General features: G+C 35.0%; 4 protein-coding genes across 11 annotated transcripts; 3 read left to right on the plus strand and 1 right to left on the minus strand.

Annotated features, from left to right (window-relative positions):
- The first annotated feature begins 1386 nt into the window (after window positions 1-1386).
- Window positions 1387-6649, plus strand: LOC148868698 (protein IWS1 homolog 1-like). The gene is made up of 11 exons (XM_088968990.1): window positions 1387-1944; window positions 2045-2504; window positions 2667-2786; window positions 2986-3206; window positions 3349-3478; window positions 3586-3648; window positions 3743-3820; window positions 4182-4273; window positions 4388-4453; window positions 4571-4724; window positions 6160-6649. Exons 1-11 carry the CDS (start codon window positions 1925-1927, stop codon window positions 6256-6258), a joined length of 1503 nt encoding a protein of 500 aa, XP_088825116.1. The 5' UTR covers window positions 1387-1924; the 3' UTR covers window positions 6259-6649.
- Window positions 6650-8552: 1903 nt separating this feature from the next.
- LOC148868699 (xyloglucan galactosyltransferase MUR3-like) lies at window positions 8553-10663 on the minus strand. The gene has a single exon (XM_088968630.1). It carries the CDS (start codon window positions 10414-10416, stop codon window positions 8686-8688), a length of 1731 nt encoding a protein of 576 aa, XP_088824756.1. The 5' UTR covers window positions 10417-10663; the 3' UTR covers window positions 8553-8685.
- Window positions 10664-17238: 6575 nt separating this feature from the next.
- Window positions 17239-31515, plus strand: LOC148868700 (oxysterol-binding protein-related protein 3C-like). Its single transcript, XM_088969873.1, has 9 exons — window positions 17239-17811; window positions 20897-20990; window positions 21973-22089; window positions 22183-22255; window positions 22341-22459; window positions 22734-22855; window positions 24193-24424; window positions 30448-30626; window positions 31083-31515. The coding sequence occupies exons 1-9, from the start codon at window positions 17714-17716 to the stop codon at window positions 31327-31329; spliced, it is 1281 nt and encodes a 426-aa protein (XP_088825999.1). The 5' UTR covers window positions 17239-17713; the 3' UTR covers window positions 31330-31515.
- Window positions 31516-64530: 33015 nt separating this feature from the next.
- On the plus strand, window positions 64531-70599 carry LOC148868701 (telomere repeat-binding protein 5-like). 8 transcript variants are annotated; one of them, XR_016107566.1, is made up of 11 exons: window positions 64533-64706; window positions 65380-65465; window positions 65831-67126; window positions 67260-67469; window positions 67577-67636; window positions 67739-67818; window positions 68345-68586; window positions 68666-68980; window positions 69092-69155; window positions 69524-69642; window positions 70063-70599. XR_016107566.1 is itself a non-coding variant. In XM_088971412.1 (10 exons), exons 3-10 carry the CDS (start codon window positions 66301-66303, stop codon window positions 70234-70236), a joined length of 1971 nt encoding a protein of 656 aa, XP_088827538.1. In that variant the 5' UTR covers window positions 64531-64706; window positions 65380-65465; window positions 66281-66300; the 3' UTR covers window positions 70237-70599. The 8 variants fall into 8 exon arrangements, 5 of the variants coding, with proteins under 5 accessions (XP_088827538.1, XP_088827539.1, XP_088827541.1 ...); XR_016107565.1 differs by having other exon boundaries at window positions 64688-64833; window positions 66281-67126; XR_016107567.1 differs by having other exon boundaries at window positions 64688-64833; window positions 66281-67126; window positions 67260-67451.
- The last annotated feature ends 1490 nt before the right edge of the window (window positions 70600-72089 follow it).

Below are 72089 nucleotides of genomic sequence, written 5' to 3' on the forward strand. Positions count from 1 at the left end.
ACGAACGCTTGAAGCCTTCAACATCATTGTTAGCCACGAGCTCAAGTAAACTCTAGAAAGAATTTTCAGTTTCTATAGTCAGGTGATTCATGCTTTTCATGGGAGTTTTTCTTTCTTCAAAGGATGAAGGAGAAGACGGCAAGAACGAAGTGGACTTTAACCACTCCGATCCACCACACATACTTTGATTGCCTGGAAATCCAACGATTTCCAGATTCTAAAGACATAGACAAGCTATGCCACGATTAAGCACTCCATTAGCTTCACAGATCTCTCTTTTGTTCCAATAAAAATAGTGCTTATGTTGTCACTACCATTTGAATGTGATCGACTCACTACAGGAATAGAACTCCCACTACTATGGATAATACCATCGATGGGAAGAGTGAGAGGAGACCGTTGAAAATGGATATAAAATCTATGACTTTTGAATCTTCAAATCTGAACAAAAAAACTCCAAAAATGAGAGCCTTTATGGGGTTTGATTGGAAGTTAATGAAAATCCCCCTCTACAAAACCCTTGTTTGCATTTGGAAAAAATTGGATGATTCCGACTGGATTCTTCTTCAAATTTTACTAATCGCGACATTTTCCTCTTTGATACTGCAGATGCTCATCAAACCAAGAGTGCCATTGTTAGCCCTAGAAGGAGAGGAGTTGGGTTTTGGACGAAGTGGTTGTCGTGGAAGATGACTGGGTTTGGCAGCTTAACACGGCTTACTTTCTGTGTCTGAACACTAAAAGTGTTATGAGCTTATGAATACCACCGCCCTGCAACAGGGTTCCTGACGGCGAGAGAGGAAAGAAGCTGCCGGTGGCAGTCTAACCAGAGCGGCAAATAGTAGAGAAAGAGGGAGGGAGAGGGCTGAATCCATTAGGAAAACGAAGGGGAGAGAGAAAGATGGGGAGGGAGGTGGAGGGTAAAATTGGGTTAAAATATATATATATATATATATATATATATATATATATATATATATATATATATATATATATATTACGTGCAAATGAGTTTTGACGAATATTAACGTATCTTAGATGAGATGAGGGTAGAATTAGTTAATTGTCAGAAACGAGGTAACGTTAGCCAATTTCCAAGCTGTATGGATACACTTAATCAATTAGCTAAATTATAAGGATAGTTTAAGAAATTTATCCTTTGATTTGAAGGAATCTTCCCTACCTTTTCCTTCAAACCAAACATAACCTTATATATATTACATTTTTAAGATCAGAACACGCTTGTAATTACAAGTAAAGAATAAAAGCATATTGGCATATGTTAATTTGAAGGAACCAAAATGCAAGGAAAACACCACTCTCATCTCATGTCTTGGATATTGGTTTTCTGCCCAACAAATATCCAACTCTCAACAAAATCAGACCGGTTTATGGAAACCCGGCCATTACAACGCGCATAGCCACAGCCCACAGGGTGGAATTATCGTTGACACTTGGAGGGTGATTCAGTAATAAAACAACTCTATTCCTTGATTGCAATAACTCCGTAGCCTTACGCTCCATTAATGCGCGTTTTGCTGGCTAAGACTTTCGGATGCCAATCAGAGTTGTTTAACATGGTCGTCCATTGGACGTGCCGCGCTTACGCGTTGGGGAGAACCCGTAATTCTCCCCCTCCCCCCATGCCCCAATCCCAGTTCATGCTGCATCCTTTCTTCCAGTTTCCATCTTCAAGCACATTCTGCAGTAATCTCCAATTGATCATATCCATCCACCGTTTTGACTCCTCATAATTCATCCAAGTTGTTCCGTCGATCCCTCTTTATCATCCTGCACCATTTTCTTCTCTTTTGGATTTCCCGGATTTCAACAATCCATCGTCATAGCATAGGCTGCATAGCGCAGCAGACATCTCTCTCGTCTAGGGTTTTGTTTCTGTCAAGAGCTCCTCCCTTCAAGCAACATGGGTTACGAAAACGATCCGTAAGTGCTTTCAGATTTCCAAAATTTCCTTTTTTTCCCCTTAATTCTACGGTGAAGGAATAAATAATTTAGGGTTCTCGAACCTCGGTTATCGTTGTAGGTACCGTGACGAAGATGGTGAGCCTTTGATGGACCCAGACATGCCATCCGATCGGGAGCCGTCGCTTGAACCAGAAGATCTCGACGAAGACTGGCGGCGAGAGCGATCGCCGACCCCGGTTCATGAATCCGATTCTGCATTGAAAGCTAAGCCAAGGAAGAGGCTCATTAAGAAAAGTACTGCGAAGGAAAGTACCCCGGATTTTGGTGTCGAGGATGATGTACAAGATTTTGTGAGAGAGGATTCTGACAATGAGCCATCGTCCTCGCCGCGTAAGAGGAAAGTCTCCAAGGATGCTGGAAACGGAAAGAAGGATAAGAAGCCGAAGTCCGACCGGAAGCTTGGGAAGGTCTTCAAATCTGGCTCAAAGAGTGGGAGTTCTGGAAGGTCCAGGGATCATCAGAGTGGAGACCCGGAGATGAAAGAGATGTGGGATACGATTGCTGGGGCGGATTCGGAGGTAAGGGATGGTAACAAAAGCCCAAACAAATTGTATTTGCAGCCTCATGGTCATGGTTCTCTCATTATATGTATTCTTTATTTCCTTTCCTCGATTTAATTTGATGGGTAGGTTTGAGCTTTTCAGGTTGCATCATCGTTTTTGTTTTTGTAATTGCAATAGGATGACCACGAGGGTGTCAGAACTGTGGATGATGATAACTTCATAGATGATAGCGGTGTGGATCCTGCCGACCGATATGGCAGTGACAATGAACCAGGCTTCCTCGGCGATGCTCCTCAGGTTAGAAATTCATTAACTCATTTCGTACGCATATTGTAACGGGAGATAAAATGCATTTGCGCTACTGCATTTCCAGACCTCCTGGAAGCTGTTAAACTTTTGTTTTGATTTAGAGTATGATTGTTTATGGCATAACCTGTTCGCATATTTCTTCTATTCTCATTCATTCTTTAATCGTTTCTCCCCCAAATTCTGGCAGGCGGAAGAGGGTGAAGAGGATGATGAAATCAAAGAACTCTTCAAGATGGGTAAGAAGAAGAAGAAGAATGAGAAAAGTGCTGCCGAAATAGCTTTGCTAGTTGAACATCTCATGGCCGAACTTGAGGTCACTGCCGAAGAAGATGCAGAACTGAATAGACAGTCTAAACCTGCCATTAATAAACTCAAGAAGTTGCCTCTTCTGACTGAGGTCCTCTCAAAGTAAGATCATTATCTGCTATGTACATGCTTGAGCCCCGTCTCCACATAGCTCGCAATTAGAAAAAAGATATATTCTAGTTAAAACAGAAATATATTCTGTGTGCTCATTTCTTCATTCTCATTTTGCCTGTTTGTCTCCCAGGAGGCAGCTTCAACAAGAGTTCTTGGATCATGGAGTACTAACTCTTCTAAAGAACTGGCTCGAGCCCCTGCCAGATGGAAGCTTGCCCAACATAAATATCCGAACTGCAATATTGAAGATACTGACTGATGTATGTGTGTTCGTCCTCCCTCTTAGTTATTGGCTTGTGGTAATGATTATGTTGTCTCTGAATAAACTTGGTCTTTCATAACATGGGATGCTTATTCTTTTCTACAGTTTCCAATTGATTTAGAACAATATGACAGGAGGGAGCAGCTTAAGAAGAGTGGCCTTGGAAAGGTTTGGGCTTGCCTTAGTGAAGCAATTATGTGTTTGTCCTTTATGGATTCTTGATACCTAGCAGCATGGATAGTTATTTTTTTCCCTAGTGCAGGTCATCATGTTTTTGTCAAGATCTGATGAGGAGACCACTTCCAACAGGAAACTTGCGAAGGATTTAGTTGACAAATGGGTATGCTGCAAATACCAAATCATGTATTGTATGGAAATCCATGATTAGTTTTCAAGAAATTCTTGTGTTTTCTATCAATGAGGCATCTATAGTAGCATGACTTAAGGGTGGTATAATGGGAGGAAACCATGAGAGACCAATATTCAGTGAGTCTTCCAGCTAGGGGAGCTGTGCCCCAACTCCCAATAAGAAATGGAGTTGCTTGTGTTTATCCAAATTTGAAGTATATCTAGGCTTATAGGGATGTTGACAGACATCAAAATACTATTTCCTGATGTAAACTCTTAAAACAAGTTTTTGATTTGCACTCACTGATGATTTGAAATGTTACACACAATTTACTTAAACAAAATGAATGCAGAGTCGACCTATATTTAATAAGAGCACACGTTTTGAGGACATGAAAAGCTATGATGATGAGAGAGTTCCCTTTCGGAGGCCGGCAGCTAAAAAGTATTAATCCAATATTTTCTTGTCTTTTGTTTTTGAATTGTATTAGCTGTTTATCAATTTGAATTGATACTGTTATTATTGTTTTTTACATTGCTGGATAATTGTTCTTTATAGGCCAGTAACCAAAGCTGCAGGACTAGAATCAAGAGATGACGATCTTGATTTGGCTGAATTTTCACAGTAAGTTATCATTGGAATATAGTATATCGATTTGTAATGCACATGTCATTTGCTGTGTGTAGTTGTGCAAGATGTTTCTAATGTATGTCTTAATGCTTATTACTCTTTGCAATGTAGAGAACCAAAGTCTGGCCAATCATCCAATAGGCAACATGCTTCCAGACCTGAAGCCCTACCAATGGATTTTGTGATACGTCCACAATCCAAGATAGATCCGGATGAAGTCAGAGCCAGGGCTAAACAAGTCGTACATGATCAACGCCGTGTGAAGGTTAGTTTGTTGTATGGCCATGGAAGAATAAAATGTGTCAGAACTTATTAAGCTTGAATCCTATGCTCAGTTTACCCATTTGAGATGGATTTAACTAATTGCTTGGAATCATTATTTGATGCTGCAAACCTATAAATATGCTGAAAAGTATTTTATTTTGAGTATTTTGAGTCGTTCAAGTATCTGCAGGAAAAAAAAAATAAAAAAATAGTTCAAATTTCAAATGGACTGAAGTTTATATTTCTATGTTCAACTGATATTAATAATCATTCTGTCACTTTATGAAGCCAGAGCAAAATCAGCATTGAATTTGTTTAACTAGATAGATCACAGGATCCTATTAGCAACTACTAGGTGAAATATGATTGAACTTGTACTATGTGCCAGATAGAAAGCTTTTGTTAACCTGTTCTTATCATTGTCTGTCCTTATTTGGTCAATTTTTATCATCTGACTTCACCGTATTCTACTTTGAACTCATCATTGTTCTTATTTTTGTTTTATGTTTTTAGTCTTTTTGTTAGGAAAAAAGAAACAATTAATACCTAAACCTCCACCACTATGATTCACTTCAGTCTTTCTCTACCCTATATGAAACAGTGGAAGAAATCTGAACCAAATTCTTTCTTCTGCTGTCTGCTTTTTCCATCTTATTTTGATCCTGTCTGCGAGGTTGATGCAATAGGTGGAAAATAATTCTTGAATACCCACAAAGATTTTCTTCTTTTCTATATTTTTCTTGATGCCTAGGGCAATCAAGTACTCAAACTAATACAAGAATAAAAAGGGAAAAGGAAAAAAGTAATTCTTAAAAGACTATGTAAAATATCGTAAAATACTTTGGAATGATTTAATGTGAAATTATTGATAACAATCAGCTGGTATTCTAGGTTTCAAGTGGTGCAACTTGTATGTGGAATGGAAATGGTTAACTGAGTCTAACTGTTTCTCATTATTCAATGATAATCACCTCCTTTAGGAGTTCAATAAATGGGTATCATGTTTGTGCTTTTAAGTGCTACTGTGCTAGTAATAATAATTCTATCACTTAAAACAAGTCAACATGCTTCAATCCCTGGTTTAGAAGACAGGAATTTTGTGGAGCTATCAACATCAATAGATAAGAAGCATTAGTCAATGGTAAATTGGTAATGGTATTTTCTGGAGCGCAGCTGATTTGAAAACAGCAGAAGAAAAAATGCTAGTGAAGGGAGATATCTTGGAAAAATTCTGGTGGAGCATCTATTTTCATGTCTAATTTTCAACTGATACCCTAGGGTATTAAACAATAAATGAATTTTCTTGGATGATGTAAATGGTGTTATCTAGAGCTGAGAGCTCAAACCTAATATTTTATTTTTAAATCTCATAAAACCAATAGTTGTAAAATCCTACTACAAGGAAGTTGGTGTAAAGGTTGTTTTGTTGATTGCAGATGAATAAGAAGTTGCAACAGTTGAAAGCACCAAAGAAGAAACAGCTTCAAGCAACAAAGCTCAGCGTTGAGGGTCGTGGCATGGTCAAGTTCTTTTAGCTGTCACCACTCACCTTCCTACACTAAACATGAAGGAGTGCATTACATAAATGTGACGCCAAGCTACCATCGTGGTGATGAGCGGAAAATCTGTTGATGGTTTTGATGATTTATTTTTCATCTACTGATACCTTCTTTTATGGACAATTGTGAATGGCAACGATATTCTGTATGGGTCTGTAGCCGAATAGAAGGACGGATGATTTGGGATAAGCAAGACCCCCTTCCGCTCATCTCCTCACTCCTGAGTCCTGAGGAGTAAATTAAGCTGATCCTGGACAAGGCTGTCTCTTTTGCTTACTAAGATTGATCGTTCATTTTCAAATTCATGTAATAAATCTATGTTTTGGAACCAAAAGATATCATTAATACATGCAAGGCATTTCTTATATTTGATTAGCCCCAAAATTGGCGGGGATAATGGAATGGGTTATATTGTCATTGTGAAATAGTAGGATTCATGATAAGAATCGGTTATGATGGTGGTGCAGCATTAGCTAATTTTTAATTAGATCCTTCTCCAAATTGGAACTCCCTTCTACGACCCCAACCGAACACGGTGAACTGCTTTTTGATTTTCTTGCCGGCGTGACTGTAATTGTGGAATCGCACGGGAGCGGTTCTGCCTATTAGACGTTTCTTTTGCGACAGGTATGTCGCCCAGACAGAATACTTTGGTCTGGTCTTAAGACGCATAGTGCGTGTTGGTGGAGTAGGGAAGTTGGGAAGGGGCAGGGGGGTGATTTGCCTTCTTTTCTTTTCCATTTTTAGCAAGTGGGTTTAAGTTTGCCTAGCAGCCTACGTAGACAAACCTTGCTTATCTTTAATTAGCTTCAGCTTTCATATGTACCTTGCTTCTATTTTAAATTTGTAATAATTTCAGATTACTTCAGATTGTGGACAGTTTATCCATGCATAGCAGCACAAATATTTTTATTTTGAATTTGAAAAAAAAAACAAAATCATACATAATCAATTGCCTCAAAAGAAAATTTCTTGTTGCCTTACGAACACCTGCGTTTTGTACTCTTACGGGCACTTGTGACTAGCATTGTTAATCTCTTCAAGAGAGTAGGGGTGAGAAAAAAAAAACCTAAAAACTGATCGAAATCAAACAGAAAAATTGGTTAATCATACTGATCGGTTCGGTGTTTTTAAAATACTGAAAGAATCGGTTTGATTTTGGTTAATCAATATAAAAAACCAGCAGTTAATCAAATCGACCGGTATACATGTTTTTCTATATATTTTATATATTATAAATTAATAAATATGCATTATATATATATTTATAATATATTATATATTATTTATTATTAAAAATATAATATTATATATATTTTATAATAAATATTATAAAAACTAAAAAACCAAAAAACCGATGAACTGAACCAACGGTTAACCGACCGGTCAACCGGTTAATCGACTGATTTTGGTTTGGTTCCAGTTACCGGTTTTCCAAAAACCAGTACTACCGGTTCAGTTCATAAAAAAAAGCCCCACGGTTTGGTTACCCGAACCGTGAGCACCCTTTATTCATCTGTTCGCAAAAGACAGTTTTTCGAGTTTGACATGTGCATTCTTCACAGAGAATGCTAGATTTTTCTAAAATAGAAACCAAAGACATGTTCAATTTCTGGTTTCAAAAACATGTTTCTATCTGTCATGTTTCATAAACCATATAATTTCAACATTCCTAAATTTATTTTTTATTTTGAAAACCATCATATAATTTCTATACTACAAAATTTATTTTTAAAACTAAACTTGTTTTTACCTTTCAAAACAAATATAGAGTTGAGCATGTTTTTTTCTTTGATGTGACAATTTGAAAAACAAATGAAAACAACATTCAAATTGTAGGACAATCCCATATGGAGTAAAAGCTTATTGGATTCAAATAGATCGAGGGAAAGGGAATAAAATTAAGGTCATGTTGATGTTACAGGAACTTACTTTTCTGGGTAAGTGCACTTATGGACTCCGGATCTCCTGCCTACGAGAACTCTGCTCATGCCTACCCACAATATATTATCCCTGTGAATTGGGGATATCTCACCCTGCATAATACTATGCAGAGGATGAGATGTTCTCCATGTGTGACTGTGATAAACGTGGACAGAATTCTCGTGGGTAGGAGATCCGGGGAAAATGATACCTGAGAAAATCAATACTTAATACTTAAATTTCTATTAGTTCGTTTGGCAAATCTCTTAGTTGTTCTGAGAAAACTCTGTTTTCTTACCAACAAACACTCGATACTTAAATTTCTACCAGAGAGAGAGAACTAATAACTTTTAAACAATATTGAACACAACATTTTTAAGTCAAGTTTATGAAACTACAATATATTTGCACAAAATGACCCGAAAATGGGTCTCTATCCTCTTTTTACACCTATGTTTTTTTTTTTCCTCTAATTCCCAACTAGGAGTCTGAATCCTTCCAATTAGTAAAGAAAGGACTCCATTCATTTCTTTCCACATTTCCAAACAACCTATACTTCCAGCTCTCGTCTTCCCTGTAATCCATCTCAGAATCCGGCCCATCTCTAATCCCCCTCCTGATTTTATTAACTCTGCCAATCACTCCTTGAACAGCTAAATCGAAAGCATCTTCAATGGTCTGTAATCCGGACCTTGGGTCTGCATATATCAGTCTAGGAATCATCTGTATAACTTTCTCCCTCATAGATTTCACCTTGTCTCTGGGAATCCTAAGCAGCCTCTCCTCTATATTGACTTTCCCTGCCTTCACATCATTCTCGGAAAGAAACACAGAGTATCTTGAATAATTCTTGGGTAGGTGCCACAGATATTGAACATATGCTGACCCTGGATGGAAGAACACTGGTATGCATCCAGCCAACATCGAATCAAAAGCCGATTTACGAGTGTATGAATCGCCGGAAGGCTGTAAACAGAAAACAGAGCTTTGAAATAACTTCATCAAATGACTTGGCTTTTGGCATTTGTTTCCCCCGGAATCACAACTTAGCAACCTGCACCTCCTTCTAGAGGCTATGCATTGATCTATAATGTGATCCCTGATCGACCCTTTGAGGTTGGGACGCGGAGCACCTGCGAAACAGAACAAGAAACGCCTCTTGAGTCTCATCATCCTGTTCTGCCATTGGGAGATCTCATTGTCTCTTGAAGGATGGAAGTAGGTTGGATAAGGAATTGCAAAATCGTTTCTGTGCCAAGGGCTTGATTCAATCACCAAAACAGACATGTTCTTAGCTTCAGGCAAGATCATCAGCTTGCTACCCCAATCTTGGTCCTCTTCTGTCAACCTCCTGAAGTCCCATGTTATCCTTCCTGCAACTAGGAAGTGATCCCTCCCCCACATAAGCTTCCATTCATCTCTCTTAGTGAGCCATTTCATAAGAGCAAGCGCAGCACTGTCTCGCATTGATGTATTAAACCCCCAGAGGTAACGGCTTACATCCAGACCTGCATAGAAGGGTACATAAAAGGCTGAAGCCAGAGATGAATCGTTTGTTAAGCACTTGTAGTGTTTCATCCTTTCATGGAAGATGACTTCCAAAGTGAATTGGTCGGTCACATACCAGCTCTTGTGAGAGAAGACTTTTTCGGTGTTAACCAGTTGAGGACCGAGCCCCCCGTTCTCCAAGGCCCTACACATATCATACCATAAATTGATGGACCGACAGTCTTTGATAATTTCATCATTGAATCTACTAGGGAGATCATAGAGGTAAACATAACGACCGGAGCAGATATCGGAATCAGGCCTCGTCGTGTTCTCTGTAATGGGTAGTCGTTCATCAGCTGGCTCGAATCTCTTGCTCTTGTCAATACTAGATGTTTCTTTCACAGGTTTATCCTCAACCGGTTCATCACCCTTCTCCTCCATGGGTAATGCTTCATTAGTCACAGTCACTCTGTCAATAGAGTCGGACTGATTACGCATGACATGACCCGTTGCAGGTGATCGAGTAATGGGTTTGGCATCGTTTTCTGAAATAGCCATCAAATTCGAGTAGGGGGATAGAACAGGGTAGTCATACCTGCTCTTTCCATCGGACAAAGTGACAAAACTGAAGTAAAGAAAGAGGAAGGATAGAGCAAAACAGAGAGAGATGAAGAACCAGAAGAACCGAATATGACACTTGCCCACGTTAAGTTTCTCCATCTGCTCCGCTTCCGTCGTGGTGCAGAACAGTCTCCAGCAATTTCAACTATTTCTTCCCGTCAAAAGAATTCTTCAAAGAAAGTAAAACAACGAAGTGCAGATTCATACCGGAGAGGATTAAAGCGTTCAAACGAAGAAAACGAATTAAAATTGAATTGTGGAAGATAGCGCAGGAATAAATGATTGCTTCGACAGCGGAAAGAGAGTGGGGGGCGTGGCCCGTTTTGGAACCATTGAAACTTTCAAAGTTTCCATGCTTAGGGGCCTATTCTTCTAGCGTTTATTGCATATATTATATATTAATAGCAAATCTACAATCTTTAGGCAAGTAAGTAATCTAATTCCCAGACGAACACTGGCCTCCCCGCTCTTCTCGTTTCCTTACATGTAGCTCGGGTTCGGGTCAACTCCGTGATGCTGGTGCACCCAGCTTATCAATGATATCCTGGTTCACAAGTCAACTGATCCGACGGTATCAAGCTGTAACTGTAATCTATACATAAATGAGTCGCCTTAGGCGGGACCAAGCAATGGATGGTCGGATTTCTGCTTATATCATGTGCATGCAATATAATGTAATCCTTGAGGATGAGGCGAAAGTCAAAAAATGCGAAGGAACTTCGCTACGCTACCTCAGCCTCTTCCTTCCGACCTGAGCCAAGACCCAAGAGCAAGAGGATCTCATTCTTTTCTCCTCCTTGGGGGGAAGATAGATTCACATGTGAATGTGATGCATAAACACACATGCATTGCACGTGCAAGAAGAGTTGTGATTTCATTTTCTTTTTTTATAAAAACTATACTGTACTCAAGCCTGATGTGGTTCACATTCTTCAAATTGGGCAACCCAATTTGCATCCATCTCTAGCCTGAACTGAACTGACATTTCATATTTCCATTTAGATTTTGGATTGGGCCCTGATAGTGATAGGGCCAGGCTAGGGTCTGTTACTAAAATTGAAACCCAGCCCAAACATATTGGAATTCTCTATTTGCACGTTGCTTTGATGGGCTTTATACGAATGGGTTGGCTGCATCTGTGGTCTCCCTGTGTTGATTTGAAGGAAAAGCCAGGGAAAAAAAGAGAAAGGTGGAGAAATTAATACAAGATTTGTAAAAATTTCTCTATCTTTTCCTTTATCCTTACTTTTTCCTTCAAACCAAAACAGCCTCAGCGTTACCATTTATTACATGGAGTCAAAGTCAACTGCCAAGACCATCTTGCTGAAACCTTCCAATATGGCAGGCCATTGGGACCTTTGTCTTCCCATTGGTTCTAAGTACTGTATCTAGAAACCTACCCCCACCCCCTACCAAGAGAAAGGCGAACTTTTGGGTGTAGGGCCTAAACAGGACCAAAGATCAGTTGGACAAAAACCGAACTGTCTGAGTTCACAGTCTTCTGATATTACTGCATTTGATGGGATGGTTGAGAAACGAAAAATAAGTTCTACCTACCTCTCCTCTAAATCAGATGGTTCAAATTTGTTTCAGCTCTACTAAACTTTGTCAGTGGCAGGGCAGAGGCACCCACTTCTTTTTCCTTTTCTGTGTGGAGACTGGAGAGAGGTGGCCGGGTGGGGGTGATTCTGGATATGTGGGAATGGGGTGGTGGCAAGTTTAATAGGAGCTACACCCATCTGGGCTCCTATGTCCCCTAAGGGCCCCAGGCCCAAGGAAACGCCTAATGATATTGCCAAGTGGTCCTGGATTTACCCTCCAATGTTGGATCACTCACTGTTCAAGACCAATGGTTTAGATTTACGAGGGTCCAAGCTCATTTTCCATTGTTTCTTCTTCATGATTTTTCTTATTTCAGCCTTTCACGAGATTGTGCTGCTAGTGCACCTCCGGCCTCTATTCAAATGTTAATGTCCGTTTGAGAGAGCTTGAGGAGTGGCTTCTGGTTTTCCAAAGATCTGTTCCTCATACAAACCTCACAACACCTCCTAGACATAGGGCTGTTAATAAGAAGGCCCAATCCGATCAAACCGACCAATCCAGACCGACTCAATCCAAGTTGGCTGGGTTTTCATCAGTACGGGTTGGTTTTGGGTTGTGCAAATTCTTAAACCGATGATTTGGGTCGGTTTTGGTTTTCACACAATAAAATCGAAACCGATCCGAACTGAATCGACTTAGTTCATAGTTCAAACATGAAGTTCCAAAGCCCATTAGGCCACCTAGTTTTTGAATGGTTGCAAGAAACTTTGGATTAGTGAATAGTGATTAATGAACAACTTTTGTGATTAGCTTTTCATTTAAATTTTATCATAGGAGATGGCTGAAATGATATTCAATATATGACTGTTTTTAAAATTAGCAAGATTGTATCACAGGGATGAACTTAGAACCGAAACCGACCCAATTCAACTCAAATCGACCGGGTTGGTTTTACTTAACACTGGGTCGGTTTCGGTTTCTATGTCAGGTAACCTGACCAAATCGGATTGGTTGGAAAAATCACAATAAACCAACCTAACCCGACCCATGAATAACCCTACCTAGACATATATCAAAAATATCTCACATAAATTATATTATTATTCATAGGAAGATGTTCCCAATACATAATGGGATAGGGTTGTGAGGTGCAACAAATCCCAATTCAGTCCTTACATGAACAACTATAAATTATATTTGGTGAAAGATCTTTAAGAGCTCAAATTAGATATCAGTCAGTCATTTAAAGGGCTATTCGTTTCAGCCTCATACTCCTTCGAATAATTTATCCCAAGAATTTAAGCTTCAAACCTGCTGAATCAATTTAACTATTCCTCAATTCAGCCATCGCACAGGAATTGGTCCTTTAAAGCTCAGTTTAAAAGGAATATAAATATAAATATGTATAGTATAAATATATAGATAATGATATAAAATACAAACTCCTTCCAAACTGAACTTAATTAATTAATTTCAATGTGCTCCAGTGTCTCCACCGTCACCATAACTGAATTGGACTTTTCTGCATTTGAGGTTTAGCCGTTGAAGAGTTTTGACACGTGGTTTGGTCCACCACCAAAAGCACTCCCCGAGCCGAACGAAGGATTCCTAACCGTCGGTTGTCTTTATTTACAAGACCACTAGTCTAATTAATACATCCGTCCCCGTAATTGAATTCCTTTCAAGTTTCAACGAAACTTCCAGCCTTTCAAGTTGGAACTAGAGATGAATCTTCATGCTAGTCGTATATGATGGCCACAACTGTCTCTCTAACGAAGACCAGATTTTTTGAACCACTGACGATAATGATATCCGGTCCAACCGCGTGAAGGGGCCCACCTATTTGTACGCGCCAACACCAACAATAGGGAGCATCAATTTATCAACTAATACCCTTTACATTATAATGCTTGATTTGGCATCACGTCCAGATTACCATTACTTTGCTTCATTTACCTTTCTCTCCATTATTATGATTGGTTAGCATTATAATTTAGAACAACGAAGAAGTAGGCATCATAAAGTATGTTCATTAGACATCTACTATACCCACGACAATAAATAGAGTATGAATCTACTACAGAGAAAACGCTATCCACACCCTACCCACAACCAAATGAACCAATGTCAACTGCTATTCTGAGCTACTGTTAAAAATAGCTTTGAAGTTCTGCCTCCAATACATGAACAGTTCTTGCAAAAAATTCCCCTGAACTATGAAAAGATTCTATTATTAGACGCGCAGCATATAATATCATGTAGTTTTTCTTTTAGGCTGTGTTTGGTTTGAAGGCAAATGTAGGGGAAACTTAAGAAAGGTTATGGAAATTTATATATACAACCTTTCTATAGGTTTTCTACCTTTTCCTTCCAACCAAACTTAACCTTAGTGAAATCTATTATATATACTAAAACGGGAAGGACGGGGTCTGGGCGACGTGATCATTTTTACGTGCATATGCACACATAAATTTGATTCAACCGTGCCAATGTTGCTCAAATAAAGGTCCATTTCATCTCTCACTTCTCTCTTAAATAATCTAATTACGTGTTGCCTACTCTTTTATCTTTTAGTACATGTTGCCCATTCAAAGTTCTACCACTTTATCAAATCAATGTCGATTAGGTTAAGGAGTATTAGTACGTGTTGCCCTCCTTCACCCGCAAATTTACCACCCAGGCGATGCCCTTCTGTGATAGGTTAGCGTACACTAGACCTAGCATTGTAAATCCACTTCAACCACCACCATATCACCTCCACTGCCTTCGGCCATAGTTATGAGAGCGTTGCTTCTGAGCTCTGTGCTAACAAATGACAATACTACAACTCATTGTTGAATCAGAATTTATGGATTGATGTGAAGAATTTAGTGACTCTAATGCCTCCACCTGCGTGTGGGCTCATTGCTGGCCGAGCTGTTTGTACCGACGCCAATCGCTGGTTCAGACGAGCAAAATCAAGGGACCCCGTTGGTCTTCAACTTGGATTTGGAAGTTTCAGCAAATAAGCTTAAAGAAATTTCCGAAGCTTTTTGGTAGGAATTATCAATGAATAACCAAATACCTACCCTTAGTGAAATCTTTACTTAAAAAGGAAAAAAAAAACAGTTTAGGCAAAGAGAATGATAACGGGTTGACTCCGTTTTTACATTTTTACATTATGTTTGGCTCAATTTTAGAAGAAAGAAAATACAAATATATACGGTTGGTTATGCAATGTGGATTGGTTCCCATATTTTGTCATGTGGATCCTAAACATTACATCAGCAAAAGTTCATTAAAATAGAGTAATAAATGGAATTCGTAGATAGTAAAATTAATAGGATTTTCAAAGGGTAAATTATAAATAGGTGTACCTATACTTTGAGGGTAGTGACAGATATTGAACTTTCAATTGCAACACTTGTTGAGTATTTTGAACTTTTAAAAATAGTCACTTTGGTCCATCCATTAATATTCCATCAATTAAACATTACATAATGTAAAAAATTCCCTTCTCATATTTTTTATAAATCATTATACGGGGTAAAATCATCACCAGAGAACTTTGTTGCCAAAAAAATTGAATATATTATTTGTTGTCCATGTGAGAACTTCATCCTGAGGATGATCTCAGAAATACATGAAAAGAGTATTTTTAAAATTATGTAATGTTTAATTGACAGAATACTAATGGATGGACCTAAGTGTCTATTTATAAGAGTTCAGGGTTTTTGTTTCATTTGTTTTTGCATATTGTCATATCAGCGGAACAAAATAAAATAAAAAACATGTTATTGAACTATATTTTATGTTTTCAAAGGGAAAAATAGGTTGGTTTGTTTAAAAAACTTACATATTTTTTGGAACCAACAAACTATTGGTTTTTAAAACAAAAACAAAATTTTTAATATAAAAATTATATAATTTATGGACATGAGATTGAATAATAAGATGAAAACATGTTTTACTAAACCAAATCCAAGAACATGTTTTGGATCTCAGTTTTGAAAACAGAAAAAAACAAAGAACCAAATACCTGTTTTTTGTGTTTTGTTTTAAGTAACAATCTATTTTAAAACAGGATGATTTTGATTTATTTTTGAAACTGCCAAAAAAAAAAATCATCTTGTAAAACACCCCTTAAATATGAAATCTTAAATCAATTATAATAACCAAGGAGGTATTTCATATTTGACAGATCATGGCTGAAGTTGAAGACTTGAGGTTGAATTTGATTACTAATTACTACATCTTCAAATATTCCATATGTTTAATTAATCTTATAAACAAAGCAACAAACTACATTCAGTTCAACCACCATTTTGAAGTTTGAACAATCCAAAATCAATTGATTGTGGAATTTGAAGATGAGAGCATCTGCGTAAGCATCAGTAGTTGCTGTTTAAGGTGGACAAAGAGCTCTGGCCACATGGCATACCCGTTACCATATATCCCCAATTTTCAGGAGCCACCTTCCTATTAATTGACCACCCCATCTTTTTATACACAAATCATTTCTATCTAAAAAATAAAAATAGAAAACTTGCTTTTGGATGATATTCCAACCTTCTATATATTGGGCCTACACACTCTGCTTAGAGAATTCAACTTTTAATATCAACACAGCCATGAATTTAGCTGTCTTGAGTCGTGGGTTGCATTTGGATAGTAGGAAATGTTTTATCCAGCAAAATATTTCTGATGAAAAATAAATATTTATAAAATATATTATTAATTACAATCTGAAAAAATGGATTTTAGGTTAAATAAAACTAAGGCTGCCTTTCATTGCAATGCAAACATAAATATGTATATTGCATATTTTTCTTCTTTTCGGTTCATGAATATAAATATGGTTCAGATTTTAAATCATTTTTACACTCATATTTTTTTGTTTAAAATCAGTGCAAAGTATGAACCCCATCATTAAGGCTGTATTTGGTTGAAGAAAAAAGTAGGAAAAAGAATGAAAAAGATAGGGAAAGCTTTACCAATCTTATATATGTTTCCCTATATTTTCCTTCATCTCCTTACCTTTTCCTTCAAACCAAATATAACCTAAATGATCCACCTACCTTATGTTCCAATGCCTTAAATTTAGTTAAAAAATTGATTACAAAAAAAAATATAAATCTATATCCAAAATATAGGTATAGTAATACTCATTTTTTTAAATACAAAAATGTCAAAAAATAGGTATTATAATTCCTGTGATAATCATTACTTTTTTACTATCAAACAAATAAATACCCTTGTATTACAAACAAACGGAATCTAATAAACCCACTATTTCATTCTCTCACGGTCTCACTTTCTCACTTTAATTTTGGATAATATTTTATTTTTGAAATAATTATTTTGGATATATTTTGGGAAAGTTGTAGGAGGGGTAATTTCGTATTTACAGCGAATCCTGCAGTCGAAGTGTATCACTCGAAAAGCCTTTGGGAGGGGCGCACTCCTTTTTGTTTTCAGCTCTGTCTCGTCTCTCATGGTCATGACTCATGGTGTATTAAATTAATTAATTTTTGTAGAGAATATATCCGATCTTTTTCATTTTGGCTTCAAACAGCCGAACCGCCAACGAGTTCCAACCCCATCTTCGCTGTTCTTTGTAATCCCTCCCCCCGCACTCCTCCTTTACCAATTTCATACTACTAATAATATCAGTGTTAGCTTCTTCTCACTTAATTTGTTCCGTGGTTACACTTCGAACGCTTTAATTCGAGGTTCGATCAATCGGGGCTTGGCTTCCTCTACAGCGATTTCATCGAGGAGGATTGAATTTCTCGGAAGTTCTGCATAGTTGACAGATCATTTTATCCTTCATAGATTTTCTGATTTAGGCAGAATTCGAATTAGGTTTTACGAGATGGCTTCCAAGGATCAGAAGCAAGGTGGTGGCTTTTTCTCGTCGATCGCTTCTAGCTTGTCTAATTTTGGCAGCGCGATGCACAAATCTGTTAACGGGTATGGCGGTATGCAGAGCGTCAGTTTCGATCCTTGTGTCTTTGCCTTTTGCGGTTTTACTCTAGGTTTAACGCGTTCATTTTCATCGTATAGAACCCTGATTTTATTTATTATTTTTTTTAGAAAAAATTGATCTTCAGTTGGTGAAGTGGAACTATGTCTTTATTTTGTTAGAGGAATCCTGGATTAGGAATTTTGTTGATATATGTGTGCTTTTCTCCTTTATCTTGTAGAATATGATCACTTGCTTTTCTGTAATTGGAATTTTAGGTTGTCTCTCCCTGAAATAGTTCAAGTCAGATCTTCTTTGGATAGTGGAATTTGGGTAAACAAAGCTTGCTAGAAATTTCTGATGGTTAACTCGAAGCTGGTTCAAATTGTCAAATTTACTATGAAGATAGTCAAGGTTGACTGTGCTTCTTAGCTACACTAGGATATCGGGTACAATTCTTTTAAGTTTCTCAGTCAGTCTACTGAATCCAGTAGATTATTGCAAATGCAAACCCGTAATTCTACAACTTGGAACTGGGCGTAAAATCATAGTTGTCAAGGCATCGCCTGGGTGACTGGGCATCCTTGGTTGGGTGCCTCGTTAACGCCTTCACTTATAGCAACAAGACGCCTGTCTAGGTGGCTAGGTTCCTGCATAGGCAATAAGGCACCTGCCGCCTCATCATCATCGCCATCACCATCACCATCACCCTCACCCAAGCCTTATCCCAACTACATGGGGTTGGAAAAATGAATCCTGTTTTGCCATTCCGCTGTTAATGCCATATCCATTGTTAAATTATGAGCACTTAAATGATTTCTAAGTTCTAACTACTTTGACCCAAGTCCTTTTTGGTCCATCCCTAGCCCTTCTAGCCCCTTCAACTTGCAACAGATCAATTCTTCTTACGGGCACTGTTGGTGGTCTTCTACGCATGTGACCAAACCATCTTAGTTCAATCTCTCACTTTATCACCTATTGGAGCTACTCCTATGTTCTTTCAATGACTTCATTTCTTACCCTATTGCTTATTCTTATTAATATTTCTGTTAAAACATTCTATTATATATTAAATATATCATTTATACTTTGTTTTGAAATTTTACTATTGAAATTTAAGAGACCAAAGGGTTTTGAGAAATGAAAAATGAAGAAAGAATAGAAACATAAAGAGGTTTCTTTTCTTTGTTTTTTCTATTCTCTTTCTCTCCCTGATATTAAATAAAACAACAGCTTCATCCTTTTTTTTCTTTTCTCTTTTACTTTCTCTTTTAAATTTTTATCATATAAAATTATAGTCTTCTTTAGTTTCTAATTGATATGAAATTGCTCTATTAAATACTATCATTAGTAATTATTTTTGAAAAATATTAAAATTAATATATTTAAAATGTGCTTATCTTTTAGATATGATGATTTGCCATATTTTGAGTGGAAATTTAATGTTCTTAATAAAGATGATTGCTATTTTTTCAATTAATATGTATGCTGAAATGGTATTTAAAGCTAAAGAACTAGCCAAAAAGTTTTGTATTTATTTTATAAAATTCTCATAAACTAGGTGCGCCACTATCGCTCAGAATCACCTTGAGCATAGTATGGTAGTAGGGCTAGAAGTGGGGTCATAACTTAAAACTTGAGGAAGTGAATAGTATTGTGTGATTTCTTTGTTTTTTCAAAGATAATGTGGAATTTGGATGTTGATATGGATGGATGGCAAGACCAAAATTAAATTAGAAAATGAATGTGGGCTGGGAACTTTGAAGTAGCCCTACTAGAAGAACTATAGGAGGTCCAAAGGAAATAGGTGGATCCATGGGGGTAGTGAGTGAAGATCTGAGGACTTGACAGATAAAAATAAATTCTTAGGACTTGGTGTCTCACGTCTTGACAGAGAATATGGCTTGTGATGGATAGAAGTAATGAAACAGGATTCATGTAGGTGGTTCTGCTTTTGAGTTGAGTTGACTAAACTGAGCTATATGGAAAGCTGCCATCTGAGAGAGAGGAATGCATCATTTAAAGATAATAGATAGAGCATTTGGAGCAAGATATGGTAATATGCCATAGACAATAAAGCTTCTGAGGTGTACTATTACATGCTTCTGAACAGTTTCACAGGAAAGTATGGATATGGAATACTATTTTCTCCCTTTAGATTTGGGATTATAGGCAAAACCAATTTCTCTTTCTGGATGCTGAACCATATATTTAGAGTGGGAGTTGTACTCCAATTCCAAGGTTTTGTGCACTAAGCTATGGACTTATGAGGAGCAAAGATAACAGAGCATGGATTTTAGGTAAAAACCATCTTCCTTTATTTTGGGAGAACTGGTCAAAGATGATTTTTACTCTATGCTGAACCATTTTTACTCTATTGTGAGAGTGGCACTCTATATCCATAGCTCTGATCACTGAGCTATTGAATTAAAAATAATGGGTTCCTCATTTCATTATGATGTTAATAGCACCCTTACTTATTTTACAATGAAAATAACTGCTTTTTATGTTCCATCTTGATTATCTAAATGTCACCTTAATGTTATGTGAGTGCTGATAATGCCTTTACATGGTTTACTATTTTGTCATATTGATTAATTGATTTGTTCTAGCCATCATAAATTCATAATTAGGCATTGTGCTTTATGCCCCACTTTGTCATATACTTTCTCTCCATATATTGGAGTGATCAATCATTTTAGGTTAGGACTTATATTCTGTGCCTATGTTAATAGTACCTTTACTTGTCTTACAATGAAAATAACCATTTTTTTAATGTTATATCTTGATTATCTAAATGACACCTTAACATTATGTGAGTGCTGAAAATGCCTTTACATGGTTTGTTATATTGCTTATTTGATTGGTTATTTGTTTCTATGTATCGTAATTAGGCACTGTGCTTTAGGTCCCACTTTGTCATATATTTTCTTCCCATATGTTAAAGAGATCAACCATTTTAGGCTAGGACTTCTACTCTATGCCTATGTATGGTAAAGTTGTATTATTTAATAGCCTATCAATCATTTAAAATGCTCCTTACTCAGACTAAATTTGGCCTGCTTCCTTCTCTCTCTCTCTCTCTCTCTCTAGGTTGCTAGGTTATGATGGACTGGAAGTTATAAATCCAGAGGGAGGCAAAGAAGATGCAGAGGAGGAAGCTCAGCGAGGAAGATGGAAGAAGGAGGTGCTTTATTCTTTTATTACTTTTAGTTTTCTGCAGCTGTTCTATTTTTGCATGTTCCTCTTTCTATTTCAGGTTTTATCTTTTGTAATTGATTATATTCTTGGTTTGTGGTAAAGCTTTTTTCTACTTTTTAAAGAAAATAATAATATTTAATGTACTAGTTCTCTTAATATTATCTTATACTATGAAGTCCTATACTAGTCCCCATAACCATGACAAAGGAATTCGTAAGAAAAAACTATGACAAAGGAGTGAAACTTCTAGTTTTAAAGCATGTATCCGTGGTTATGGAGTGAAAATTTTCTCAAAAGTCTGGGATGGGGATTTCTAATGTATTATGCATTTGGGCATAAAAATTGGGCTTTTGGTTTACCTTTTAGTTTTTATTCTCTTTGAATGAGCTCTCATTAAACACCTCATCTTCTCCCTTTAGGCATGTTAAATGAATTGTATTACCTAAAAATAGAGAAAGAAAAAGGGGGATTAAGGGATTGTATTACCTACACTTGCTTTTCTCTTTTCTCTAAAAAAATGGTATTTTTATCTGTTAAAGGACCTTGTTTCACTCAACTTTCCTTAATAAACATGACTTTGACCAAACATACCCAGATCACTCTCTTTCCGTCCACTCACTCCCTCCTTGTCTCTCAATGTCTCCACACACATGCTTGTGCATGTGTATATGTGTACACCACTAGGCACTCCAAAAGTTGGTTTTTGAATTTGATTCTTTGACACTCTTATTCCTGTATCTGCAAGCTTTCCTGCCCCATGCACTGGTGACTTGGGTTTCAAAGGATGGTATCACATCTGCCCGGGAAAATGGGTCATAGCTATGTACCTAACTACGTATTATAGATAAGCCTTATTAACCATATGCTAACTTGTTCATTTGTGAAAAAGTAAAAATGAACTTTTGCTTGTGCACCTTTTATTATGTCCTATGTAATTTTATTCTGATCTTCCCCCTCTTTTCTTGCAGGAAAGAGACAGTTACTGGAAGATGATGCACAAGTATATTGGTTCAGATGTTACATCAATGGTGTCACTTCCAGTCCTCATTTTTGAGCCAATGACTATGCTTCAGAAAATGGCTGAGGTTTGTGGAGCTTGTTTTGGAAACAAATTCCTATTCACTAACGTATATGCTTCTGTTTTCTATATGAAACATTACAAGTTTAAATGGTTGCAGTTAATGGAGTACTCCTACTTGTTAGATCAGGCAGATGGATGTGAAGACCCTTACTTGCGGCTGGTATATGCTTGTAAGTGATTTTTTTTTGGCTCCAAATGTTTATGAGACATGCAAAGTTTTTTCTGGTATGATGTAGTTATGTTTATCTTTTGCAGCATCATGGGCAATATCTGTCTACTATGCTTACCAACGAACTTGGAAGCCTTTTAATCCCATACTTGGTGAGACATATGAAATGGCCAATCATGGTGGGATTACATTCATTGCAGAGCAGGTTAGTTGTTCAGGATTATGATATTTCTAGTTTTTTTTTTCTTGTTTCTTTTATTCCCCTTTAATTTTTGGATCCTTTTCATCTGTTGGTGTTCTTTTCATGCATTATTGGTTGTTAAAAAGGCACCTTTTCTCCTCTTTTGCATGCACTTTTGGACCAGCCAAATCATTTGCTATAGTTGATGTTTTATCATCAACATCTTAACAATGTTTTCTGGTTTTTGTTTTACATGCAATAGCCCACTTTAGTTTATTAATATTCTTTTCAATTTCAGGTGAGTCACCACCCCCCAATGAGTGCTGGACATGCTGAAAATGAACATTTTATCTATGATGTTACTTCAAAGTTGAAGACCAAATTTTTAGGAAATTCAGTTGATGTCTATCCTGTTGGAAGGTATTCTGTGATATTTATTTCTACTTTCTCTATTCTTGGCAACCACATCTGTGTTGAATACTATTTGCTAAATTTTGTTGGAATCTACTTTCTTCATTTGTGTTTGGCAGCTGAGATAGTTCTCAGTAGCTCCTTCTTATACTTCTTTGTATTTTTTTTTGTTTTTTATAAATAAATTTTATCGTATATTTCCTCAAAAAAAGTTTGTTGGAATCTAATACTAGAGCATTTTGTAATTTTCTTGATTTGAATATAAAATCCTTATTATGAATATCTTAATACATTGAAATTTGTGCTTGTCAATATGAAAGACACCCATGCCTGCAAAAACGTACCATGCACCCCCAAGAAAAAACAAAACAAAAAGAATAATGTACATGTGCATATAGAGACATGCATAAGGGTTGAATTCCATGTCAAAGTGGTTGTTCACTATAAAGTTAAAAGAGTGTAGAACTGTAGCTGCTATGCGAATTCAAAAGAATACATTATGACCTGATGAGGATAAGACATGAGTTTTGGCGTTTGTGGCTTCCTGCATCTTTATTGAGTGAGGCCACTAAGAGGTGCCTAACATCCTGGATATAGTCGCCTAGTGATGCATTTATATAATTACAAAGGCTACTTTTGGTAATAGTGGAAATGCAAATATGTACGGATCATGAAAATGCAAAGTTGGTTTGGTTTTGCATTGATAAATTTTGTATTTTTTGGTTAAAAAGTTGAGCAGATTTTGTATTTTTGCCAAACATATTTGGTTGTGATGGGTACAGACAAATTCCAAGACTAGAATTTTCCTTTTGTACATTGACCAACTTTGAGTGCAAAGTTTGCGTCTCTCATTTTGAATGCATACGTTTCAGAAAAAACAAATTTTGCTGTCATATTCAGTACAAAAACGTGTTCTTATTAAATGCCCGCAAAGCTGAACTGGATTACAAATTCGCTTTGGTTCAGTGTTTGTGTTCTTACCAAACACAGCCAAAAGAACAAAATCAATTTCCATATTCTATCAATTTTGGACTAAAGCTCTGCTGTCTTGGACTGATCAAAAAAAGATTTGCTTCTTTGAGCGTTATTTTACTTGCATGGATCTGAATCTCCTATCCTGGATGCACTAATATGTTAACAAGTAAAAGTTTAACTCTGAAGTTAAGATTTTTGATCATTTTGGCTTTCCTGGATCTGGAATTCCTATGTGTTTTCTTCAAATCTGTGATATAGGGTCAACCTCTCCATAGTTATTATTGCAACGGATATTTGTTGTTATTTGTTCAGTCCTGTCTTTACATTATCATAGAAATCAAAGGGTTCTCTATGTTTGTTTGCTATTGCAGGACAAGAGTGACTCTTAAAAGAGATGGTGTTGTCCTAGATCTGGTTCCCCCTCCCACCAAAGTTAATAACCTTATATTTGGAAGGACCTGGGTTGATTCACCTGGGGAGATGATCTTGACGAACTTGACAACTGGTGACAAAATTGTACTATACTTTCAGCCATGCGGCTGGTTTGGGTATGTCTGTATAGATTTCCACATGTTGATGGGCTTTCTGAGTTACAACTTTATTGCAATATTTTAATATATTTTAGCTGCATGTAGCCATTGATCATTTACATTATGATATCACCATATTTGCCCAGATATTGCTGGTTGGCGTACAGAATTGAAAATTTTGCTAAATGTGTGGCTTTGATTTTTCAAACTTCTGCACTAAAGAGGTATTCCTCAATTCTTTAACTGTTTTCTACTCACCTTTCTGGGGCATTTACATAGTATAACTGTTTTGGCTCAAGTTACCGCTTTAATCTCTGGTCAATAAAATCTATTCATTTATAAAAAAAGCTCTTTTGGCTCAAGTTACCCAGATACAGTGAGGACATGGATGGACAAGGTCTTGGGTATGCAACTTACACTAAAAGATGAAGTAGCCAATATATGGCAACCATGCACAAGTATTTGGGTATCATAGATTCTGGCATCACATTTTTATTTTTACATAGTATAACTGTTTTGGCTCAAGTTACTGCTTTAATCTCTGGTCAATAAAATCAATTCATTTATAAAAAAGAAACTGTTTTGGCTCAAGTTACCCAGATACAGTGAAGACATTGATGCACAAGGTCTTGGGTATGAAACTTACACTAAAAGTTGAAGTAGCCAATATGATGTGACAACCATGCACAAGTATCTGGGTATCATAGATTATGGCATCACATTTTTATTTTTTTTCTTATCTATGTCATAGTAATGATATGCTACCAACGTTTTATCTTATTTAGGTTTCATTAATTATATATTTTCATGTAGCCAACCCCTTATAGTTAGGGCAAGGATTAGTTGAGTTGAGTTATCATAAACTATTAATATATTAAGTCAAGTATTCCTAATTCAACTTTCCTGGTTTAGCAGTATGATATTTCATGCCAGTCCTTGTGTTTTGTTGTTTCTAAAACACAAGAAATGTTTATGCCTTTTATTTGTTTGTAAAGTGCAACCTGTTATGGTAATATGATTCAAGAGAAGTATTTATGTTTATCATGAATTCTTGATAGACATTGGTTTCAAATGACTAGTGTTTCCTATTTGACAATGAAGTTCTAAAATATTTCCATTCTCAAATGACTGGCATTTCCACCATCTAGTGGAATGTTACCTTAACTACCATGAACAGTGTCATAAAAGTGTCTCAGGCACACCTAGATACATAGGCAAGGCACATTTTAAGGCATGCACCTTGCCCAAACCTAAGTGCAGCCATATGCCTTCTTTTAGATCCTAATGTGCTTTACACCTTTGCAAATGGTTTATCAACTTCTAAATTATCATATGTTGCTGATTTCATACTACTAATGGTCTCTTAACTTTTAAGATAAACAAAAACAAAGACCTTTTAAATACTTGAAACCTCATTCCTTGGAATTAGGCTCTTAAATAGCAAAACTTTCAATCAAAGAAGCAACAACTATACAATCAGTATTTGATCTTGAATCTTAAAATAAAATGAGCTGTGACTAAAATAACAAAACCAACCCCATCATATATACCAGTCAAGAGTTTATGTCAGGGATGCTACCCCAAAGGCCTAAACCCCAACACATTGACTTATTTGGGCTTGGCTCAAGGAGCCTCTATGGAGGCGGAAAGCAAATCTCCTAGGATCAGGAATGCAAGCTGTTTAACATCACACTAGCTATTTTAAGTAATGCAACTAAGAAATAAATAAATACATTGGAAGTTTTAAATGCTTGAATTGTTGAGTGCTTGGAGCACTTTGATGTGATCTACTTTTATTTGCTTATCTTCCATGTTTTCACTTTGAACGCATTTTACATGTTTTGCTTATGTATTACTTTGAACCAATGGGCTTTATAGAACATCTAATTTGTTTTAAAGTTCTAGTTTGCATTTTTTATGTATTACCATTTATATATATGTATATATATCTAAAAAGTCTGCACCGCTTGAAAAAGGGACACACACACACTTTGTCTTGCTAATCTTGGAGGCTAGAGCCGCTAGACACCCATCTAGCATGGAAATGTTTGGGCTTGCCGTTTGCTTCAAGGGGTCGGTACAAAACAGCTTGTAAAATTAGAGTAATGCAGTTAAAAAGAAATAAAGAGATTAAAAGTTTCACATGTTTGAATTGTTCAGTGCTTGAATGTGTTTTATATAAAGGGCAGCCGAATGCATGAGGCTCCTGCCAATGCGGGGTCTGCGGAGGGACAGATGTACGTAGCCTTACCCCTGTACATATAGCGATGTTTTCAAATTGCCATTGACCCAGACGGTCAGACTGGGAGCCGTTCTGGCGATCGGTTCCGTTTTACCCCAAACCCGGTCCCTGGCCAAAAACCGTTGAATTGGTCAACAAACCATTGACCCGGACAGTTTGACCACTGAACTGTTCGACCCAGACAATGGTTGCGATTTATTACTTATGACAGAACAAGAATGAAAAGAGAAGTTCAGAACTCCAGATCTCTCAGGCGTACGCCTCAAAGGTATCAGCGACTTTGGCATACGCCTCAGGGCGTTTTGGGAGTGCCTCGCCTAGAGGCCCGCCTCCAGGTGTACGCCTCCCACGCCTTTTAAAACACCGGACCAATCTTGACGAGAGAGAGAGAGAGATCAGATCTACTTACATTGTGTTGTTGCCGCTGTAGTTCGTTCTCGCCGTTGCGGCCTGCAAGTGAGCTCCTCCTCCTCCTCTCAGTCTTCTTTCTTTTCTAAACTCTCTCAGTTGATGGCTTCTCAAACCTCACTCTCATTCTCAAACATTTTTTCTTATAATATTTGTATGAATGTTACCCTAAAATTCCAACCTAATGGGTAAGATGACGTATCATTTGTTAAAGACTTAAGTGTTTAAACCGTTTGAACCATTTGACCCGGGCAGTTGAATTGCTGATCCAGAAACCGGTGGCCAGAGCGGTTCCTTTTCGGGTCGGTTTTTAAAACCTTGACATATAGAGAGGTTTGAATGTGTTTTATATGTTATGTTTAATTTTATTTTTACATTTTCACTTTGAATATGTTTTGTATGTTATGTTTGCGTATTTTAATTTGAGCTAATACTATTTTTAATATATTTTTTGCATTTTTCAAATTTTTTTGACAAATTTAAAAAATTTGCATCTCACTTCGAAAAGGTGTGCGCCTTGCCTTGGGCACTAAAATGCCTTGCGCCTTTAAAACACCGGTTTTAAGAAAAATGTCTCAACTCTTTGTGCCTCACCGTTTTTTTTTTCTACAATCGCTCTTTCTCCATCTCTCTTACATTCAATAGAAAAAGGACTCAACTCCTTGTTCTTATTCTCTCTCTCTCTCTCTCTCTTGTTCGCTTGCAAAATTTTTATTAGTATAAAATTTTAGTCTTCCTTAGTTGATAATAATTGTTTTAACATACAATTGCTCAATCAAATACTTGCATGTAATAGCGCGATGTTTTGAGAATACAATTAAGGGTCATTTACTTAAGCACCCCCATAGTTTAACATATTTACTAAAACCTATTCTATAGTTTACGCTTATGTAAAACTCCTCCTATAGTTTGCAACCTATTTACTTAATTGACCTTCTGTCAAGAATCTTTTATATTACTGTCTGAAAATGGTAACTTGACAACCTGTACTGAGTTGAAAATGTTTAAGGGCATGGGCCTATGGTTATTTTATTCTGAAAGTACTGCTAGCACTTCATATTGAGGTTTTAAAATCAACCAATGTTTGATTTTCAGATCTACCATACAATGTTTGGTTTCTCCAAAATGAAGAAGAGAGAACAGTGCATCCCAGGTTATTAGTTTGCAATAGCATGCCTTCTTCAAATAAAGAATAAAATTGATGAAAAGAGTTGTTGCCGATGTTTCACTAGGGGCAAAAATGACATTTCCATTTATATTTTCTGTAGACTAAATTGGTCTTAACAGACACTAAGGTCAAAACTGTCATTTTCCACTTCAGTTTAGTGGAAGGTCTCAATTAAGAATTGGTTGCGAACTATAGGGGGTGTTTTAGTAAAACACAAACCATAGGGTAGGTTTTAGTAATTTTATTAAACTACAGGGCGTGTTTTAGTAAGTGACCCTATGTTAGGGAAAATTCCCAGTTAGTACCCTGTACTTTGGGCCTAGTGCCACTTTGGTCCCTGAACTTTAAAATGCGACAATTCAGTACCCAAACTTTTAAAACACCCCTGTACTTTCAGGGGCCGAAGTGGCACAGGCCCAAGGTACAGGGTACTAATAGGGAACTTTCCCTTAATGTTATTGCTAAAGAGTATTGCTGTTTTTGTCTATTTGCATGCATGCTGATTGTTATGTAAAATTAGAGAACCAGCCACCTACCCACCTAAGGCTCCACTATTTCCTAGAATTGCCTAGGCACCTTGGCATAGGGATTCAAACAGACTAGATTATGATCCGATCCTATTTTCTTGGATTTGGATACTCCCTGCCTGATTTTTCGGATCGGATTGAATCACAAAATAGGATCTGTGTGTATTGAATTGGATCCTTATTGGATATTGGATATTCGATAAAATGATCCAATGGATTTGAATTTGAATTTGCATTTGAATCATATGCATTTTCTATCGGATTCGGATATACCCCAATTTGAGTATGATCTGATCCATTTGCATCCCTACCAACAACTATGTGCACAGGCATATTTGAATGACGATTGGGAGCAGATGGATGTTGTTGAGTGGGCTGGTTTGTTTTGTTGAGTGGCCCAGTTTTTCTTTAGTTTGTTTTTATTTAATTAGGAAGTTGTTGGGCCTTCGGCCCATTAGTTTTTTATTTTTTAAAGTTGTGACTATTCAGTTTTAGTAGCCGCCCTACTAAGGGCATCCTTGTAATATCTCATCTTTAAGTTAAATATAAATATAATGAGGGGCTGGCAGCTAGGGTTAATTTTCTCATAACTCTAGTTGACCTCCTACTCTTTTCTTCTTCTCCTTCCTTCTCTACTGCTGAAATCTTCACCTTCCCTCCCTTTCTCTCACAAGAAGCTTGACTCAATCAGCAAATAGTGATTTCTACTGATGCAAAGGCATATTTGGGAATCACTTCACGTGAGGATGGAAAAAAATGACATGACAAAGTCCTTCATACCTCTTGTTGTGGCTGCCTGAAAAGAAAATAAAGACTTGTCATCTAATGAGTTTGGTGGTATTGACCAGGATAGATTATGTAATTTAGTTCCTATGGACAAACCGGATGGCTAGAAGGGCTTGGGGTGGACTGAAAAGGACCTGGGTGGAAGTAACAAGAAATGAGATAATATAACCATGGATATGCCACTGAATAGAACAAAATAACAAAACAGGATTCGTGTAGCCAACCTCATATAGTTGGGACAAGGCTTGGATGATGATGAGTTCCTATGGACAAATAAACATACAGTGATTGGAAAATACCATGCATATGATCCTGGGCAATGAAAAATGCCATGTGGTTGCAAGAAGAAACTGTACCTTGGTTTTAGATGATTTACAAAAACTTCCCTGATTCAATGATCATCCTTTCTGATGAAATTCCCTGCAGGGTCCTGTTGGCAAACCTGATTGAATTGAATTCAAGAATCCCAGAATGGTTCCAAAATTTGTTCTGTACTTGATTTTATTTCTGGACGCAATTTCTGGTGAATAAGACACAATCTATCAGTCATAGAATAGATTTCCTACCATTACCCCTTAAATTCATATATCCTTATTTCCATAGGGTGTTTCTTAGAGGATGGTGCCATGGTGGAACTCTATTTAGTAATTAGCCAGCCCATTCATGCCCATATTAATTGAAATATGAACCAGATTTACATGTTATGGGCAATTACCTCTCATCTCTCTGCTACCTACGTTCAGGTTATGCAAAGAAGGTATTATCTTTAGCATCAGAAGGCAATGGTGATGTTCTAGGTGTTCCTTGTATGGTCCCGTGGATGGGCTATTCTGATAATATTGTGCACTTTAATTTTTCTCCTGTTAGCTAACTTAGCTTTATTGTGCCCATATTAATTGAAGTATCAAAGCGTTCATTTATATACTGCACTAATTTCCACCTATTGTATTGATGCTGTTTAACAGGTCTGGAGAGTTGCTGATGTTCCAAAGGATGATAAGTTCCAGTATACGTATTTTGCACATAAAATAAACAGCTTTGACACAGCACCTAAGAAATTGTTGGCATCAGATTCTCGTTTACGTCCTGATAGATATGCACTTGAAAAGGGTGATCTATCCAAAGCTGGTTCTGAAAAGGGCAGGTCGGTCTGTCTGTCTGTCTCTCTCTCTCTCACACACACACACATGCACATGCACACACTATTTCACAAGTCATTGAGAAGTATCTAGTCCACGGAGTATGTGAAAGGCCTCCTGTTCTGTTGCTCATCTGTATCTGTGTGGAAAAGGGTTTTCTTAATTTGTCCAGGTAGGCAGTTTCCTACACAAACTTTCCCATTTCTGCCATGTGGAGGAACCCTGCAGCCAGTCTAGACTATTCCTCCTGTTCATCAGTAATAAGTCCCACCTTGTATTGGTGTTTTTAACCACCGAGATTAGCCATTCCATTTAGAGTTTGAATATTTTAATTTTAGAAGTTACTTAATGACTAGAGTTTGATTGAACTAAGGCTAGGATGTTCCAAATGTGTATTTTTGTCTTAACAATTAAGTCATACAGATTATGGCTGTCTTCTCACATACCTATATTTATTTCAGTCTGGAGGAGAGACAGAGAGCCGAAAAGAGAAACAGAGAAGCAACTGGTCATCAGTTTACTCCACGATGGTTTGACATGACAGGTGAAGTGACCCCTACACCATGGGGTGACTTAGAAGTGTACCAATACAATGGAAAATACACACAACATCGGACTGCTTCAGATAGCTCAAACGGTATTGAGGAAGTTGATGTCAGATCAATTGAGTTCAACCCCTGGCAGTATGGCAACTTGACTACAAAGTGAGGTTTTCTTATGCATGTTTGTTTTCTTTTCTTTCTGTTTTTTTTTTGTCCTCTGGTAGCTGAAACAGTAAGAAACAGTTTAGATGTGATTTGTAGAAATTATTGTATTTGAGTGTGTACATGGCATATCTTTTCGTATTCGTATTATTATATTAATTGGTTCAAGTGCATTTAGTCATTGTTACTACATTTCTTGTCATTGAGCAATTTGTATGGTTGGTTATTTGGTTCTTTTGGTACGAGATGGGACTGTTTAGGGTCAGGATTACAGAGACCCTAAAAGATGACTCCCGCTGCCAAAAGCTTTTAATTGTCAGCCTATGGATTGTTATTCAATATCCATTGAGATGTTTTTTGACAGTTTTTATCCTTGATAATGTCATCTCTCAACTTATGCCCTGGGGCGGATCCGCCCACATCATGCTTTTCACTTTTCAAAAACAGACCGGACCAGACGGTCAGACTAGAAAAACCGATGACCGGTTTCATTTTATCCCAGAATCGTTATTTCGTCAAAACCGTTGATTTGGTCATCAAACTGCTGACCGGGTATTTGAATCGTTGGTTCAGTTTGTTTGTTTGTTTATTTTTTTATTTTTTTAGTTTTTATAATATTTATTTAAAAATGTATATAAATATATAATACAAAATTATAAATACATATAAAATATTATATTTTAAATAATATATAATATATTATAAAAATATATTTACATTTATATATATATATATATAAATATATATATAATATATATATATAAAATATATATACATATATATATATATATATATATATATATAGATAGATAGATAGATAGATAGATAGAAAAACATGTATACCGGTCAGTTTGGTTAATTGCCGGTTTTTATATTGGTTAACCGAAACCGAACCAATACCTTTAGTTTTTTAAAAAACTGAACCGATCAGTTCATTTAACCAATTTTTTGATTCATTTTTGGTCGGTTCAGTTTTTCGGTTTTTTGTGCTCACCCTTAACACCTTTGAAAATTTGACATTTTTTAAATCACTTTTAATTTAATAGACCCATGCCTATACAACAACCCTCTCTTTCTTCAAATCCCTATTCTTTTTTACCAAAAAAAAAAAACAAAAAAAAACTATTCTTCAATATGATTCTCAAATCTACTTTTCAATGTTTAAAAATACAAAAAGAAAAAAAGAAAAAAAAAACATTGATATCATCCTCGGGGAGCTCTATAAAGAGACATTACCCAATGCTGATCTTAGCTATTTGGGTCTTGAACCATGGACTAAAACTAAACCTAAAAATAACCCTAAGAAGAACAAGAACAACAACATACATCTCTACAAATTATCAGACCAAAAAAAGTAAAACAAAATATGAGTATTGAAGTAATGAAGTGATTACACCCTCTATACTCAAAAATGTTGATACTTTTAATAGGGGAGCAACTTGGGCAGGTTCCAATGTTTTAAAAACCGACTCGGTGGCCAAACTGTTTTTGCCTCTGGATCACGGGTCACTAGTTTGACCGTATGGGTCGAACAGGTCAGATCGCCTCACATGTATTTAAGTTGCATATATATATATATATATATATATATATATATATATAATGTGTGTATAAATGTATATTTTATCAATAAATAATATATAATTATGTTTTACATATGTTATATGTATTTTTATATTTAATTTATGTTTTCCTAATTCAGTTTTTAAAATTTTATTTATAAAATATTAAAATTTGTAATTTGAGGCAAAAAAATGGATTTTTCGTGAAAATAACAGGTCTACCCTAACTTGACCCTCAATCCAATGAGCCCAAACTAATATTAGAATATATAACCCAAGAGTGCAGCTTTGATTAGAAAATTGTCATTTTTTTTGAAACCTTTTAGCCTAAATTCATTGTACCAAATCTTCTTCCATTATAGGAATAAGAAAGTTAGGAGGTAAGGGCCAAGTAGTGATTCTACACACATGACAAGAAAATTTTGCAATTATATGGGCAACCCACTTGTACGAGGGATAAAGAAGATTAAAACATAATGAAATTATTGCAAAAGATTCCTGCAATCAGCAATAACTATGTGAAGCCACCAAGGGATGTCTCGGCAGGCGTCCAACAGGATATCTATCATCTTTTGTGCATCTCCTTCAATGTGAATATGAGAGAGGTGGAGTTCCTTCACCATTTGGAGTCCAGCTCTGAAAGCTTGCACCTCAGTAATGTCAGGATCCGTCATTTCCATGCAAATGTCTATTAAATACAAAACTTTCATTCTGATCTCTCAAGATAATGTTAAACCCAGAAAAAAGAAATTGTATTTGCACCATTGACATTAATCTTTAAGAATGGGTGAGAGGGAGGAGACTATCTACAATGGTTGTTGATCATTTGGTTGTTTTGAGAGGCGAGAATGCTCCCCCTACTTTTTAGTGAAGCCAATTCTTCAATCTATGCATGGGCCAATGAAACAGTTTCAACTGGGATGAAAGATTTATTCTCTAGTGCCTTCTTGCATCTATTCTTCCAACAATGCTAGATGATTATAGCAAATTTACTGAAAAGACCAAGATCATCCATTGAATTATCTATACTTTGTTCCCACCAAAAGGACATCCAATCGAGAAGACTGCACAAGACTGCCCTAACGCCATCCTCATAGCCCCTTGCAGCTGTGAGGAAGGTGTGAGGACCAAATCCAACTTCATGCACCATGTAGTTGAAATTCTTTAAGTCGGACAACCTGACTCTTAATCCTAATGTAACCCTGACCATTCAATTTAAATAATTCGACTAGTTTAATCGCATAAGTGCATGATAAAATCTTAATACTGTATATGTGAAGTTATTTTTTAAATTCCTTAAAAATAAATATATAAATACTAAATAACATTTAAAATATTAAAATGTAATTCATACATAATATGCGTTTATATACAATTTTCCTGCAACCTCAATCTTAACCTAATCCATTTTAAATTGGGTTGAGTTTCTAAAGACCTCAATCTAACCCAACATAATATTAGATTGTGAGGAAGATGTGTAACCCTGACCATTCAATTTAAATATTTCGATAAGTTTAATCGCATAAGTGCATGATAAAATCTTAATACTGTATATGTGAAGTTATTTTTTAAATTCCTTAAAAATAAATATTTAAATATTAAATAACATTTAAAATATTAAAATGTAATTCATACATAATATGTGTTTATATACAATTTTCCTGCAACCTCAATCTTAACCTAACCCATCCTAAATTGGGTCGAGTTTCTAAAAACCTCAATCTAACCCAACATAATATTAGATTGGGCCAGTTGGGTTTTGGGTTGACCCATGCCAAGTTGTAAGGGTGTCAATGTGTTAGGTAGTGTATGCCCTTAGCTCCAATTGGATAGATGTATAGATACATTTATTGTAAATGAATAAAAATACGTTGTTGTATCATGTTGGTATTGGTATGTTTCTGTGAAATTACCCTTTAAACTAGACACTTATGAGACTCATGTTAGTTTAGAATGTTCTCAGTCGTTGGATAGATTTGGGGAGTTTATCCTACCAAGGCTAACACTAATGTGTTGCCAAAGAAGTTGGGGCAACTTGTCTCAGCTGCTAGGGTTAGACCCAAAGCAGATGCAATGTGTTTGGATGAAACATTGAATTCGGACTATTTTTCGGTTATGCCTGGACCTTGGAGATTGATGGGCAAAACTGAAAATTTACATATAACCCCTAGACTTGATTATGGTATTGCATTAGGTGTCGGATTGGGCTGTTTTTGATATGTCAATCAGTGAGATCTATTGAGGGTCAAAACCTGGGTATGTTGGGGTAGTCTATGGATTCACTTAAATGGGTGATCATAGTGATAGGATCGACCCCTTTGTCAAATAAAGTGAATTATAACACTTAGACTCTCTCTTATAGAAACCTAAACTGCCGATAGTGGATTTCAATTATGTTTGAGATTTAGTTTTGCTAATCTATCCGAGCAGAGAGTGTGAAACTGCACTTTGCGGCTAGGGGAGAGGCGCTTCTCTATCATGCAGTGTTTGATCATTATGGGCCGAGATGTTAAGTGTAAAAGACCATTGCAAACTGATTATCTGGTGTGCTTTGTCTTACTTAATTCTGTTTTCCTTGGGTCTTCATAGGATGACTGAATTCAATGATCATTTAAGTGTAAATGTTAGGCCCATTTTAATCCCATAGTTATGTCCTCAAGGATTCACTGTGTTTAGTAGTGAATTTGACAAAGTTTTTTTTTTTTACAGAGGTTGGGCCGGACCCATGTGGACTTATGTGAGGTCATTATGTGGTCCCACGCCATACAAATCAAGCCTAAGTTGGCCATGCAACACCCTTGGGTTGTGAGCCTTATAGCTTATGGGCCTAAGGCCCATAATTAATATGATTAATTAAGCTGTCAAATGACAACTTGTCATGTGACATGGGGCAAATCTGAGTTTGGAAATGGGTATGGAACTCCCATTCTCTTGAGAGGATAAGACTTTATCTCTTAATAGAGTTCAAATCCAAATTATGTTTGGATAATCTCCTAATTTGATTAGGAGAAGTCCTACATAAAGAGATAAAAGAAGAAGAGGGCGAACTAGACTATAACACCTCTCTATTTTGCTATATCTTCTTCTTTTGTATCCCAAGATACCCTAGTTCGACCATAGTTATTTTGGGATTGATAGAGATTAGTTTTCTTCTGAATTTTGCAAGAAAAATCTATCGGAATTTCGTACTCACCTCCTCGGTTTGACCCAAATATTTGGATTGTAGTTCTGCTGAAAACTGCGTTGTTGAACCGACTTCAAGAGTACACTGTGCCATATTCAGTGGAAATTGATTTTAGGGTTGATTTGGGCATGAACGACGTGAACTTTCACCTTGGGATCTACGTTTGTGGTATCCATATCAGGTACACATCTTCCTCTTTGGTTGGTTTCAAATTTGGTTCGGTTCAGTGCAAGACTGATAATGAAAAATGCAATTTTTCAAAACATAAGGAATTCAATTCCCGGAAGGATTAGGAAATTTTTGAAAATTCTCCCAGTCATCTAGCATAGTTTGGCCGTCCATATGATAGATCCTAACCCTTCCTTCACAATGAACCGATTTTCAACGACCCAAAATCAATTTGGACGGATTGGATGGATAAAAAAAACAATGGAATTGGACCAATCCAGTCCAAAAGTATTATTAGATTGGATTGGACTTTGTCCATCCGTAATAAATTTATATTGGATTTGGTTGGATTAAGCCAATATCTGGTCCATTGATATAAGATAAGAATATAGGTGCCAATGGACTGGGTTTGCGTTGAAACCAATCTAAATTAAAATGAATTTGAACAAATTGGATGGTCCGAACATTGAATTGGACTGATCCAAAATGATCCAAATTATTCATTAGATTGAATTGGACCTGATCCATTTGAAACGGACTCACATTGGACTGGATCCATCGGATTGGACCAAATATAGTCCAATCGACACCCCTGCCATGTTGCATTTATATATAGTACATTTGAAAGGGTGAAACCATAGAAGTGAACAAATTTGTAAGTGTGCCCATTCATTTTTTCAATTTTTTTTTTCTAAAGAACGACGGCAGTTTCATTCACTTGAAATTACATCCCATTGAGCACGACAATCCGTATACAATCTGAAATGGTAGACCAGGTTGTGGAGCTATGATGGTGTTATATATAGTAACAAAACGAGCAAGACCGAAGGCATGATACATGGTAACATGGGTAGCGTTTGATATTATTGGTGTTTCATTCTATAATGTTTTGAGTTAAAACACCATTTATACTTGAATTATAAATCCTATTTGATGAGAAATGTGTGTTTATCATCCATATCAGCACCGCATCAGTCTGAATGATTTTTCTTCTAAAATATTTTAACCCAAAACGTCTCCAAAGTCCAAACAACCGGAACATTGAGCATTGGAACTCAAAACTTTTATGCGGTGCTGATGTTGCAGCATCATGCCTTAGACCAATAATACCAAACAGTCCCACAATTAATGCTCAAGTTTTACATTTAGGTCTAGGGGGTTACACATTCTTTTTGCATTAACTACTAGGCCCCGGGTAAAGAGAGGCTAATTTATATGGGTAAAACTTATCAACCTCCCAAGTGGGTAAGTTAGGCCCTTTTTGACAATGTTCTCATCCCTTCTTGTTCTTTTAAAAATTCATGTTCCAAAATAAGAATTTTATTTATTGCTCTTCAAAAGTAGCAGATGCGTTTGGAATATTATTCTTTGAAAACAAGTTTTTGTTATATAAGAGTAGAAATGGCGTTTGGATAGTGAAACACAATGAATACCAGATTTGATTCTTTAATATGAGTTGTCGATTCTTAGTAGTTTCCCTACGTTTTCATTCATATAGATCTGCTACTTCCTTCATTATTTTATTTTTCAAATTTAAAATGTTTGCATTAGATTGGTAACAGTATACATAACAAAAGACATAACTGGACAAAGGTTCATAACACATAACAAATGACAATCTTCATGATATTCAACATATAATAAAAGACATGACGAAACACAACAATTAGATTAGAGAAGAAACCAAAGCCATTTGGCATAAGATATAATCATGGATGGGATTAGAGAAGAAACTACACTCATTCGGCATAACATATAACAAATGCAAACAAAATGATATAAGAAAAACGATTTCAGATTGCATTGGTTAGAGATTGTTTAAAGCTCATCTTTGCGGTAGGAGCAAACATTATTTCCTCAAATCTGATCGAGAAAAAGGTGAATTTAAAATAGAGCATACGATACAAAACTAAGTACAATGATGAGACAACATTCCTGTTGATGCGTTCTTGATCTGAATCATTGCCGGTGCTTTCTATCGTTCGCTTTCTGTTCGGCTGGAGCTAAGGGAGTTCCTCCAAATTGAGCGCGTTTTAATTTGTTAAAGTTGGTCATTAATCATAATCTGACTTGCATGAAGCAGTGCACATATTTTAATTTATTAATAGTTTCTTTGCTCCATACAATCTCAAAGTTTCCCAACAAGGCAATAATGTTGTATGAGGGGTTTCCGGAGGTTTCTTTTCTCTAGGGTTTCCAGAGGTTCTTCTCTCTGTTAGGAGAGTGCCTTTCTCTCAAGGTTTTTCTCTTCATCTGCCTTTCATTGTTTCCTCTTCTGCCATCGATAAGGTGGCTCTGTTTAGAGAGAGCCTTTCTCTCGAGGTTTTTCTCTTCGTCCGCCTTTCATTGTTTCCTCTTCTTCTATCGATGGGGTGGCTTTCCTTGGGGAGTCCCCCATTTCCCTTTTCTTATTTGTTCTTCTCTGACCTAATTGTCTTCTTTGTTCTTTTTGTTCATTTATTTGCTTTTGTTGTGCAAGGATTTTGGCACAGGGGATGAAATCTTCATTCTTTTCTTGTTGGGCGGTAGCCATGACCAGTGCTTTGGTTTGCCATCCAAGGCTGTTTCCCGATTAATTTCACTGTCGGTTGCAGTTGAAGTTCACCAACAGGTTCCATTGTTGGTAACGGATGCAGTTATTTGGGGCTTTGCCGCCTTTTGTGATTTTCTCTGTTCGTGCTATTTTCTTTGAGCGTCGCTCCTGTTTTTTTGTTTCTTCTGATAACTCACCCTCTGTCAATTGGAGAAGTTCTTTTCTTCTGTTTTATCCTCTAGTTATATATATTTTGTTCTTTCTAAGAATTTGTCTATGAGCTTTCTAGCTACGTTGTATCATAAAATGCACCCCTCAATTGGACTTCGTCTTACAGCAACGTGATAAACTCACCATAATTAATTGGCTACCATTTTCCATCATGATCTGTCTCTGCATATATATAGCCACATTTATTTTATGCGAGTCTCATTTATTTCTGAAAACTCATCATTTGATTTTCTATCTAGGCATCCATATTTTTTTTTTCAAGTCAATAAGAAAATTAATTGACAAATCTTTATTATTATTATTTTACTTTTTCCTCTAAGCTACTTTTGCATACACCGACATACACCTCCTTTAATTTGCTTTTATAAGAATTTATTGTAAAAGAAATGAAAACATAATTCAATTAGTTTATCATGGAACTTTTTATTAATGTCAAAATTATGGTATCATAATATAATTGCTTAAGCAGCAAAAAAAGGGAAAAATTAAGGAGGTAAATTGAAGAAAGCAGAGAAGAGCTTTTGCTGAATGAATACATTAATTCAATACAATAATGAAAAAGGGAACAACATAACCTATCACCTAATAACCAACAATAAGATCCAAGCCCTACGATTACAAGAAGTCCAAATCCCAACACTTTCCGCGTACGTAGATGGATCGGCTTTCTGATCCAATATTATAATTGTTTTGTGGGATCTACAGATTCGGCCAAGTTACTTGTGTAATAATACGACATATGACACAAAATCACATATATGTGCAAGGCTTAAAAGTTCTAGTGGCACGAAAAAATATATTTGTCCGAAACGTCAGATCTCGACGTCTGATCATTACATGTTTCGGCCGAAACTCTCATGTCCTAAATGTTGTTTCCAGTGATGATGTATGCCACTCTGGTCACCGGTAATAAGGGGTGTCAATTGGATAATCCAAACTTGGTCTAGTGACACCTATATTCTTATCTTGTATCAATGGATTAGATACTAGATATTGGCTTAATTCAACCCAATCTAATAAAAAATTATAACAAACCATCAGATTCAATCCAATCTAATAAATATTTTGGAATGGATTGGTCTAATCCAATATATCTATCTAATTCATCCGAATTAATTTTGGACTGAACGGGGTCCATTGACACCCTTACCGTAAGTATATTTATCCATTAATGGACAGGAATATGATCGCCATCGCCTGCAATATTTTTAAGTTAAATTCAAAGACCTGAACAGCTGGCAACATGCACTCATGTGATGGTGCCTCTTCAATTCATTATTTAATTTGGTGTCCGATCAGGTTGGGATGAGGTTGAATCTGAATCAAATCCCTTCCCTTGATTGTTGGTATGGTTGGCCTACATACATCTCACTCACAAAAGCCACTCTCACCTACCTCACGATCCTTTCTTTCCTTCAGCATCTCTCTCTTTCTCTCTCCGTTGTCTACAAAACTACGCTAACCCTAGTACATTATTTAAATTAAGATTAGCTTGTCATTATATATCACTAAGAAATCACAGTGCTTAGTGAGATTCATTTCTCTCTAACTGTCTCTCGCTCCGGTCCTCGTGATTGCCATTATATTATTGGTTCAATCGCTGTTCAGGGGCTACTTGTTCCATGTTGCATTGGAAATATATTTAAGCAACTACTTTATATCATAGTTTGTTAATAAATTTTTTTAGTAATCACTTTGCTAATAAACATTATTATCTTTAATTAAGCTTAAAATTGAAATCATTAAGCAAAATTATAGTTTTTTCGTTGACGTGGGAATTGCTTTTATTTTCAAAAATAAAATTAACCATGTTGTTAAGTGCTTTTGAAGTTGGAATAACGAAAAACCGCCGAACCGGATGTGTGCATTGGGATCCGGATACGTTGGCAAACAGGAATCATTTGGCATTAACGGGATAAGCCCAGAATCTATCTATCACAAAAGCTGCTGGAATGACAAGTGGAAAAGGATCCACATGTTATGGTAAATTATATTTTATAAAAATGGGGCATTTGTTAGGTCCAATCGAATTCCCAATTTTCGTACTTTGTTTCCAAAACAAGTTAATTATAAAATTTTCAGGGTAATTAAAACATTAATTATAGATTTGATGTGAGCAGGAGTAAGAGATACACAAACACTGTTTTATTGTCGGTCATTGCCATTGCTAAACCTCTTTAATCCGCAACTTCTTAAAAAAAGTACAAAGAAAATCTCCAAGACTACTTTTGTTAATGATAGTATTTATGTTTGACTAGGCATAGGCATAGAATTTTATATTTGACTATATTTGTTTGAGTTTTGGCCAAATCCCATTTTTCATATATCAGGTAGGTGTATCTCTTGGGGACTTTGGGGTAAGGATGTAAATGCAGTGAAATCAAAGTAAATAAGGTCCTCAAATTCAAATTCGATTTGATAATAATAATATTATTATTATGAATAATTCCACGTAATATTTTAATGTTCCCATTCGACCAATTAACTGAAATATCTGACTCTGCAGCAGACTTAGTTGAATTGTTTTATCATTACATCATTAATAAAATAAAGATATAATTTATAATATGATTTTATTAGAGAGACAAAAAGTATTTAGTTAATATCATAATTCGTATTTACGGTTTTTTTTTTGGGTAGAAACATGCGTATGTAGTAACACTGAAATCATGACTATGAATCAGATTTTTAGAAACCATTTGTATCCATATTTCAAGGTGTTGGAGGTGTTTAAGCATATATACGGAGCAAGTAGATGGTTTGGAAATATTACATACAAAGATTTTATATTGAACATATTTATATTTGCACTCTTTTCAAAGAAAACCTAATAAAGGTATGTTTGAGATGAGTGCAAATACGAGGTTTAGGTTATGTTTGGTAAAGAAATGATTTGAGAAATAAGTAATTATTTCTGTTCGATTGCTTTTTTTTCAAACTATTTATACATATTTTAAGTATTTATTGGGGTTAGGCTGTTTGGCGAGCCACTTAACCAATAAATATTGTTATTTTTTTGCGAAAATAACATTTTTAACATGGTTTTTAAAATTGACCCAATGACAAAAATGTTTTTTGCGAAAATACCATTACCTGTACATGCCTTTTTGGTCCGACCGTTCAAATCGAACACTCGGCCCGTTTTGACAAAAATATTTAAAAAATTCAAAAAAAAATGCTCCAAACCGTTTGAACGGTTAATCATCTGGTTCAGCAGTTTGCTGACCAAAATCAATGGTTTTGGGGGAAAATCTGGTTTTTGGGGAAAACAGAACCAGTCACTTGACCAGTTCCCAGTTTTTCCGATCCGACCATCTGGTCCAGTCTGATTTTGAAAACCATGATTTTTGACACCTATTTATTCGGTTAATGGCATATTATTCACATTAATATGCAAAAAAAAAAAAAAACAAAGGATTAGTACAAAAATTATTAAACCATAAAAATACATGTTATAAATAAGCTTACCTTTGTTCATAGGCGGTATGCTGTGTGTTGGTTGCCCCAATCTTAGATTTGCGCAAAAATGGTGCAGATCTAGTTTCAGACGAAAAGAAAAAAAAAAACAAAAAAACAGTCCAATCAAACTAAAAACGGTTCAAAAACAATAGAAACTATGAAAATAACGCACACCTGAGCTCCAAATCAGAAAAAAACCAGCCACCAGTCGCCCCACTAGAAAACTGCTCATCACTGCTTCAAGCTAGTTGCGGCGAAGACGATATGGTTTTTTCCATTCGTAGGGGTAGTATCAATATTTTGAAATATTTTTAGAGACACTCTTGTCCCAAAAAGAATAAACACTTTTCTTAAGTATTTAAAACAAGTAGTTTTGGAGTTTAAGCACTTATCTTCGAAATAAGTATTTATTCTTGGCTGTTTTTTTTGCCAAATAGGAAAAATATTTATTTTTCACTTGTATGGTCCCACCACTTATTTTAAGTGATATCATTTAGGGTCTTAAAAATATAATATATATTTTGTAAAGTACATATTTCTATTTATATTCTTACCTAACTGAGTCTTAGGATCCATTTGGAAATAGTGCAAACACAAATACAAATGTGTCATTTGATTACAACTCTCCCAGTGACCTTAAAATGCCCAAATGTATGGATATTGAAAATAAATACAAGTAAAATTAAGGAAAGACTACAAAGCCCCAAACATAAAAGTTGGCTGAACTTTTACTTTTAAGCTTTGGTTCCATACAATGATATCTATTCGGATTGGGATGCAAATGGATCAATCGGATTTAAATCGGAGTATATTCGAATCCGATCTGATACTATTCATGTTGGATATTATAAGATTCGATTTGAATTCAAATCATATCAATAAGTTGGATCTTTGGACCTAATCCAATCCGACTTGTTTTTTTCAAAAATTAATAAATTATTAAAAAAAAAATAAAATATACAAATATTTTTAATAATTTTCATCATATATATACATATTTTTTTATAAAAAAAACAATATAATAAATTTATAAATAAATAATAAGTATATATTATAAACATATAATATATATCGGATCAGATAAGGGATGATCCGAATCCAATTATATTTATGATTGTATCCTATTATGCGATCTGATCCAAAAATTCAAATAAAGGTGATCCAAATGCAACCAAATAGGGTCTGATCTCGGATGGCATGATCTGATCCATTGCACCCCTATACCCGGAGTATTGGGAGGGGTCTGATATACGCATCTCCCGTATTGTGCATTACTGGCCATTGTCAGACACATAAACCTCTATTCTCAAACTTGTCATTCATTTGTTATGGTTCTTATTATACTTTTTCTCCAAATTGTACTGCATATCCAATAAACTACACCATACAATTTGAAAATAACCTTTGTTGGCTCAGTTTGAAAAAATACATGTAAAATATTATAAAATACAAGGTTTTTCATTTTACATACATATTTGTATTTGTACTCTTTTCAAATTAAGCCTAATTAAAATTTGGATGATTAATAAACATACCATAAAATGAGATTAAACGCATCTTCTTGTTTAGGATCGTTTACTAGAATTACTCCTTTAGTTTCATGTTTCACTAAAATTTATCCTTCTTGTGTTTACGAAAATACCTGTATAATTTTCAACTGGTTTACTTATGACATGTTTGACAATGTGAATAATTGTCTTTTTAAACAAAAACAGATGCCATGACAGCAAAAAGCAATACATTTGTTCTAATGTGGTAATTGTATTTGGATACATTTGATTTGGGAATTGGATTCTAAATCAGAATCAAAATCCTTCAAAATTGGAATCAAAATGGTCTATTACTATAACCTGTTTGGTTCAAACAGGAATTAACGGAGTGAGATCTCATTCTCAAGGGACGGGACTGGAATGGCCATCCTCTCAAATGGGGGAATGCCATTTCTCAAGGAATGAGAACGGGAATTTGATTTCGCCCAACCAAATGGTTGGTTCAAATTCCGATTCCAGACCCCCTATTCCCAAGAACAAAATGGGCCCTTTGTAAATGTCATTCTTGCCCATGATAAGATGCAGGGTAACTCTCTTAAATGAAGAAGAGACATCACAACGAGGCTACACTTCTAGTTGATGCAAGCCAACTGTAGCCTGTAAACATGGATCACATGAAGGAGTAAATCACCATGATTGACATTAGACCTGTTCAGGCCAAGTTTGCTTCTTTATTAACATAAAACATTTACACGCTTGGGCCCGAGGCCGAATCCGACCCTCATATAAACCTTGAAGAAGAAACTTTTATTTTTTCTTTAAAAACATAATTGATTTATTTATATTACATTATTTCAAAACCCAAAAATATTAAAAGATCTCACTATGATTTAAAAAAATAAAAGATGAAGAAAGAAAAAACATAAAATATAATTTTATCGAGATTGAATTTTTTGAGAATTCGTGAGTTCAGCCCAAAAAAAAGTTGGGCCTAGTGTTTTGGACCCGAGCCCTAGCCCATGGGCTTAAAAAATCTTATCCAAGCCAGAGAAATAACGGGTTAGCCCGTTGAATTACTTGATAAATGCTTTTGCGAAACAGATTTATTTTTTCTACCTAACATGTGGGATTATCCATGCAAATTGTTGTTTTTACTTGCAATATCAAATTTGACATTTCTTCCATGAACACCAACAATCAGTTTCAAGAATGCATTTTTTGTTAGTCAAAGGGTCTTTCATTTGTGATGTGACAACCCATATTTCTTAACAATTTGTTGATCAGCCTAAAGCATTTGAGGTAGAAAAAGCGTTGGTATTAAGGACAGCTTAAATTTATTTCTATTAGAAAATATATAGAATTCAGAAAATGACACGTGATAGAGATGTAATTTGACCCATCCATGACTTCGATTAGGGCAGGGTTTTTTTATTTTTATTTTTATTTTTTATCATTGATCAGATTTGAGGCGGGGATGACATTTTTTCACCTCTCTTCTGGTATTATGTTTTTCTGGGTGATCAAGGTTCAAATATTGGATACAATTTCTCTAGAAGTAGGACTATAATTACCCTTTTAATATATATTATATTATATTATATAATTTTATATAAAATTCAAAATAATTAGGGCGAAAAGAACAATTTGATTTTGAGGTTGGTAACATGGCATGCAAAACCCGCCCTGTCCTGTTGCCATTCTTATTATAGTATTGAGAAAATCTATGATGCCGAAAAGATATAATATGGAAAGAGTTTTGACCAATCAAAATCCACTCATAAATTTTGATAAATAACACTTGATTGACTACCACATTTATGATTTCAATTGATTGATCAAAAGTTTTTCAGATAACATATCTTTTTCATATCATAGTTGAACCCTACAATATTACGTGACCAACTGATTATTTCCATACGCTAATGCAAACAATTCATAATGAAAGGTCGATTAGGTAGATCACTTGCAAACTATATAAGGTGTTTCAATAAATGACAACTGTTTTAAACTTTATTGTGTTCTCATTAAGAAGTTGAAAGCAAAAAACTGCATTTGTATACACAATCATTTAAAATGATATAATAAATATATTATCATGTATTCAACTATTCATTGGTTTTTATGGCCCCACTCGCTACTGGACAGTCATGGATTAATCACTAATTATAAAAAAAAAAAAAACAAATTAAAGGTCAGAGACTGTACAGATCTGAGCGCAAGCCTATTACCATGCAAGCATATTGTTGGATTGTTTGGCATTGAATATTACTTTATAAATTAACCCAAGCATGGTTTTTAAAATCGACTCGGAGACTGAATCAGTCAGGGTCCAGTTATTGGGTCGACAGTGAATGGTCAGACTGTTTTGACAAAAAAGTAAAAAATTAGAAAAAAACAAAAAAATGAAAATCAGTCAAAACCGTTTGAACAATTAACTGCTCAGGTCGGTGGCTTATTGACCAAAATCAATGGTTTTTATTAAAAATTTGGTTTTGGAGAAAACCGGAACCGGTCATGGTCTTTGTCCGATCATCCAGTCTGATCCAGTTTTGAAAACCATGTACACAAGTTATAACCACCTGAAATTTATACAAAAATTGAGTATGCAATTCGTGACTTGGTGATTAGATCAAATGACTTAACGGTTCAGCTGCTTGTTCAGATGGTTTTTGATTAAGTCAACAAATTTTGAGCAAATCCTGAATTTGTCAACTGAAACCTAGAGTTATGGCTGAGTGATGATTGGAACAGTTTGACCATCCAAATCAACGATAGATTGAAAAAATTGTAACTTTTGTATTACTAAAAAAAGAAAACCACCATTATTAGCAATTTAAAAATGAGTCCTAATTTACCTAAAAAACAAAAAGGCAACTGATGAGCTTTCCGTAAATTGTAGATGGCCGATCAATTATGTGTATGATTCTGTGGTGTTTATTGACTGGGTGTTAATTAGATAAGCATTTATTTGAAAAATGATGTTTTAAACATTTATTGTTTTCTAACTCAGCTTAAAGTGCATCACGTAAGCATTTTGTTTCAATAAATGCCTAAGGGTTGGGGGAAATAAGAATTTGAAATTTCCCCAACACCTCATCCACATAAATAAAGCATTTTAGTTTTTCAATGTTTATTTGATAAACCTTGAAATTAAATAGTAGTTTCATGCACAATGAACACCAACACTTATGCGGCACTGATAGGGGTGGAAATGAATCATGCTTTTTACAAGCTATAAGTGCTCCACTTGTGAAAAGCTCAATTCAACTCGGTTTAAACGAGTTTCGAGCCAATCCCAAATTTGATATATAGGCTCGTTTGCTAATCGAGCCCAATAAAACTTGGTTTGCAAGCCTAATTGAGCCTAATACATACATATATAATATATACAAATTTTATTTATATATATAATAATAAATATTATATATAACATTTTTACTTTTTTATATGTATGATAATAAATAATTTTTATAATTCTTAATTTTTTGTATATAAAATAAAAAATTATATATATATATATATATATAAGATACACATAATTTTTATTTTTATAAGAAGCTTGACTCATAACCCTAATTTGATAACAAAGTTCCTTATTAAAAGTTAGAAAAAAAAAACCAATATTAACCGAAATCAATCAGCAGGATTTATCCGTGGGTAGGGATCTTCCTGGATTTCAGAGCTAAATAGTAATAAGCAAGAATAAGACGAACCGCTGAAGTTCTGAATATACATGTGCCTACTTCAGGCATGGGTATCGCAGAGAACCCAGTCCAGCCTCCCAGCCCACAACCACAAAGAGAGGAGAAAGTTGGTCAAGATATATAATGGAACAAATTAGCAGCAAGGTTTCCTTCCGGCGAGGTTCTCATCCACTGTTTCTTTCCATCTTGATGACTTTTAGTTAGAAGGTGTTCCTTATACGTCAAGAATACTCTTCTCTCTCTCTCTTATTTCTTTCTGAATTTTAATCGAGAAGAAGATCGACACGATGGGTCACTGATTAATTAAACAATAAAATTGAATACACGTTTACGGTATAACAAATCTGGGGTCGCTGCAAGCCTCCAACCAAGTTTTTATTAATCGCAACGCAACATATAACCTCATTTTTCCTCTCTCTCTCTCCTCGCCAACGAACTTCTGCCGTAAACGCAGACTGGTAAGTCTGGTATACTCACTGTTCCTGTGGACCCCTACCCACCACCACAAAAGTTTCTCCTCCTTCTCACTTGCCCAATCCAATCCCATCCCCCCCCCCCCCCCCCCTCTCTCTCTCTCTCTCTCACGTGGGATAGCTTTCGTGCCAAATCCAAGCTACCTTCCAACTCATCACGTGCTATTTCAGATCTGGCGTTATTGTATAGACTGGAATGGCCAGGATTATATATATATTAAAACTGGTTCTGCCATGTTAGCATAACTCTCCTTACGGGGAACCCCCTTCTCAATTTTTTATTTTTTTTTAATTTTTTATTTTCTTAATTCCATATAATTACCCATTAAATCAATAAAAATATCACATATACCTAATTATTTCTAACAACCATAAATCTTTTCTAATGTTTAGTCAAGTGGCACTACTTTCTCTCATTTCCTTCTAAATTGTCTTTAATTCCTATTTATCTCCTAAATTATCTCTAACTCCTATTTATCTCTTAAATTATCTCTAATTCAGTAGATATCTCTTAAACTATCTCTATTTCCTATTTATCCACTCCCCCACTTTTTATCTATATCTATCTAAAGGAAGTTCCAATTAAAAAAATTCAGAACAATTTAAAGGATATAATGAAATTGTATACCAAATTTAAAATATTTATTCAAAATACAAAATTAATAGATTTAATAATACTCATATTATTAATAATTCAATATTTTTACAAAATTCATCATGAAGTTATGTAGTAACAATATAAATTATAATTTTATAAATTGTTCAATTTAAATGTTATTCAAATAATAAAAATTTAACATTAAAAAATAAAACATTAAATAAATATTTCAATAACTAAATATCATAAATTAAAACATTAAAATAGCTAAATAATATAACAAAATATTTAATATTACGTAATAACATTAAAATAAACAAAATTCAAATAATGAAAATTTTTAAATATTTTACATTTTATTTAAATATTTAAATAACAAAATATTGAACATGCAAATTTTAAAATAGTTAAAATAACGAAATTAATAACAAATTATGTAATAATAGTACAATTATAATTTTATGGATTATTAAATTCAATAAATAATTAATATTTTAATAATTTAAAAAACAGTATTATTTCAATAACTAAACAATATTGTAAATAACTAATTTCACTTATGTCAATTAATAATTATAGAAAATAAGTATCAACAAAATTATATTTATTAGTAATAAATTTCCAATAATAGTGTATATTCATTATATAATTATATATACTATAATTAATATTTATTGTTTTTTGCAAATATGCTTTCAATAATTATTTATAAATCTATTTTTGTATTTTTAACTATAACTAAATAATTATTTTCCAACTATATTTAACAGTAATTATATTTTTTTCAACAAATACATTAATTTAATAATTACAGTATTATTAATAGTTTAGTATTTTAATAATTCAAATTTTACTAAAAAGCAATATCAATAAATATTTTATAAATAATATATTTATTAATTAACAGAAATATAGTTAAATGTAATTATTTTTAAACTGTAACTCACAGTAATTACATTTAACAGTAATTAATAAATACATTATTTTAAAAAAATAATATATTTTTTAATTAATAGTAATTAACACTAATTATTTTTAAAGTAGCATAAAATTACATTTAATTACATTTAACATTAATTAACATTAATTAAAAGTTAAGCTATAATTAGCATAAATAGCATAAAATTACAAGCTATAAGTGATTTTTAAACAGTAATTAACAGTAATTATAAGTTAAGCTACAAATAGCACAAAATTACATTTAATTACCGGAAAATTACATTTCATTACATTTAACATTAATTAATAGTAATTAATTAACACTAATTATTAATTAACAGTAATATAATTCACAGTACTTATTTGAAGCTGTAACTAAATTATTTTTAAACTGTAATTACCAAAAAAACTACATATAATTAGTTTTAGCCCAGAAATTTCCAATATATTTCTGAAAATAGGATAATTTCCAGAAGTTAATGTATTTTAAATAAATACAGTAATATAATAATTAGAGTATTTATTGAAAAACAATATTATAAATTAATAGTATTTTTCATAATTACAGTATTGTTAATAATTAACAGTATTCTCAATAAATACAGTATTTTATTAATAATTAACAATATTCTTCATAATTACAGTATTTTTAATAATTAACAATATTCTCAATAAATACAGTATCGTTAATTAACAATATTTATAAAAAAATAGTATTAATTAACAGCAATTAACAGTAATTATTTTTAAAATGCAGCTAAATAATTATTTTCAACTATATTGAACGGTAAATATATATTTTTCAATAAATACATTAATTTAATAATCACCATATTATTAAAAATTTGGTAATTTAATGATTACAGTATTTACTGGAATGCAGTATTAAATGTAATTTAGTAATATAATTTAGCATAAGTAAGCAAAATATAATAAAAATATCCATCAATTATACAAATACTGTTAATATTTCAAAATATTGAAAGTGTAATTAAATGTAATTTTGTGCTATTATGCTATAAATAATGTAAAATAAATTAGTGATGTCTATTATGCTATAAATAGCATAAAATTACAAGCTATAAATGATTTTTAAACTGTAATTAACAGTGATTATAAGTTAAGCTATAAATAGCATAAAATTACATTTAATTAACAGAAAATTACATTTAACATAATTTACACTAATTATTAATTAACATAATATAATTCACAGTATTTATTTTTAAGCTGTAACTAAATTATTTTTAAACTATAATTACCAAAAAATTACATTTAATTAGTTTTAGCCAAGAAATTACCAATATATTTCTGAAAATATGATAATTTCCAGAAATTAATTTAGTTTAAATAAATACAGTAATTTAATAATTACAGTATTTATTGAAAAAACAATATTACTAATTAATAATACTTTTTCGTAATTACATTATTTTTAACAATTAATAATATTATTTAGTTAACATTATTAATTACAACATTTATTTATTAACATTTTGTGTTTAAAATGCTTGGTTTATTTATTTGAAAATGGTGTAGAATATTTTTGTTTTTGTTGTTGCCATCTATTTGAAAATGTTTGCTTTATTTATGTGATTGATGTGTAGTTGAATTTTATTTTTCTATTTTCAATTTGTTGTTGCAATTTTATATCAATAAAAGCAATAATAATAATAATAATAATAATAATAATAATAATAATAATAATAATAATAACTGACACTATTAGAATATTACAGTATTTAATTTAATTAATAAATTTAGTATTAATTAATATAGTGTATATTTAATTAATTGTAGTATTTTTGTATTTAGTTAATTACGGTATAATTTTAATTACAATATAATATTAATATGTGATTGTAACACAGTATTAATTACAGTATTTAATTAGAAGTATTTATAATTGCATTATTTTTTATATTTTTTAATATTTAACAGTATTAAATATTAAACCTACAGTCTACACTACCTTCATTTTCTTTTGGTGGCCAATTTCGGTGCAATCGTTGGGTTGTAGTTAGATGGTTTAGGTCCCCATTTGGTATACCAAACTTCTACTTTCTCAACCATTAATATTTTCCATCAGATTCTAATACATCTCATGTTCCTAAATCCTAATTACCCTCCCTCTCAGCCTATGCTTATTCACATAACATGCGGAATGGACCCCATCATCATCACAAGTTGAAATCAGCTCCCCACAAGATAGTTTCCCACAACGTCCCATAGTACATCTCTGTCGTGTATTGGGAACATCTCCCAATGGTGTCTCATCATTTCTGGTATTATTATCCAGAGATGTTCTCAATACACGACAGGGATGTGTTGTGGAATGTTTTGAGAAACTATCTTGTGGGGGGCTGATTTGAACTCCATCATCACCAAAATCAAAAGTAGATGATATTATTGATTGAGAGAGCAGTCAGGATTTGTTGGGCGGTCCCATCTTCACTGATATATTTTTAGATAATTACTTAGGGTTCATTTGGTTTGCGGTTAGAATCAAAATGGAATCGAAATACTTTTGAATTGGAATCATAATCTATTTGATTCAGACATGAATGGGAATAGGAATTGAAATCAATAGGATTGATATTTCATTCCCAAGGGAGGGGCAAGGAATGGTCATTCCCTCAAATGGGGAATGTCAATCCAACAAGAATGGGAATAGAATTCCGATTTGTCCAACCAAATAGTTGGAATCGGAATAGCCCATTCCAATTTTGATTCCAGATCCCTATTACTGTGAATCAAATGGGCCTTAAACTTTCATTGTATTTTTTTCGCCTAAAGGCAATTCCATTCACTTAAATTGAAAAAAAATCTCCCTTCACATTTCATAATACGCAAAGGTACCCCTATGATTTTTTTTGAAGCTTAATAAGGTTATTTCATAAAGTGGAGCTCGAAGAGCAATTGGCATCAATACAATTGTTTGGGTTATGGTTGAGATGGCCACAGAAGCCACGTGGCAGCCTTTGTGACCATCTTATCTCTTCAGCTATGTCGTCACCATGTGGGATGGATAAGAATGACCAAGGAGAGTCCCGTACAATAAGGAGGACAACTCCGTTGGGGAAGAGGACTTATCCCAAAGACCTCAATGGGTAACCTCATCCCAAAATCCTAGAAGGTTCATCCAAATGTGATACGAATCTTTTGCTATAAATAGGTAACCTCCACTCAGGGTAAGGGACTTTTTGGATCTTCAGACTTTTATCTTTCCTCCTCAGCTCAGACCAGCACCGTATTCACCTTCTCGACCAAACCACTTACCTTTCATACCACTGACTTGAGCATCGGAGTGTCTACATGGGGAACAACTCCTTAGGCCTCTGATCTTTTTCTTGATTTCAGACCTTGCTGCACAACTTCATCCTTCCACCTCGATTTCACCAATTGGCAGGATCATCTGACTGTGATCTTAGTTCGGGACACCTCGGATTGAACGACATCAACAATTAAAGAGATAACTAGGACACACCGGCAAGTGTTAATCCTAAGAACATCTAAAAACAAAATTAGCCAAGATATGGCTTATCATATGTTGAATATGCCAAGGAATAGGAGACGACATCTTCAATAGTGCCTAAATCATTGCCTAAACATCCCCTCAGAATAAACTAAGGAAAGCCCAATCTCTAAGCTTTGAACTACCGAGGAACTCCTGCCACCTTGATAGTTTCACAATAAGGCTCTCATGTTTGTTGGTGGAGGTTCGCCCCCATAGCCTCTTCATAATTGTTTGTGCTAAAGTGAAAGTTGCCCAATGATTTTTGTAATCTTGATCTTTTCTTAAAGTTACCACGAATAGAGGTGTAAAGTGGGTCGTGCTGTGCCGGCCCGGTATGGCCCATGGGCAGCCTGCGCAAAGTGCTGCGTTGGCTCATGTGCCGCCCTCCCTGGTGAAAATTTTTGGGAGTTGGCCTGGCATGGCCCACGGCCTAGGCCCGTGTGGGCCCATGCCATGCCATGCCGTGTCGTGCCGTGGGCTTGGGCTGGGCTAGGTTGCAGGCCGTGCCGGGCTGGGCCACAGGGTGAGACTTGGGCTTGGGTTGAATCAGGCTAGACTGATTTTTTATTTTACTTTTTTTTGTTTTTTGAAAATTTTGAATTCTTTTCTAAGTAAAAGTGTAAAACTAAAATATTTAACTTTCCTTTGAACTTTGGGAACTATTTGAAAAATTAAGAAAAGAGAAATCTAAATTATCTAATACATAAATGAAAGAAAAAAATACTTAACCAAATTGAAATAAGAATGATGGAATAACAAATTGGAAGAAAAATAGGAATTTATTTCATTTAAATTTGAATGATGCAAATTACAAATACAATGATTGGATCATTGGATACTTGGATGAATGAAATATGAAAATGGAATAAATTAAAAAATATAAAAAATACAATATAGTTACAAATTGGAAATGCAAAATTAAGAAATTTAAAAAATAGCAAATAAATAAAATAAAATTAAAAAAAATTACAAAAATTTGAAAAAAATAAAAATTTCTATATAACTAGTCAACTTCATGAATCATGACTTTCATAATCTACTTCAGGTGAAATATCTAGTGTACTATCATGCCCTCCTTTGTCTTATAATATATCTTCTGCATCTAGCCAATCTTTAAGGCAGATGCACATCTCTATACTTTCGTCCTTCATGTAGCTTTTCTTGTTGTCCAACACCCTGGTACCTGCACTAAAACAAGACTCCGATGGAATTGTAGACATCGGAGGGGTTAGTAGATCACGTGCCATGGTGGCGAGAACTGGATAATTTTTTGAATGTTCATTCCACCAAGCTAAAATATCAAAATTATTTGTTACCTTACCTAAATTAGAAAAAATTGTCTGTAAATAAAAATTAAGTTCATTAAATGAACATGTTGTAGAAATAGGAGATTTTTTCTTCTACTTATTAAATAAAAAAGTTTTTCTCTTCTACTACTGGGCTCAAGATCAAAAGTAGAAGATGATGTACAAGTTGTTGGAATACCAAATTATTTCCTACAACTACAAATTCATATAAACTGTACATTTCAAATAACAAATTATTAATTTCTTCTTTTTTATTTCCAATTTTAATATTCATATTTTCATAATACGATTCAAGCAAAATATCTAAACCATCTTTCCTATCCTAGGGTCTAATATTGTAGCTAAACAAAAAATGGGAGAAATGTTCTCCCAATATTTTTTAAATTTATTTTCCACTATTTCAACAATACATTGAAATTGTGGATTATTTCTATTTTTTGCAATTTTTAAAGCATCCGATCTAATAGTATTCCTAGAAACATTTTTATATTCGAGTTTATAGAATTACGCAACCATTCAAGCTTAGGATCTCTAGCTAATATAAATGGTTGTTCTGCATGTATAATATACTTTGCTAATTCTTGTCTCAATTTTTCTTGTGAATATTTAAATGTACCAAAATTACTCCCCCTCCCAATTTGTGTTTGTGTTGTTTCTCTCCCTTATTCTTTTTCCTTCTCTTGTGTGAGCAAATGTCTGCTCAAATGACCATTGCTACAGTAATTAAAGTCTTTTCTACATTTTTGGCAAACTGCTCTTTTTCCCTTCCCTTAATATCTTATACTTTAAAAATTTTCCAATCTAGGCTACTCAACTTAGAAGCCCTCATTTTTCCCCTAGTATCAGTACTAGGGGTGAAAGTTTCACTCCCATCAATATCAATAGCATCAGTGTTATCACTATCATGAGGTGATTGAATATTGTCAATAGTGAACATGTTGGGGAATCGGTTTCCGGAAGAGTTGGCCATTTCTTTTTAATTCTGAAAAGATAAAAATTAATTTAATTGGACTTACCCGGATTGCTGGTTCAGAATCCAAACTTGATTTCAATGGTTAAAGCCTTTCAACATCCAAGCCTCCCAATTTGATATACTTGAGTTGGTTGAGCAAGCCTTCTTCTTGTTGAAAGTTGAAATTTCAATAAAGTTGAGACTTGAGAATTGGAGAATCAGACAATTAGATAATTAGAATTACTCAGATTGTAGATAATTGAGAATGTATGAGTATGAGAGAGAGAGAGAGAAGAGATTAAGACAATTGTTGAATTGGTTGATGAGATTGGTGGAGAATTGGAGAATAAAGTTGAGACTTGAGAATTGGAGAATCTGACAATTAGTTAATCAGAATTACTCAGATTGTAGAGAATTGAGAATGTACGAGTGAGTGAGAGAGAGAGAGAGAGAGAGAGAGAGAGAGAGAGAGAGAGAGAAGATATTATGACAATTGTTGAATTGGTTGATGAGATTGGTGGAGGATAGCGCTATTTAGAGGAATTGAACATAATTCAATTGCCCAAAATACCCTAAAAACTAGTTGTTTTTTAGTTGTTGGGAGGGGAATTTTGGTCATTGTAAAGTTATTTATTGCTTTACCCCAAAAGCCCTCTAAACTAGTTGTTATATAGCTATTGAGGGGCATTTATGTCATTTTTTCTCCCCTCCATAAGCAAAATACAGAAATACCCCCTATATAGTTGTCTATAGCTATTAGGGGGTATTTATGTAAAAAACCCAAAAAAAGTTGAAACTAGTCATGGGGGGTCCAATGGCTAGTTTTCGGATGGGTTGAGTGCGGCCCGCTACGGGCCCTACAAGCCGTGCTGTATCAGACTGTGACAGGCCATGCCGACATGCGGGCCGTGAGCTCCTACCGCTCCAGAGAAGCAGGGAAGAACTAAGGCATTGAAAGACACTCACCGAGTCCTTCTATCAAGTGAAGCACTCGGCTCACTTCTCAGGCATTAGACCTAAGGGAAAGTTCCTGCTTTACTCAACTCAAAGAAAGCGTCTAAGGAGATACTTAGCAAACAAAACAAAGAAGCAAGCAAGAGAGCAGAGCAAGCAATAGCTATAGCGCGCCTCCGACATGCCATGCTGTGCTGGCCCGTGGATTATGAACCCCCAGCCTAGCACGGCCCATGGACTATCATGTCGGGTCAGGCCGGACTGGTGCAAATTCGTGCAGCCTGGCCCGATTTACACCTCTAGCCACGAACAACTGCCCATGGGGGTTCACCCTCATTTGTAGTGGTAACCAACCTAGGCCCAACTGGCCCATAGGAGTTTTCCTCTTCCTATCATTAATTACCCTTTCCCATACCCAATAACTTTATCCACGTCACCCAATAGTGTGGAATCAATATCCATACTACTGCCATGGGTCAACTTGTTGCCTGCTGCTTTCTAGGAATTCGCTATCAGTTGGTAGCCCAGCTTTGGATCGGAGATCATCCGAGTAATGGGCCATATTGTACCTTGATAGAGCTTGCTTCTTCTCCTCGTCAGTTTCATTATCAATACCTCCTCCAGATCGGCTTTGAAAGAGCAAGCCTCGATCAAATGACCAATTCTGCCACAGAAAAAGCAGAATCTAGGCAGCCTCTCATGTAAGAGACACCGATTATCCCCCCCCCAGCCCACCCCATTTAGGAGATTGTAAATATCCATCTTGACTCTGATTCAAATATATTTATTCCAGAACTCATCCAACTCCAGTTTTGACTCATAAGGTTTCCCCACTTCATCTGCAAGCTCCATGCCGATATTGAAGGTGAGGTAATCAACGGGGAGACGATATATTCGAATCCAACAGTCAATAGAACCCAATCCGTATTTCTCCGGGGACTTGTCCGCAAGACATCTCTGAATAATGACAGCATCGTCATTGAAATTCCAAGGTTCACCAAGAAATATTGATTCCCTGGCCTCTTTAGGTGTTCATCTTATAAGATAAGAATCCACCCCAAACTTTGTAATTTCTTTATTGGCTTTAAGCTTCCAAGCTTTCACCAGAAAATCTTTTAGCCCTGCAACACGGACCGGTTTATTCGATAGCACTCTAAAAACCAGGTGTTTCCTCCAGTCTCTTGAACCTTTGACATCCTCAGCTTTTGCCTCTAGGATCTTCCCTTCGTCTTCTTTCAGCATGTCGTCCATCCACTCAGCTAAAGTGTCGTCCATAGATTTCTTCTGTAGGGCCACCATTTCTCAGTCACAAAGACTCAGAGATAGGAGAAACTTGCTATAGAGAGAGAGACAAACTCTCTAAATTTGATAAGTCTTCATCCCAATAAGCTATGTAAATTTATTAATGGGGAATTGTAAAGAGATTTGTTAAATTAAAGATAAATAGGATTATTTATCAAATTTAGGGATGGTAATTTTCCCCATTTCCCCGATCCCCGTGGGGATCTGCCCTGAATGGGGCGGGGATGGAGATGATTTTCCCCCTGCGAAGATAGAGATGGGGATAAACTTTCATCCCTATTGGCGGGGACAGGGAGAGCACTCCCAACCCCACATGGACCCTGACTCCCATCCCATGGGATCCCAACCATAGATATATATTAATATTTATAGTTTCTCTTTGGTCATTTGTAAACTAATTAAAATCAAATAACCCAATCATAGATATATATTAATATTTTATGTTTTAAATATATATATTTTTTAGTACAAAAAAGTGGGAAATTTCCAATATTTCTTAGGCTAGAATAGTTTATATCATAAATTTAATTCTTAAGTTTGTTTTTAATAATGCCATTGTAATTTTTTTTTTAATTTAAACTTAAGTTTTAAATTTATTTTTTTAAGTTTAAATTTTTTGAACCGACTGACCAAACCGAAAATTGACTCAAGCCAATATAACCTGAGTGACCAACCCCCCAACCTGACCAAGTTGATTTGGTTGGCCAATCAACCTACAACTGAACCGCACAACTCGTGAACAATATTTTAATCTCCAATAATTGTTAAAAATTTATAGCAAAAATACACAACAAATTAAATTTAAAAATCTTAATAACAGTAGTTTAAACTCCAATAATTATTGAAAGTTTTCTATTAAATAACAAAACAAAAATATATTTATACATGATTATTGAAAATATATTTATCACAAAACAACAAATAATTACTGAAATACAAAAAATATTAATTTTAGTATAGATAAATATATAATAAATAATGATTAAGTTTATAAATTATTATTAATAAGCAATATATATTTTGAAAGTTATTTTCTAGAACTATTAATTGGTATAAATGAAATTAGTTATTTACAATATTACTTATTTATTAAAATAATATTGTTATTTAAATTTTAAAACATTAATTATTGTTCAATTTAATAATCCATAAAATTATAGTACTATTAATACATAATTTTGTTATTTTAACTGTTTAAAATCTAGTTATGTTAAATATTTCGTTATTTAAAATATTTAGTTATTTGACTAAATATTTAAAATCTTAATCTATTTATTATAGTTGAAAGTTATTCAGTAACTATTTAAAATATATTATTAATTGATTTAAAATATTAATTTTAGATTTTTAATGTTAGATTTTTTTTATTTAAATAACATTTAGATTGAATAATCCAGAAAATCATAATTTATATTGTTTGTACATAATTTCGTGATGAATTTTGTAAAAATATATAATTATTAATAGTATGAATATTATTAAGTTGATTATAATTATTTTGTCTTTTTAATAAATATTTTAAAGTTATTATATAATTTTGTTAGAATATTTAAATAATTCTTAAACTTTTTAATTCAGACTTTCTTTAGATAGATGTAAATAAAAAGTGGGGGAGAGGATAAATAGGAATTAGGGATAGTTTAGGAGGGAATTTCTCTACTAAGGTGTCATTTGATTGCACTTTTCAGAGGTCTGAATCTGAAAATGCTACTTTTCAGACCCCACCCCTTATTTGGTTTTACCTCTTAAAATTGGTCTGAATCTTATTTTTAGATTTGAAAATAATAGACCTTGGGTTAGCTCTTAACGTGTTCAGACGCGTTATAGAGCCAGTGCATAGTCCAAAATATCCTTACAATATTTTGGAAATGACACAAGTTACCCCCGATAACCCCAAACCCAGAAAACATAAACATTCGACCTCTTTCTCTCTCTCTTTGCCCTGTCTTCTCGCCACCACTGCTGCAAGTTGCAACAATAGCTCTCTCTCTCTCTCCCCCTGTCTTCTCTCTCTCTCTCTCTCTCTTCACCTTGTATTCCCACAACGACGACTCTCTCTCTCCCCCTGTCTTCTCTCGCTTTCGTTCCCTTGTGTTTTCAGCACTGCCATCGTCACTGCAACATGTAGTAGTTGTGGTTTGGTGAGTAAAAAGACTTAATTATAAATTAATTTATAAATTATAAATTATATTAATATTTGTTATTAATCATTAATTATTTTTTATTGTAATTATTAATTATTTTAATATTTTTATAGTCATTAATTATTTGTTTAATTTTAATTGTTTCATTTTTTAATTAGTAATTATTGATTTATTATTTATTATTTGTGTTGTTTCAATATTATTTTGAGGTTGAAAATTATCTTTTATGAGATAATGTAAATTGAATTCAACATTTCCAAATAATATGTTTTAAGGGTAAAATAGTAAAATTAGTAAATTTTAGATGGTAAAGGGTTGATCCGACACAAACAAACTTAAGGATTCAAATCCTCTAAAAAGTAGAAAAGCATATATGCCTCTTTTTAGATTTCATACACATTTAATATCTATTTAACTTTTCAGATTTATCAAACGACACCTAAATTAGAGATAACTTAAGAGGTAAATAGGAGTTGGATATAATTTAGGAGATAAATAGGAATTAGAGACAATTTAGGAGAAAGTGGTGCCTCTTGGATAAAAAACAATCAGTTCAGTTCTAGGTCTAAAATTACCGACTCTATTGAGTTCGATTCCGTTTCGAGCCCTTGATATTTCTTGTCAGATTGTTTTCGGTTCTCACTGGACCCGATCTAGATCTGACCCATTGACAACACTAATTAATAAAGAGATGGCCTAGTTAAAATCTTGAAATATGAAATTGCTTTTTTGGGTATCGTGTGTTTTCTAGTGCCATACCACCATAGTTAGAACCATGGTTTTCAAAATTGGAGCGGATTGGACGATCAGATTGAAAAATGGGAATTGGTCACCTGATTTGTGTCATTTTACACCAGAACCATCTTTTTGGCAAAAAACTGTCAATTTGGTTAGCAAACTGTTGACCTGGGCGGTTAAACCATTCATTAGTTTTTGGCCATTTTTTTAATTTTTTAATTCTTTTATCAAAATGTTGTTCAATTTATATTGTTTGTATATAATTTCATGATGAATTTTGTAAAAATATATAATTATTAATAGACCTTGGGCCATCTCTTAACGTGCTCAGATGCGTTGTAGAGTCGGTGCATAGTCCAAAATGTCCTTACAATATTTTGGAAATGACACAAGTTACCCCTTACAACCCCAAACCCAGAAAACATAAACATTAGACCTCTTTCTCTCTCTCTCTTTGCCCTGTCTTCTCGTCACCAACGCTGCAAGTTGCAACAGTAGCTCTCTCTCTCTCTCTCTCTCTCTCTCTCTCTCTCTTCACCTTGTATTCCTGCAACGACGACTCTCTCTCTCCCCCTATCTTCTCTCGCTTTCGTTATCTCTCTCTCTCTCTCCCTTGTGTTTTCACCACCGCCATCGCCGCTGCAACATGTAGTAGTTGTGGTTCGGTGAGTAAAAATACTTAATTATAAATTATAAATTATATTAATATTTTTTATTAAAAATTAATTATTTTTTTATTAAATTTACTTTTGTTATTTATTAATTATTAATTATTGTTATTAACTAGTAATTTTTAAAAATTATTTTAAATTTTATTTGTGTAAATTACTAAATTAGTAATTATTAATTATTTTAATATTTTTATAGTCATTAATTATTTTTTAAATTTTAATCATTTCATTTTTTAATTAGTAATTATTAATTTATTATTTTTTATTTGTATTGTTTCAATATTATTTTGAGGTTGAAAATTAATTTTTATGAGATAATGTAAGTTGAATTCAACATTTCCAAATAGTATGTTTTAGGGGTAAAATAGTAAAATTAGTAAATTTTAGATTGTAAAGGGTTGATCCAACACAAACAAACTTAAGGATTCAAATCCTCTAAAAAGTAGAAAGGCATATATGCCACTTTTTAGATTTCAGACATTTAATATCTATTTAACTTTGACTTATCAAACGACACCTAAATTAGAGATAACTTAAGAGGTAAATAGGAGTTGGATATAATTTAGGAGATAAATAGGAATTAGAGACAATTTAGGAGAAAGTGGTGCCTCTTGGATAAAAAACAATCAGTTTGGTTCTAGGTCTAAAATTACACTCTATTGAGTTCGATTCCGTTTCGGGTCCTTGATATTTCTTGTCAGGTTGTTTTCGGTTCTCATTGGACCCGGTCTAGATCTGACCCATTGACAACACTAATTAATAAAGAGATGGCCTAGTTAAAATCTTGAAATCTGAAACTGCTTTTTTGGGTATCGTGTGTTTTCTAGTACCATACCACCATAGTTAGAACCATGGTTTTCAAAATCGGACCGGATCGGACATTCGGATTGAAAAATGGGAACTGGTCACCTGATTGGTGTCATTTTACCCCAGAACCATCTTTTTGGCCAAAAACTGTCAATTTGGTCACCAAACTGCTGACTTGGGCAATTAAACCATTCATTAGTTTTTGGCCATTTTTTTAAATTTTTTAATTCTTTTGTCAAAATGTTATTCAGAATAAATGATTGGACCATTCAACTTAGAAACTAGACCCTAAACGATCGGACCATTCAACCTGGAAACCGGACCCTGAACGGGTCGTTGTGCGGTTTGATTTTAAAAACCTTGTTTAGAACTTGAAAATTGTAAAGATTTATACAATGTCAAATTATTTGAATGGGGAAAATCTATGATGTTGGAAAGACTTTGACAATTACCCTTGTGAATTTCAATGAAAACCCACCTGATTTATTAACACTGTTACGATGATGATTGATTGATTATAGGGTTTTTGACATCATCACAATTGAAATGTGAGGGAGGTTACAATAGTTTTGAAGAAAAACCTATAATGTCTAAAGGCTTAAAAAAAGGGGAAAAATCTATGATGTGAAAAAGATATGGTATGGAAAAAGTTTTGACCAATCAAAATTTACCCATGAATTTTGATAAATAATACTTGATTGGCTATCACGTTTATGATTCTAATTGACTAATCAGAAGTTTTTCAGATATCATATCTTTTTCATTTCATAATCAAACTCCAAAAAAACTCATTTTCTTTTCCCGATTTTCAAAACGTGATTTCAGAAAATGTTTTTCATAAAAATGTATAATCAATCGGCAGGCGTCGTAAGAGATAACAATAATGTGACACAGTTTTCTAAGAAAACGGTATTGGTTCCAAATACGACTTCGGATCTGTCCACAAAAATTCTGCCCACGCCTAGTTACAATACACTACCCCGTGAATTGAGAACACCCCCTGCGATAAACATAGACAGAATTATCGTGGGCAGGAGATCCAGACTCTCCAAATTCTGGCTATATTCGTCGAGAAAACGGAGGGAAGGTTCTGAATGATTTTTCCTTTCGGACAAATGTTTATCGTCGCTGAGGAGACGGCGGAGAATTAGAAAGGTGAAAGAGTAATTGGCATTTGCAATAGTGACACGTATTAAAGGTAAACGGCAACCATGTGCAAGAGGAAAACCAGCTGACCAGGTTCCTGGCGACGGGCGAGCCGCTCTTCTCGTATGACGGGTGTCAGCGTTACGACACACGGGACAACCGTAAGCGTCGTGGCGTCGTTTCGACACCCTCTCAATAAACCTGGTCACACGAAAAATAAACCCGGCCCCACCATCACTACCACAAAAATGATTTGAAATTCAGCTTCCCTTATCTCAGGATTCTGGATTCAACGGCGTTAAATTTCGTGGCTACCTTCCTGCCGCTTCATCATTCCGTTATTATTTCACCGTCTACGTTAAACGGAAGTGATGCTCTATTCCGTGCCCTCCATCAAATCCACGACAAGATGCTTACATTTATATTGGGTAGCGGAGGAAATTATAACTCTTTTTATTTGTTTTACTTCTTAGATAAATAGTGACCAAAATAAGCCAATCGGGTGGTGCTTTTCTCCACGTCATCTCAATGAATTCTATCTTACTTGGCATGCGATTTAAACAGACGGCCAAGAAATAACTGAAGAAGTGCGGACTTGCTTTTTGAGAAAACGACCCAACAACCCAAATGACAATTATAACCTTGTAACTTTCAATTGAGCAAACGTCCTAATTCCTCAATCCCCAGAGCTACCGACACGTGCTCGCGAGAATTATCACATGGTACCTACATTATTTACCTCCCCTGCCCGGTGGCCCCTTCTCTTTTTTATTTTTCTATTTTAAATATTTACTTGTCTTGTTACATTCGAATATTCTTTCCATAGTAAAAAGAATTTCATTATATTTTTGGTAAATTTCATAATCATATTTCAACGTAAACCACAAAATTAATTTGAATACACGATAAGAGAAAATCCTGAATTTCTGATTACTTAATTTTGTGAAAAAAGGGGATAAAGCAAATGACAGAATCTCGCGAAATAAAAGAAATTTTCTAATAACGGAAATGAAAGAAAAACAAAATAGATTTGATACAAGTTCCTACCCGAAACTATCGCCCAAATTTCTAGATTTTCCCTCGTCCTAAAGCCCAACGTTTTTTTCGAAGCAAAGGTCGTGCAAATTAGACCAGCCCGAAACGATGCCAGAGACTCCCACGTGGCAATCATCTGATAGAATGGGGGCAGGATGTGGATCACCCGAAATGAGGAACTGGTCCAAGTGGTTTCTGTTACCGGCTCTAGCAGGGAATGCACTGCGCTTTAACCGGTTTACTCGGTTATCAGGGTCAATGGTATAAGAGTTGGGGTTTAAGCAATGCAGGGTGGTTTTCAGAGGGTTTTTGGCCATCAGGTAAGAGAGACAAAGGTAGCGTCCAATTTATACATCGGACAGATAAAACAGAGAAGGATGGATGGGAAACCAAAGCATGCGTCAAGCATATTATAATTCGCCGATCTCTTGAGACTCTCCGGCAATTGCCTGATAATTTTTACATCAGTAGGAATTCTGACGTAATTCGCCGGAATTTCATTTTTTTCACCGGCGTTTTCTTCTTTTTTTTTTTTTTTTTTTTCCTTATGCACAGAAACCTTGACAACCCTGAACAGAAGCCGTTTCTCATAAGGTTTGTGTGATCGGATTTCTTCATTGTTTTGCGCCTGAATTTGATCACAATTGTGAATTTTTTGGTCCAGAATTTTGTAGATTAGGCGGCGTTTGTCCTTTTCTGATTCGATTTCCTCTGTTCCGGTTTGGATTTGTTGAATTGGCCGGAATTTAGGTCTAGATTTATTTTCCGGTGCTGAATTCTGTTTCTGGTGGATTTGATCTGAGTTTCGATCCGTTTGCTCGTCTTGATGGGCGTATCATGTTTTAGAAGTTTGAATTTCTTCCATGGATTTCGAGGAAATAATTGTGATCCGATTGTTTTCTCAACTTAAATTTTCTGGACTTTGTCTCAAATGATCTCCGCTTTAGGGTTTTGTGTCCTAAAGTTATGTTTCTGTGCGAATTGTGTAGAATCATACGCAGAGATGCATATAATTTATGTTTCTCTTTGTCTGTCTTTGTCTGGATCTTTTTTTTTTTTTTTCAAGTTTCATGCTTTTTATTCATTTTCTTTCCTTTTGTTTCTTCATCTATCTTTAATATGTTCTTTCTCTGTTAACAGAAATTGTACAGAAGACACGTCTAAGTTTCAATTCGTTGGAGTTTACTGGATTAGCTGAACCTAAAGTTCTTCGGAGGCCTTCAAATGTAAAATTTTCATCTCGTCCTGTTTAAATTTATGACCTTTTATTTTACCTTTGAGATCTGAAGTCTCCATTTTATTTTTAATTTTGTTTTTCTAGATATGGTAAGATTTAAGTTTGCGAAACTTACTTAACATACTTTAATGGATCTTTCCTTCTCCTTCATCTGTTGGGCTCCTCCCTGAATTTCTTAATTTCTTTAATTGTTCGTTTTCTTATAGTGAAGATCTGTTACAAACCTTGAAAATTGGTATTGAATTTTTTTTTTCGACGTTCGGATTTTGCAGAAACAATTTTCTCATTTCCAATGCATAAAATTAATTTTAGTAATTCTTGATTTAATGACATTTTTAATTCTTTTTCAAACAGGTGATTGAATGATTGTTGTGTCAACCTGGTTAATGGTGCCACTGAGCAATGGATTTTTCTTCTTTCTTTTTCTTTTCTCCATTTTTTTTTCTTTTACCTTTATGTTGTACCAGAAGTCCTCATAAAACCTAAATTCACAATTTATTCCTTTGATGTCTCTGTTTTCTAATTCCAATCCCTTCTGTATTTAAAATATTATCTTGCGGTGGGAGCTGCTTTTACCGGTCTCTGTTCGTTGGCTAGTTCCATCTTTTTTTTTTTTTTCTCTTTTTCAAATACTTGCACAATTTGTTCGTTTTTTTCCCGTTTCATGACATTGGAGCAAGATTCATTGAAAATGATTGGTAGTCGATTAGGAACATTTGAATTCAGTCACAACCAAGCAGATTAATAACAAGTAGTTTGGCATGTGAAGACGGGCCATTTCTCATACGTTTTATTTACTGACAGAGTTTCATCATTGGGATCAGATGCAAGCTCAAGCAGTCAACCCAATGTGTGCATTTGATTTATTGGCTACTGTAGCTGGAAAGTTGCTACAGGAGAGGGAAAGTTCACCTGCTCCTGCTAAAGCATCGGCCAGGAATGATCAGAGCCCCTTAGTTAAACATAATCTTGAAGCAGAACAACAGGATGAAGAGAGAACCTTAAAAGTAGAACCTTTTGACCAAGGCAGCTGCAATGAAAGTGTCCTTGTCTCTGGGCTTGGGTCTGAAGGTCACAACCGAACACATTTTTTGAAGGAGAACCCACAAGTTCAGAATGCCGTGGCTTTGAGGCAAACTCCTGCAACAAGAAATTTGAACTACTCAGAGAAGTTCACTTGTGCTGAGAAGTTCATTAAGGGTAAAAGCAGGAATGAGTTTGGATGTATCCCAAGTAAAGAAAGGAAAGGCTCCCCCAGCTATGGAGAATTTTATGGAGGCAAGGTAGAAGATGGAACAGAAAGAGAGCGTGAAACACAAAAAATTGGGAGTGTCATAAATGGAACTTTGCCTGATTCATGCAGTTCAGAAGATCCAATGGAAGTGGATAGGAAACCTCCTGCATTAATCAGTTCAGACAGTAGTGTTGACATACCTTTATGTAGGGATCACATATCTTTCCCTGATGATGATGTAAAAGTAGTAAATAGAGATGATGACGAGAACTCTTCTGGGTGCACTCAACCTAGCCCCATAAATGTGAAGTTTAGACCTTCAGGACGCATTGGAGATCGGAGAATAAGGAAGCTGTTTGCCTCTAAATATTGGAAAGCAGCTCCAAAATTGAGTGATGGTGAAATTTCTAAACCTGGTAAGTTTTCTGCTTTGTTGGTTATATCTGGTTCAACACTCATTTGATGTTTTACTTTCAAGTTTTTTTTTTTTTTTTTTCAATTCCACACACACACCTGTTATTAATTGAAGAATCTGGTTTGTGGTTTTAGATGGGGAAATGAAGCCTTTTTCTCGCAATAGGAAAACCTGTTGCACACGCCAAAGATCTCAGAGGAATTCTCCTTTCAAGAAGAGGAAGCTTTTAGATCAAAGCTCGGTATCAACATCTGATGGAGGAATTAGTAGCATAGGCATTTCTAATTCGGCTGAGAAGGGAGTGAATGAAGTCACAACTGGTTCAGGTGCAATAATGCGTGGAGGTCTATTTCTGCCTCATTTTCCTTCTTTTTCCCTTTAAGATTCAAGGTTTATGACTGTCTGCAATTTTTTTTTCTAAATAATCCTCACTTTTTTTTTTCATTTGCAGCAAGTGGCACATCGTCTGTGCCAGGTCAACAAACAGCATTTCAACCAAGGGATTCTCATGGTGGGAGAACTTTTCATTTGCCTTAATAAATTTTCTTGATTGACTTGATTTGAATCTGATATTTGAAAGGTATCTTGCATACATTGTCCTTCTTTTGTTCAGTGAGGCTTAGTATCAAGTCCTTTCGGGTACCAGAGCTTGTCATTGAGATCCCTGAAACTGAAACTGTTGGTTCACTGAAGGTATGTGATTTTTTGCTGCTTTCTTGCTATATTGTGATAAATAGTTATCATTGAAAAACCTTTCAAGCATTGAAATTGGACTATGAATGAAACGGTCTATTTTTAAAGGAAATGGACTATGAATGAAACTGTATTTTTAAAACCATTATTGAAAAGCAAGTTGTTCTATTCACTGTTCACTAGTTGTTGCCAAAACATTTTCCTTGCAAGAATGCCTGAGGTATTTGAGTAATAGCCACATTCCTGTGTGTCCCCTGGCCTTCATACTTTTTACTTCTTCAGTTTGCCTGTCCAAATCATAAGGTATGCTTTTGGTATTGTGCATAACCCTACTATTACACCTAGTAGACAGTCCTAATCAGTTGCAACACCATCTTCTCCCTCAGCCTCCACCTTTTTCTCCTGATCCCTTGTTCCTGCTATTCATGCAAAAAGAAAGTAAATAAATAAACAAGGAATACCTTTGAACTGTTTTGTCATGACTGGTAAATTCTATCTTATTGTGGTGGTATGTAATTTGTTCCAGAGGACAGTTATGGAGGCTGTGACTACTGTACTTGGAGGTGGACTACGTATTGGTGTACTTCTTCAGGGAAAGAAAGTTAGAGATGATAATAAGACTCTTCTTCAGGCTGGAATCTCTAATGATAACAAGTTGGATGCTTTGGGTTTTACACTAGAACCTAACCCCACAAATTCTCCACCACCCGTGTGCCCTGAAGATCCTCCCTTTCTGCTACCTTGTGATGCACCCCAGCCAATAAACAGGTAAATATCTTCGAACTCTGAGATTCCAATGTTGGTTTTACTATGTGGTTGCATTAAACTTGTTGTTCCTATATTCCAGGTATCCAACCCCAGCTGCTTTGGATCCAGGGACTTCTGAAGTCTCCCTTGTTCCTCCTATGACCAATTTAGCAAATTGTGTAGAGAGTGATCATGATTCTGTTCCTTCTCCTATTGATGTGTCGAAGGATAAAATAACACCAGATTCTAGAACCTTGGTTGCCATCCCAGCAATGAGCGTTGAGGCTTTGGCTGTGGTCCCTTTTAACCGGAAATCTAGACGATCTGAACTTGTTCAGCGCCGAATCAGGAGGCCATTCTCTGTCTCAGAAGTGGAAGCACTTGTACAAGCAGTTGAGAAACTTGGGACTGGAAGGTATGGGACAGGATTACAACTACCATATAACTGTCTACTTAGCAATTTGTTCTTTTTTTTTTTCATTTATTTATTGGTACGAATCTCTAAGGTGCCTCATTTAATCTGTAGGTGGCGTGATGTTAAATTACGTGCTTTTGATAATGCAAAGCATCGGACTTATGTTGACCTGAAGGTAAACACATTTGTTTGCTTTTTCCTTTTACACCTTAAACCTGCTAGTCGATAAACATACAACTATTAAGAGACCAAATTTCTTGTAAACTTTAACTGAGAAAGTAAATAAGTTGTACTGAAATACGCACTAAGAAGAATAGGAAAACCTACTAGTCCCAATTGAATGATTCTAAACTCCTAACTCCTTCCCATTGAGAGATTCATTATTATTATTATTTAATGAGGGAAACAATGCTTACAAAATTACAGTTCTGGCAGATCTGAGACATCATTTATTGTGATGCTTATAAATAATTTCCAGCTTCAAAATTTTCAAAAAATTGTCTAGTATGTATGACATTAATTATCTAGTATCTAATTAAACAGTGGCGAAGAGAAGGAAACTAAATATCAGTGTTCAAGTGGAAGCACTCGGTGTTTTATGGAATTATTGATCATGTAATGCAACAGTTACATTGCAATGCTGCTACTAATGGCAATTAAAAGTAAGTGGCTCGTACATGAGTATGAAAGAGGTGACAGCTGCTTTTCTTTTCTTTTTTTATTCTTTTTGCATGAAAAAAGTAACAAAAGTGGAGATCATTCATCCTAAAAGAAGAATAGTGTTCTTTGATGCATAGGTGGAGTTTATTAATAAAAGTTCTGACACAGCCTTCAGTGCTTTCCCAGTAATTCTAGTTTTTGTCGATTTCTCTCCCACACCTCAAGAGGTGCACCTCAGTCTAGTTGTCCCTTTACCAACTACGATCCCGTCTCTTTACATATATGATTGAGAATGTATCTTGGTGTTGCTTTTAATGACTAAGGCTAAAAAAGTAAAAGAGGTGGCTACTTCATAGGTTGTTTGGGATGATTAACATATGATTGGTCCTCACGTGATGAGTTGTGGGATGGGGGTTGTGCAGGATAAGTGGAAAACATTGGTGCACACGGCAAGAATCTCCCCTCAACAGAGGAGGGGAGAGCCCGTACCCCAGGAGCTCTTGGACCGCGTCCTCTCTGCACATGCTTACTGGTCTCAGCAGCAAGCCAAGCAGCAGCAGGTCAAGCAGCAGTCAGAGACGTGCCTTCTCCTCTAGACATTTAATGGAGAGGGGAAAGCAATGGAGGAATAGAATGACCTCTAACTATTTACTGTTATTTAGTCTTATTTTTGTAAAGAATGATGATGACCAGAAGAAAAAAAAAAAAAAAGAGAAAAAAAAATCATGTAATATTCCCACACTCACCATGATTCTTAGCCAGGTTTCCTTCACGGAGAGGTTGGCTCTTGTAAATGATGACGGAATAAGATCATGCTAACAGAATTCGTCCGACGCCCAGTACACTGGCGTTTTCTGTTCAATTGATCCCATTCAATTTCATTTGATTCTTTGAAGAAAATTTGTTAAAAAGAGAATAAGGGAGAAGGAAAGGAAGAAAACAACATGCTTTTGTTGCTATTGCTTGTCGCCTCGTTTAGTTTCTTATATTTCCTTCTGTCTCTTTTCTTTATTTCGTTTTCTTGTTTTTCTTGTATGTGGGAGGAAAAAAGGGGTCCGGTGTTTGGTTTCTTTGTTGGTAGTTGATGATTGTAATGGAACTCTTTGTGACATAAGCTGTTGAGTCAAGGAACGGCTCAAGAATGATCTTATTAAACAGTGGGAAATTAAACCAAGTTTTTGATAATGGGCTCCAAGATGTGCATCATCGATCGTTAAAATGTAGAACGAGAATTGACTATTGAGTGTGTCAAACTTGGGATTTCTGACGGCATTCATCCAGCGCTTGCTTAAGGAGTTCCAAGACTCATGACTACGTACTTCCTCCTATTGCATGACGATTGAATGATTACGTCAACCACCGATGAACTTAATATGGTCTGGCGGTTATAACAATGCAATCCAATTCGGATCCATTCCAAATCGATCGGGGTCAGAGACTTGGGGTTGGTGAGGAGTTGATCCGTCTTTCATATATATATGGGAGTTGGGACATATTATCACATATCAGGTGGAACCGAAACTACCTAACTTGTTGGCGACCCACATCACATGTCTCCGATTCCTGGAATCTCCCAAAATTGGACCACCGGCCGGGTCCATCACCACCAGTACAGCTAGTAGTTAGTTTATTGTTTGTTTCTATTATTGCAGCAAGACGGTTATAGATTAGGTTGTAATACCAAAAAAGAATAGACGGCATCGACTTCACCACTTTCGACTTTTTTTCTTCAAGTGCGACTTTCGATTCAAGTGTATATAAAATAGTAGTTAAAATGGAAACAATGCAATCCGAGTTCGGTGGATTGTTAGAGAAGCACGTGGTGGCACGAGGTAATTAACGTTGAAGAAGAAACGTGAACTACTTTCTTTTTCTTGGGAGAAAAATACTGCCTTTTTTCGTTCTAAAAACACTTGCATGTTGAGGGGCGGAGAGAGGGAGGGAGGGAGAGGGACCACCTAGGAATATAGTGACAACAGTTGGACAGGTTATTAAACTTAGTTGCATGAACTGATATGTGTTAAGGTTTGATTGGTATGGTTTTCGGACCCAGTAAGCAACCTCCTGGCCATTACTGTTCACGGGAAGGAAGTTCCTTGCAATTCATTGGCGTACCAATTTTTTTAATAAATTAAGCTCAGTTTGAAAGGAATACAAATACAAATATCTAGAATACAAAACCTTATATTTTATATTATTTTCTGTGTATTTATACCGTATATATTTATATTTATATTTCTTCGAAACTGAGCCTAAAGCAAATTGTTTATTTGTTTTTAGCTTTATATATATATATAATTGTGCTATTGCCCCCGAAGTCCACATGGTTAACATGTGATATACCATGTAATCTAATTTATCATAACTTCGCTCATTGATGGCAAGAGGTAAGAACTAAGAACCCATCCGGGCCCAATCCAACCTAATTCTAAACTTCAACGCGGTTTGG

Source organism: Nelumbo lutea, chromosome 2, assembly GCF_056320005.1.
Source record: "Nelumbo lutea isolate HS-2025 chromosome 2, American lotus-T2T, whole genome shotgun sequence".
Classification (NCBI taxonomy): Eukaryota; Viridiplantae; Streptophyta; class Magnoliopsida; order Proteales; family Nelumbonaceae; genus Nelumbo; species Nelumbo lutea.

Bases quoted from the DNA above. Each gene is read 5' to 3' on its own strand.
- LOC148868698 (XM_088968990.1), top strand. From the start codon at position 1,925: ATGGGTTACGAAAACGATCC. The intron at 1,945-2,044 runs GTAAGTGCTTTC...TTATCGTTGTAG, and splicing joins ATGGGTTACGAAAACGATCC to GTACCGTGACGAAGATGGTG. The intron at 3,649-3,742 runs GTTTGGGCTTGC...TCCCTAGTGCAG, and splicing joins AGAAGAGTGGCCTTGGAAAG to GTCATCATGTTTTTGTCAAG.
- LOC148868700 (XM_088969873.1), top strand. From the start codon at position 17,714: ATGGCTTCCAAGGATCAGAAGCAAGGTGGTGGCTTTTTCTCGTCGATC. The intron at 22,256-22,340 runs GTAAGTGATTTT...TATCTTTTGCAG, and splicing joins CTTGCGGCTGGTATATGCTT to CATCATGGGCAATATCTGTC. The intron at 24,425-30,447 runs GCAATATTTTAA...GCTGTTTAACAG, and splicing joins TTCTGAGTTACAACTTTATT to GTCTGGAGAGTTGCTGATGT.
- LOC148868701 (XM_088971412.1), top strand. From the start codon at position 66,301: ATGCAAGCTCAAGCAGTCAACCCAATGTGTGCATTTGATTTATTGGCT. The intron at 68,981-69,091 runs GTATGGGACAGG...TTTAATCTGTAG, and splicing joins GAGAAACTTGGGACTGGAAG to GTGGCGTGATGTTAAATTAC. The intron at 69,156-70,062 runs GTAAACACATTT...GGGGTTGTGCAG, and splicing joins GGACTTATGTTGACCTGAAG to GATAAGTGGAAAACATTGGT.
- LOC148868699 (XM_088968630.1), bottom strand. From the start codon at position 10,416: ATGGAGAAACTTAACGTGGGCAAGTGTCATATTCGGTTCTTCTGGTTC.